This window comes from Rhea americana, unplaced genomic scaffold (assembly GCF_003343005.1).
Source record: "Rhea americana isolate MKP2758 unplaced genomic scaffold, rheAme1 scaffold_71, whole genome shotgun sequence".
NCBI lineage: Eukaryota > Metazoa > Chordata > Aves > Rheiformes > Rheidae > Rhea > Rhea americana.
The window spans coordinates 1,031,063-1,091,934 of NW_028186879.1; the positions used below are offsets into that span (position 1 = coordinate 1,031,063).

At 43.4% G+C, this 60,872-nt stretch overlaps 2 protein-coding genes across 2 annotated transcripts in view; both read left to right on the plus strand.

Moving 5' to 3' along the window:
• Positions 1-16,990: 16,990 nt before the first annotated feature.
• FLT3 (fms related receptor tyrosine kinase 3) lies at positions 16,991-47,074 on the plus strand. Its single transcript, XM_085321790.1, is given in 26 exon segments — positions 16,991-17,117; positions 18,239-18,363; positions 20,387-20,584; positions 21,364-21,484; positions 23,828-23,945; positions 24,890-25,038; positions 25,601-25,638; positions 25,640-25,687; positions 25,725-25,793; positions 25,875-26,019; positions 29,432-29,447; positions 30,454-30,470; positions 30,473-30,611; positions 35,233-35,338; positions 35,570-35,577; positions 37,703-37,804; positions 39,211-39,394; positions 39,793-39,892; positions 41,190-41,283; positions 43,256-43,408; positions 43,767-43,926; positions 43,959-44,013; positions 44,093-44,210; positions 45,590-45,624; positions 45,627-45,694; positions 46,940-47,074. Coding segments are annotated over 26 exon segments (2,628 nt in total).
• A 13,298-nt stretch (positions 47,075-60,372) lies between these two features.
• The window catches only part of CDX2 (caudal type homeobox 2), a 26,948-nt gene continuing 26,448 nt past the window's right edge, over positions 60,373-60,872 (plus strand). The window contains exon 1 of the mRNA XM_085321791.1: positions 60,373-60,856. Coding sequence (XP_085177917.1) covers positions 60,373-60,856 — 484 coding nt within the window. The remainder of the gene's footprint in view (positions 60,857-60,872) is intronic.

A 60,872-nucleotide genomic window follows, 5' to 3' on the forward strand; every position in this document is an offset into this window, starting at 1 on the left:
GACCCACCTCGGCCAGAGCCGCGCCGTCGGGGGGTGACCGGGACGTCCCGTTTTAGCCGCCAGCCCTGCATTAAACCGCCTTTTTAATACAGTTTCGGTTTTTTTGTTGTTGTTTTTTTGATTCCCCCCCCTTTTTTTTTAAGAAAAAAAGCGGGTCTCGCGTCTCCGAGGGGGAAACCGGCTCCCTCTCTGCCTTCGCTGCTGTCTCCGGTGTTACCTGGCCTGAGCTAAGGCAGATCCCAGCACCAGGGCGCTCGCCTCTCCCCCTCGGCTCTCCTGAGACATGGCTACAGCTGTGGCAGAATATCTGCCGCCTTCTCCTCTTTCCGCCTCTCTGAGGGTGCAGATCAGGCTGCTTGCTTATTCCCAGCAGGATCTGAAATAGCTTTCCAAAAAAGTAACGCCTGCATTTCTTGCTGAAAAACACTGAACAAATTCTTTATGCACAGAGTAAAACGCTTTTCTGTAACCACTGGCTTGACAGGAATGCAAGCTAAGGGATTCTCCCCCTAGATGAGTGGGAATTGCCAGGCTTGCCATTTTAAGGGGATGTTTGAAGTGTTTTTCCCTGAGCATGGAGAATTTTGTTATGTGCATTTTCAGTGACTCATTTACATAGTCACTCAAGACTTTTCAAAAATTTCCTCAGTCAARTTGTTGGCACAGCTTCTGGTACAATCACTGAATCGCTACGTGTAGTAGAACAATCCTCATGTTTTAAAGCATACTTGGCATTGTATTTGTAAGAAAAACATTTGTTGTAGAATTAAGATTGCTTTTTTGCCAGTCTTAGTCATCTATCTTAGAAAAAAAGAAGAAAATTGTAGACTGCCTCCAAGATCCCTTGACAGTTTGTGTGAAAAGAAATTTTAAAAAATAATGAGTGGGCTTTTAAATGTCACACTGAAACAAATCAAAGTCTCCATCAGCTAATGTCTTTAAAGACTGAAAAATAATAGTGTCTTAAGCTGAAGTCTCTAGACCACCGTTTTGCTCTCGGAAGCAAACTTATCCAAACTTACCACCTGAGGAAAAAAAACAAAAACAAAAAAACAGTTACTTTGCCACAGATACTGGCTAGGAAACTAGAGAAGAGCAAGRCTAGAAGCATCAGGACTCCAATTCTAGCAAGATATCCCAAGAAAACAAGATGAAAGGTATCATTTCTGCTATTGCCCAACAAATTAAAACTTTCTGCAAAGAGCTCACAGATCTGTCCTACAARTTTAGAAAAGCGGCCAATAGGGTAGAAGTTTCTCCATTAAAATCTATCATTAGGAGCACAAGCATAAAACACAGCACATTCTGCTGGGAAGGGAGCCCTCATAAACGGAGAAAATGTTTTAGTCAGATCATGTGCCACTTTAGACAAAATCAGTTCGCTTTTGTACACCAGTCAGAGGTGGTTGCGGCTGCTTTAGCCAAGGTGCTCACAGCACTACCTAATTACATATTGCTCAAACCACTGTCATTAAAATTTTGTCTCAGAGGAGTGAAACCAGGGAGCTTGAAGAGTGAAGTTTACAACGATAAGATGATGCCACTGCTGTCCTCTTCCTCTGCTCCAGCTTCCATTGGGTTGAGGCAACATATGTATCAGCTGCTGAGTGGGAAAACGGAGAGTCTTGAAGTGAGGTGTTTTCTCTCCTTTTACCCTGCATGAGCAGGCCATGCCCTGGGAGCATACTGGAGTGGAGCAGGGCTCTCAGGCAGGCAGGTGGAGGGAAGTGTTTGGATTCATAGGGGGGAATGGAAGGTGGAAGATTCTGTGCTCCAGGAGGGCTAGGTCTGTGGGAAGAGAGAGTAACCCAGTATCACCTTCTGCTGAAGTCTGTTATCGTAGGGTGAGGTCCCCTTGGAAACAGTCCCTTCCCAACAAAAGATTGATCTGAGTGCATAAAGTATTTGTGCATGTGGGGAGGCTGGAAGAGGCAGCAGGAAGATGTTAATACCGGGAGAAGAAAAATCTCAACTTTCACTCAGAGCTTTCCCAAGCCCCACGGATCTTTCATCCAAAGCTTTAATGGATTTAATGTTATCAAGTTATCTTACAAAAGATTTCATGATACACATAGGGAAATACTTTTTCTGGGTAAACTGGTTGAACATGAAATAAATTCTTCCAACCAAAGCCTTCCAGTTGTGTAGCCACTCCCATCGCTAAAGTGTATTCTAACCTGTGTTTTCAGCCCTGTGARTCTGCTTTTCCCACAGCTCTTTTGCTGATCCATGCATATGTCTARTATTAACTATATACAGTGAGGTTAYRAACAAGGACACAAATGGGCTTGTGCATACACAACCCACATTTTTTCTCTCCGCATATAGTTCAGGTTGGAAGCATTCAGACAGGATGTGGGCAGAGCTGAGATAGTGGCCTGGACAGTAGCACAGATTATCCTGCCAGGCGGCAAGTACATATGAGCAATGAGATGCGATATGGTGCCAAGGGTATTTGGGTTCTCCCTCAAGGAATTCAGCGTAATACCAAACCTCAGCCACTGAACATCATATCAGTTTGGAAGCATCTTTCATTTTTTCTATGTTTTCTTGGCCARCAGAGCAGAACTGATAATAAGGAAAGGCTAAAGATGACATGAGCCTCTTTTTCTGGGTCTGGCAAGCTCTTGCCTCTACTGTGTCTTCATTTCCATAAACTGTATATAAGGACTCAGCTGAAGACTGATTTGGAGACACCAAGTGGGGAATATATGGGAGCCTGGCACTTGCTCATTGGTCGTAACASTGTCCATGTCCAGAATTTTATTTCTGTTCCCTGCTCCTACTGGGCAGGCAGAATGCAGAGTCCTACTGACAGTTCAATGGCTTTTCAGACTTACTAGGCTGCCTCATGCAGTTCACAGTGGTTTAGTGGGGATCCCTGCAGAGTACTAACTGATGGTTTTATCTTTTTTTTTAACAAAACTAGGTCTCCTGTTTATTGCGGTTGGCAGCTGTATGAACAACACTGCAGCTTCTCTCTGAGGCATGTACCTAGATTTACTTTGCACAAAATCCAAGGAGCAAGAATTAGGAGAAGCAGATGTCCCTGAGTCTTGTCCTATTTTGGACTCAAGTCATAACTCTGGTGTACTTTTGGACCCAGAAATGGGGAAATATTCCCATACATATGCATAGCCAAGTGGCAAGGTTTTTATGAGCTCTGACAAAAAGGCAGAGCCAAAACATTGTGAGATTAAAAATAAGGGGAGAGGGAAGAAAAATGGAAATCCTTGGGGTGAAAAGCTGTGCCATCTTTTCCCCAGCCAAGTCAGGTTGCCAAATAGCTCTCCCCTACCCCAGAACCAACACTGAGAAAGATGCCTGCTGTTGAGAGTGACAGTTTCTCTTTGTGTTGACCCAAAATTAACACGTTTAGTAAATCATGTGGAAACAGAGTCTGCAGTGCAAGCTGGCATCAGATAATACAAATGAATAACAATACTTTTTGAGTGATAGAGTAACTGTGATTTTTCTAAGACAAGGCAGGACAAGTTTTGTAGGTAGAAATCTTTCATTAAATCACCAGTAGCTGGAAAAAGTAATGCCCAAGCACTGCTTTTTCTAACAATACCAATTGGTCTAATAATAGATATTATTTCTACTTACAGAACTGGCCTTACTTAATATTTTAGAAACAGACCAAAGGAAATACCTTTTAAAAAATGTTTCCATATAATCTGTAGTTAAGCTTTTGAAGATTACCATTACAGTGTGTCATTAGACAAAAAAAAAATACTGCAGTCAGGATACTGGATTGAATGGGGCAACCTGCTGCAGTAATACCTATGGGTCCGTAACAAGACAAGTCTTTGCTAAAAGTATGTGGTAAAAACCAAATGTTCTTAACAAGGTACCCATTAACATGTAAAAAGAAATTCACTTTGCCTCAGTGAAGTTCTGAATTCAAATCAAGTAGCAAGTCAGGAGCTGATGCTGGAGTGCTCCTGCTAACACCTAAGCTATTAATATTTTGAGGGATGGAGTGGGGAGGTCTACTCTTAGGCTAAAGTTCATTTTAGCATGACTGATAAAACTTTAGTCTAGTGTCAGTGTGCTGCTAATCCAGTCATGTGATTTAGCTGGAGAGTTTTCTACCTGGTGGTTACTCCCACTGGAGCTGAGTTTATCTGACTGTTGCAGTGAAAGCCAACCATAATGTGATATAACAAGGGTAAAATACTTGGTAACAAAAGCCACTACCCAATAGGGGAAAAAAAAACTGTTTACTCAGAAGAATGCTTTATTGTCTTACAAGTTTAGTCCTCCACCTCTAGTCCAGCATCTTTAGAAAGAAGTTAGTATGGTGGATTTTACATATTTATTTTGACTGCATCCAAGAAACATCAAATATCTGAATTAAAGACATCTTTCACAGCAGCATTTAAGCAGAAAATATCACATGTACATTGAGACTTCTGACACTGGAACAGCTGAATCACTAGCAGCAGATTCTGATACTTATGATTAAGAAAGTTAATGTCAGTTTTGACTTGYTTGAACCACAAAAAGGCAAAATACAACAAATGAAATCCCAATAGCTTTTTAAAGCTATTTTAAATTTTAAATCAGAGGACAGGCATCCGCTGTTTAATACATAAGCAACAGCTCTGGCAGGTCATGGMTATGCCACCTGCCTGCCAACATGGAATAAATTACCAGGGTAGCTTTCTGATAGTTTCAGAGTAGAAGCAGAAACTGTCTACACCCTGGTTTCTAAGGGCACAACCTATACGTAGGTGTGCTGTTGAAGGAGATGGGACTATTGCTTAAGCAAAACACAATATACCACTGAAGTTTAAAGAAAAATCAACCTGCCAGCCAGGAAAGCAAAGACAAAGTAAGAACTCTAAAAGCTTGTTTTCAGCACAGCATTTCTCTRTTTGCAATTATTTCTTTAAGGCTTGTGGGCTTTCTTTCAGGTTTTATGTGTCTTTTTCCAARGGTGTCACTCACTAGTCTCAAATCCTTTCAGCTCCTTTTGCACTGCGTTAGATACAAACTTGTCTTCAGCACCGGAGTACAATGTTATTTCCTCAATCTACATTTCTAAGGCAGTCCTGTGAGAGATCAGGTGCTCATCTTAACTGACAATGCTGGTCTCAATGCCATTTCCTTCATTTCTCCTTCAACTATCTTTGAGACATTTTCTACAGCTTCTCTTTAGATGTGACATGTCCATCTAGTTTTGGTCCATCTACACTTTTATTTAATCTTTCCTAATCCAAAAGAAGCCATTTAACGTGTATCAATACCAAAAGATCTATTCTAGATATAGTCTCAGGCAAGTTTCTAAGAACACTTTCTGATGTTGAATTTATTTGCTTACATCTAAGCTATTTGCTTACATCTAAGCTGTTACAGAGATTGTTTATATTCTGTATCAGTATGATTGCAGAGTGGAATCTCAGTGTTTAGCAAGTAAAAATACAGCAATTGAATGAGTAACAGTGTATAGTCCTGGAATCATATTGCCATTTTACCTGCAGCTAATCAGCCATGATGCTGAAGAGGAAGAGATGGTAATATTTGTGAAGAATATCCTAGTGATGCAAAGCAAAGGAGCATTGGTGTCGCCAGATGACAGTTCCAGGGAAGTTGCTGGAACATCTGAGTTTCCTTCAGACCRTAACAGTTCCTTGGCTCTCCTGGTGCTGTGTCAGCACCTCCTTTTCCTCTGCCAGCACAACTGGCACCAATATGTCAAGGAAATCAGAAAATTACAGTCATACCCCAGTTGCTTCCCTCAGCTGTCAGTTATAGCTGCCCTCCTCAGAAGGTTCAACCTGGGAATATATCAGATCAACCCTTACAACTGGATCCACTGTCTGTCCTGGGTATATGAGTATGGTTGTGGTAGCTGAGAAGATTTGATTCCCCTCTGTAGTGACCTGTTGTGATATAGAACAGGAGGCCTCTCTGAGGCAAGCAACTTTAGACACAGCTGGTCTATTAAACCCCTGATATAGCAACAGACAGGAAACAGCGACAAAGAAGAGCAGTGTGTATGAGGGCAGATGCTAGTGCCACACTCAGAGTAAGGCAAAATGAGGGCACATGGGCATGTCCCTAGAGGCCTGCCTCTGCGGTCTGGTGGCCTTTATTTTTATCCCCTGGAAAACTCATCTGTGAAACAACTTCACGGCAGCTCTGGCTAAGTTTGAACCTTTTCATGGACAGTGCTAGTTCCTTGTTGCCTCCTGCTGCATCCTTGTTCCCCATCCAAGTCATGTATTTCTGAACAGCGGTGGCTGSTTCCTCAACAACCCTTATGAATGCAGCACATCCCCTGCTGGGGCCACTGAAGTCCCATGTGTGGTGGTCACCAGAGGATGAAGCTCTTATCCAGCATTAAAAATCTCCTTTCATGCAGAATGACCGACCAGCAGGGTACTCCCACATTAGAATTTTTTTAACCCACCTCTTCAGGCTGGTACCACCTCTTGCTGTTCCCCTCACAGATGCCAAGATAAATTACATGGACTATCAGCCAGTATGCAAAAGCAGAAACTATGACTGCTTCAAAAATAATAATTGAGGTGAGACAGCAAAAAGTCAGCTGCATYTGATTTACCCAAGAAGATAGGTTTCTGTAGAAGTGTGAGCTAAGGACTAAAGAGGCAAAAAAAAGCCTGAGCTATCAGCACAGGACTACCTAGCCTGACTTGCACAGTCATCGTCTCAGCAGGAGGAAGAYGTTCCCCAACCTCAAGAGAGGCCCCTCTTCTCCCCCTGTCACAGCCATTTCCTTCAGGCTCAGGTCTCAGGTCTTCACTTTTGAAGAAGTGGTTTCGTTCCAGGCAGTGACGCACACCCTTAAGACAAGCACCTGCACTGCTGAGTTTCACTCGCTTGAGTCTGGGGATGGCAGGATGCAGCCTGCCTGGCCACCACAGCAGTGCACTGCCCCCCAACGTGCCCCTCCAGGAGACCTTCACAGCTGCTGGGTAAGGTCTCTTCTCCCTGCTGCTTGGGCCCTTTCCTCTCTGCTTCCCGTTCTCTCACTCCATCTCCTTACATTTTTCCTCTCTTTGTCCTTGGACTTGCTATCTGTTAGTATCTGTTAGTTTTCTCCTGCATCTTTACTTCCTTCTCTTTCATCATCCTACCTTTCTCCTCTTCTCTGGGTATGCTCTCCTTTCTCTCCATCATATCAGTCTCTCTTTTGCCCAGCCCAGCTTGGCTTTTGCTCTCACTGCACCTGAGGAATTTCACGTTTGAGGCAAAAGGTATCAAAATACAATGACTGTTTGTTTTGTTTTGCTTTTTCCTAATGTAGAAGATACTGGCTTGATCTGATCACTTTGAAGAATATATCTGCAGTCTCTCTGGAAATAATTTGTGAATGAAGTACCTTAGTAGAGTGAAATATTACAAGGCATTTGTGCCTTACTTGATGTTGTTGTTGTTGCTTAGTGATCTAATTAAGAGATGGCATGATAATAACATTTAGAAAGTGCCTCTGTATTGTTCTTGTTAGACTGAAGATTTTTGGATTTTAAAGCTTGATTTCYTTTTCTGAAAGACTTCCCAACATCTTAACTGTTAAGAGAAAATGAAATGACTTATTTTCCATCTCATATGCCTGAAACTATATTTTTCTGGCTCTAAAATAAGTGGTTTGCTCTTATCAAGCAGGATCTTACTATTTCAAAATTCAAGACTGAGACAAAAAGAAATAGTTTTTTTTCTGACTGAAGTAGTTCTGATGCATTCCTGGGAAAGCTATTTAACAATTTGTGGTCCAGTTGCAGCTCTGTAAACAGGGATAATAATGTTTACTTCAAAGAGTAATTGTTAGATATTCATTCATGGTTGAAGGTCTACATGAGTCCATTTGAACTTCTATTTGAAGAAGAAGGTGGAGTAAAAATGAAAATGAGTATTTATGATCTCCTGCTTTGCATGACTACTGATACTACTACCAAGCAAACCCTGTCAAAGATGAATTTCTGTATTTTCTTCTTGAATGAGCTTTGCTAGTCCTGCAGATTGCATAACAAAGTAAACAAAAATGATTAGTATCTGGGATGTGATAGTGCCCAAAGCTCCTGTGAAGAATCATCTTCCGTGGGGTAAGAGGGTCTTGAGGAGAGAGCACAGAGAGTGTGAGCACCAAGATGTACTTATTCTCCAGAGGGACTGTTGTTCATTGTACTCATATGTGTTTATATTATTTAGCCAAGATGAGGTATAAAGGGAGAGGTAATATTTCTCATAAGGCCATCTGAAATAGCAGGGGGGAAAAGGCAGATGCTTTTGGACATACAAACTGGATAGCATTTTGAAGTTCAGAGGCATAGCTGGCATCAGAAATCCTGAGGACTGCTACCTTCATAAATCTCTTTCTAGCAGCTTTCTACTCCTTAAAGTAGTTTTATTGTAAAAATGTTTAGAATTTAATGAATTTATGTAATTGCTTAAAAAGGAGAGTGTTTCCTTTAGGGAGTCACTTATTGTCCAGAGGTAGAATGCAGTAAAAAGTAATGCAAGCAGAAAGACTTTATCCAGATGATGAACCAAGATCATCAGAAATTGCAATACTCAGTCAGCAAAAGAAAAGCTAAAATACAATAACATCTAGAAGAGAATATCCACAATATATATAGACTTAACATACCAGTTCTGTCCTTAAATTACAAGCCCAGAATGGCAAAAGTTGCAGGACAGGAAAAGCATCTTTCCTGTGTCCTCTGATGGAATAACTGAGCCCCAGCAACACGGAATATAATCCCAGAAACTTTAGAAACCAATATATACAATATTATATATATATACATACATAGAGATATAGACTTTAAAAGCATTATTCCAGATCCTCATCCTCTTACTTTTTCTAAACAAGAGCTTGTGGTTAAAAATAATATTATCTAAAGTACCTTTCAACTAAAGCCTAGCTTTGGTGGAAAGGATGGGAGAGGGTAGAGGGGGCTTGGGAACTAGAGCAGTCCTAGTTTCATGCTTTACAAATTGGAGAATTCTGTGATGAACAGAGGCTTTTGGTGACCTGTCTCATTAGGAGGAGTTTTTTCTTTAGCAAGTGCCTTTACTCCCTTTATTTTTGTTGCACCCACTCTTATTGAGAGCTGTTCATGGGTCACCTGTRTTTTTAGAGCACCTGAGAGAAATCAAGTTATGAGTTACTGACAGAGATRTCAGTGTGTTTGATAAATAAGAGGGAATTTGAGCAAGACTGCAAACTCAGGCCCAAACAAGCTCTGGATTAGATTGCAGAGTGTCTAATTGCACAAAAACTAAAGGACAATAATGTTGAARAACTCCTCAGAGAACATACAGATAAACAAAAGTACAAGCCTGTCACATTCCTGCAGCAGACAGCCAGAAAATATGAGCCAACACATTTCTACTTTATAAGGGGAATCCCAGAAATGCTTGGGATGCAGCTGTGTGCGGGATCTGTCCATCTCACATTAATACACTGATTTCTCTCCAGCAAACCAGCCAACATGCATTCCAGAGCATGTTCAGGCACTGAGCCCTGCCGCTGGCAGAAAGGTGAAATCAATGAGCACCCCAGGGCAAATCAAGTTTGATCCTGACCAGAATCTCTTTCCTGAAGTTTGCAAAAACCTTGGTGTGAACCAGCTGTGAGCGCTGGATAAGGCATGTATGCGATCTGCTTACTCAGGGAAACACAGTCATGCCCAGCAGAACATATTTTCGTGGTCCTCTGTTGTCACGTATTTCATGGCTCAGAAGATAAGCTATAGCTTCTGAAGTGACGATTTCTGAAGGAGAAAGGTTCTTCAAGAAGAGGGTTATATTCCAGTGGAAGTAAATGCAACTTCGAACTGTTTATGTTTTCTTTCTTTTGTGAGTTGGCCCCGTTTGCTTTTCCCCCCTCTTCTGCAGAGAATTGCTCAGGCTACTCCTCTTTCAAGCTACTGAGTAGCTGGAAGGTGCCCAGAGCAGGCAGACCAACTGCCAGGACAGCTCCCGCGTGCCAGCACAGCGGTACAGCAGTGCGTGCCATGTGCCTGTGCGCGGCAATGGCAGGTTTGCCAGGCTGCACGCTCCTCTCTGCGGCACCCCCTTCAAGAGCCTGGCCCGTCTTTATTATCTCAAAGATAATACAGCACTGAGCTGAATCCAGACTCCCTCATCGCCTCTCATTCACATAGTTCCCAGAATATAGTTTTCAAAAGATCTGAAAATTCATAGCTTAAATTCACCCATATGTTTAGGGTCTGCACTGTTAGCCAAGGAGCTATTTTGCCTCAGTAAGTTGAATTAGGTTTTCTGAAAGTCTTCATGGAGATGTTTGCTACAAAACACAGGGATGAAAAAATACAGCAAACATAAGTGGAAATGAAATTGGAGAGYAAAACAGTTACAGAGCAAAAATGTGGAAGAGTAGGAGTGGATGACAGATGAAGGCAGAAAGCAATTTCAGTTTTATGTATCAACACTAGGAAAGGACAAGATCTTCAGTCATGAAGATCACACTTTTAAAATGAAAGTGGAGATCAAAAAATTAGCCCAGGGCCAACAAACAGCACCATTTCTCAATTGGGAAGGAAGATCTTATCTCCCATATGGCTTAACACTAACCCTGTTAATAGGAATACATTTTAAAAGCTGCTTTAAGACTCTAAATAGGAACATGGTGCAAAATGCTTGCTTGAGGAATCTGTAACCCTTAAAACACAGGCAATATCATAAAAATTGGTGACATGTTTAAAGGATAGACTTTTCTTTTCTGTATTTTGCATATCGTAAGAGRATAACAAAGGTAGACTGATACCTGAATAAACATTGCATGCCTCTTTCCTGTTCAAGARAAGGAACTTAATTTTCTAATTCTTATTTTTCTAAGATCTTTCCATAAAAACTGCTGAAAAAATGAACAGGGTAAACAGACAAAGAAGCAAAAACAAAAGCCAGCGTATTACCTAGATAGTTGTATTACTGTTGTAAAAGTAGGACATTATTTACCCCCTTCTTTGTAGTCTGAGCTTAACTGTATAGATAAGATTTTGAATGAGTGAGATACAAGGACTGGTTTGTTGTTGCAATGTACTCTTTGAGGAGTGAGTATAGGGGAGTTTACATTTATGCAACCACTGGGGAATTACAGTTGTTCTTTAACCTTATAATGATACAATTGGCACCCRGTAGTATTTATAATCTTTTGATTCTTCTTTGTCTTTTCATATTTTGTAGCAGAATCATTCTCCCCAACCCTCCATCTTTCTGTCCCTCTTTCCCCCGCCCACTTTCCATTCCAGAAAATGAAGGATAGTATTATATACCCCATTGTGGAATCTGTTGTTTTAATTTTAAAGGGAAATTTTACAATACAAAGCTGATAAGAAGGATCATTTTGTTATCTGCAATCTTCTATTTTCATTTCTCTTTTGAGCAGATCCTTTTCTCTTTGTTGATCAGTTACTAGGAATCTTTTGCTGAAACTGCTGAACAAAAGTAGCCCTTGCTCATAAAAAATTGATAATTCCACTAGTCTCAGTAGCCATGCTAGAGTATGTCAGGTAATAAGACTGGAGCGATTAAACATAGAGCAGTTAAAAAAGGAGTTAAACAAAGCAAACTTAYTTATGCCATTTTATGAGATGGATCTATTTATACACTTTGCCTCAGGGTTATCTACCCGCTTTTTTTATGACACAAGCATGTGTCATCCCCATGAGAAAGGACCACTGGGCTGTCTTGTTCCTCTAGAGGACAGTCAAGAACAAGACAGCCCAATGCTCCTTTCTGATTAGTTGGGGACCTCCGTGGTGGCCTCACAGCCATTACACGTTTGGGAACATCAGTGCTCATTTGCCCACAGAGTTATCCCCTTGGCCATTGTACTCCATGGAAAGGAAAGGCCTGGTTGATGTGGGAGACAGAAGGAAGCTCCCTTGTGAGGAGATGTGGGTGAGAAGCGGAAGAACCAGCCACGGTGTAGACTCTTCCTCAGAAAGCAAGGTTGCCATGGCAGCTGAAGTTCACTGCCCTTACAGCCATTTCCCAAACTGGAGTATCTTCAGCAGCATCACTTACTCTTTGCTGCAGTAAGGTGGGCTGCGAGGTGCTGGTGTGGTGCGAGCCGGGGGTGGAACAGCAGAGGTTTCCCCTGAGCACGTGAGCTGCCCACAGAGAAATCAGCGTGGGATTGAGAGCCAGGAGCTCTGGCCTTTCTGCACTGGGGAAGAGCTCAGGCCCATGCAAAGCTTGTTTGGATAACAAGCAAAATAGCAGTTCAGCTGTTTGAGCAATGTCTTAGTATGGGACTTGTAGGGAAAGTTGGTGGAAAGGCAAATAGGGGTTTGAATACAGCTCTGCAGTCCTTCCTCATGCAAACCAGAAACAGAAGAGGCAGGGCAGGAAGATAAAATGGAGCTAAGTATCTTGTTTGCTTCAGGCTTTAGCAGTTACTTTATGCTAAGGAAGTGCATTGTTTCCAGGCAAAATCATGAATTACTGACAGGGACTGAAGACTCAAAGAGGAAACTTCAAGCCAAATCTATAGATTAAGGAGTGACATGATAGTGAGACCAGTCAGTATTTATCAAAGCTTGAAAGAGCTAAAGCAGTTGAAATGATCATGAGTGTATACAATTGCTCATTAAAAGCAGCTCTGATTCCCAGAGGAATAGCAATTCTCATGTACCCAGGCGGGCAGGAATATGACTGAAAACTGAGACAAATATAAAAATAATTCAAACCACATTCTTATTTTTTCTGGGCTAAATGAGTGATGAAATAGCAATATTAATGACAGAGCATGAACTGGATATTTGCAATAGAAGTTAATACAAAAGTAGTCAATAAAGTTTGATATGTAATGGTGTCATGTGATAAATATRCCTGGACTTCATGCCATCATTAATTTCTTTATACTATACAAGACACTGAAAGTGATCTGTAAGCAATCGGTAAAGAGCAGAAGTAGCTTTGCTGACTGTCAACTACCTGTTCTGTTGAAAAAAGGGGGTTCTGTTTGGTTCTGCTTACAGAACAGCATAAAATACCTCCCTAGTGTAATACTCAATTTGAAAATTTCAGCCATCTCAATTATTCATTATTAAAATCTCTACATAATTGAAAACCCAGCTTCAGTGAGCCATAGGCAAGGCTGCTAGCCATCCTCCTATAGGGGAAAAGATATTAGCATTTAAGGGCATAATTTTATCCCAGAATAATGAAATCTGATGAAAATYTGTAGCAAAAATATGTTAGGACATAACAATATAGAGGACAATATATTGGAAATAGTGGCCTGGAAGAGAAATCATTAGGTGTAAAAGGAATGTGGGAGAATAAATTTGTCTTCCTTTCAGCTGTTTTCATCTTGGACCTAAGAAGGYTGCTGGGAAGGTTGAGGAGAAGAAAGAATTAAAAATGTAGAAGATTAATTTGTGGACAGTATCTTACCTGTCACATGGAACAAACCATGCTGTAGTAGGCTGTAGTAGTCTTGACAATTATGTTCCTGAGGTAGATTGGTCAAACCTTTTCCTTTTTATTCACCCACACTGAAAGAAAATTTCCTATATTCAGGCACAGATGAAATTTTGAAGAATGAGGAAAGCAAAGTTCTTAGGCAGAAGCAGTGGGTTTTAATTCAGAAGTTGACATGATGTGGACAAGTTGTCAATGAACAGATCCCCTTGTTGGCATTTGCACTGGAAGATTAGAAATGGTTATTCACTGTGGCAGTGATTAATGAATTAAGATCTCTTCAAAAGAAGCATTTTGAGTCCAGTGTGATAAATGGGGGTGCAGCATAATTGAAGATGTTCTGCTAAGCAGAGATTTTTACTGAATGCGGATTATTTGTTCTAGTGCAAAAAATACTATTTCTCCTTTTATTCAAAATTATAGAGTTGAGTCAGAATCCTATCTGAATGATTAAAAGATCTTCACAGAAAGGGTCACCATTTTAAGGTTTCCAACTTTCGTTAGAATATCAGAAAATGTTTTCCGGAGACCACTAGGTACAAACACCACTGTGAAAGAAAAAGTTATTTGTCATCAGAGATCAGATTAATTTAAGAGAGAAGTTGCGCTTCTCAGTGAATATATGTTTCATGTTTCGATAACTAAGAATAAAATGAYGATGACAACAACAACAATAATGATAACAATAGGAATGCTGCTCCGCAGCAGTCAGCGGGAGCCGAGCTGGCTGGGCTGGTTGCTGGCTGGGAAAGCTCCCCCGGGCCCGGAGGGCGAGCCGTGGGTTTAGTGCTTTACTCTCCCGCCTAGCGCCCGTCCCGGGGCGGGAGGGCGCGAGGGGCGCTTGCTCGCAGGCTGCGCGGGGCGGCCGCGCTGCGCGGAGCGGCAGCTCCCCCTCGCGGGAACCGCGCCGCCTCCGCCGGCCGCTCCGCGCCGCTCCGCCGCGGCGGCGGGGAGCTGTAACGCGGGCGGGAAGTCTCGCAGGAGAGAGAAGTTTGGCAACAGGAGTCTGGAGAAAAAGCGGCGCTGAATGTCACCGCCTGAACGGCCTCAGATCGTGGAAACAGCAGGGAGAGTGGTGCCAGCTGGAGAAATAATTCTTCGCAAACGCCAAGGAGGGTTGCTGTTATAAACAACCGAGACTGGGAAATGACTGTCGCGTTCCTGGATGCTGTGCCATCTCAGTGTTTCTTTTGATTCATTTTTGTTTCAGTGCACAGAGCCTAATTAGGCTATTTCTAAAAACATATGACCTCCCCGTCTTCTCTSTGTTCACTCGTTTCCTGCTCAGATAGTGATGCAGGTTCAGGGATTCATTGTATCCTTCCACTCAATCCTCCTGAAGGGCAATTGCACTCCATAGATCTTTATTTTCCCCTCAAATCCCAATCATGCTGAATATGACCGTAAATAATTAAATCATTTCACATGCTGTTTACTGTAATTAACTGGTAAAACTAGATAAATGACTAGTCCTGACCTGGATGTATCTCATCTAGTATTACAGCTAATCACAATTAGCATGAACTGCAATGGAGTCATCTTGTCCCCTAGCTTGTTGATTAAACCTTGTTCTAATATGATTATTATTCTGCAATACACTTTGCTCCATCATCATGTGAGWATAAATTCTCACAAGAGTTGCATTGTTGGGAACCATGGAGTTATTTAAGCTGCAATGATGAAGAGGACTAGTAAAGACAGTGTGCTTAAAAGTGAGCAAAAAGAGAAATATCATTTGGGTAAAAAGTAGAAATTTGGTGGCTAAGAATAGCTCTTGCTACCTATCCTACCTCCCTCTGTATTTTATCGTTTTTCTACTGAGTGAAACACTGAAYTCTGGATCCACTGCTTTGGGGGTAATATGGGGGTGAGTACACATGCAAAGCTGTGGTTTTCTCAGAGTTAAYGCATGTGTATCAGGCTCATCTGTGTTGCCACGTTTAGAGACTCTTGGTGACTTCTTTTTTAAACCTTCAGTTGCTGGGAGCACAGGACTGTGGAAAAACTGTAGCTTTCCTAGAAAAAAGGCTATTTCTACTTTCCTTTATCATGAAGATGATTTTGGGAAGATGATCCTGAGATTCTCACCCAGAGAAAACAGTCTGAAGCCAAATGAGAAACAAAATGCAGTTTGTTTGCTTTTTGTAAGTCTTCTCACCTATAAAGCAGAGTGGGAGATTTTTCAGTCTGAGAAGTATTTGATTGCTATTTAAAATACAAAGCACACTGAACAGAACACAAATACAAGATGCATTTGTGAAGAGAAAAGTTCTCTCATCCTTCAACATGCTCCAGTTTCTCAGTTATTGTGCTTTCRGTAAGTTCCTTCTTCAGACTGTTAATCTATTTTGGAGTGACTTTCTCACTTTATCAAAGGCTACTTTGGTCATTGCCTCATTTGAAAGTAAAATTGCATATGTAGTTCTGAAGGCTGACCATCTGACAGCTTAACCTGCTTAAAATACAGCATCTTATTTTGATACGTGTCCATTAGATTTATGCCCATCTTCTCAGTGCCAGCATTGTTATATATAAGCCTTCTTTTTGATTTGTACAGGCATTTCCCTATGTATGTGCCTGTACTTCTCAATGAAGTCCTRAGTTTGTGGCAAATAGAGGTTTGTCAGACTTCAGTGAGAACAAAATTTCTCCTACTGKATTTCTTGTGTATAACCTATAAAAAGAGGATGAGGAAAAAAAGCGGACATGATTAAACATTTTTTAGGGGCAGCAATTTATTTCTATTTCACTTTCCATAGAGTTCAGCAATGCAAGATATGATTATACATGTTATAGATTTGGTGTTCTTTGCCCACTGTACCAATACTTTATATCTCTGCATTTTTTACTTTGGGCTTTAGGGAGGATGATTGACCTGCAGACAGTAATGTTCAAAATACCCTTCCTTACCCTAAAAACCTTCCTGGACTTGCTCCAGGTCTCCTGTATCATGGTGGAGTGCACAGAAGTAAAGGYAGAGGACAGCAGTGACAAACTCTAGCAGACAGAAGGGCAAGGAGACTCATTTTGTCTTATACACCAGGTCTCAGGATCCACACTACACCCTCTTCCAGCATACCCTCCTTTACAGATGCAGTTCCAGCTCATGAAACATCTAGTTTGCATGTTGCTCTTACAGTTTGGTTACTGCATCTGCCTGCTTCTGCCTACATCTTAGCTGAAAATGTTTTCYCCATTGGCTTTTATCTTTAAGTATCTCCTCTGCTTTACTACTGAGATCGACAGTAGGCATTCTGCTAGCAAAGAGGTACTGCTGTGAGAAAAGTGGAGTAATGCCAAGGATAAATTGGCTCAGCTTGTATGATCAGCAACTAAAGCTATTTTTAGATCAGAACACTGACTCAAGAGAGTGCTCAATAGGCCATGTGAGTTGAACTTTTGAGGCCATATTCTCAGCTGTTTTCAGCTGGTGCATCCTTGAAGTCAGTGGACCTTGTCTGGTTTCCATCACCTGAGCCCCTATCAGTCTGTTAGATTTTAACAGGTAAATATATGAAGAAGTTCTTGAAGGAGGAAAGTRTTGAGACCGCCTCTGCAAATGATGGAGGTAGCAGAACTGGAGAAGGAAGAAAAGAGTTCCTGCCGTCTCTTTGAAATTTGTGCCTACCGGAAGTGCTTGAGCTCCAAACAACAGCTCAGCCAACCTCTTTTCAGCCCTCCTGGCGAATGTGGATTAAGATTCAGTCTTTCTCATTCAGGGACCTAATACAAACTTAATTTTAGGTACTCAATGACACCACCCTTCCAAAGTACTTCCTGATTTATTTACCTTTTTCCTCCTTTCAACTCTGCCCTTGCTAGCTGAACAGGGAAAAAAAAATCAAGACCCAAGGGCAGGAATTTTTTCAGTTATAASAGAGAGATGTTATTTTGTGATTCAACATTTATTTGTACTGTTAAGGGCCTGCTTTAGATGCTTATAGAAAACATACACATTTCAGCCAGCCAGTTCTGTAGTCTTACTTCTCTCTTTCTTGTTTATAGGCAGTAGTGGGTGCACGGTTACTGTTTTGCTCCTTTAAGGCTAAATGATGACTTTTCAAGCTGCAGTGCCTGCAGAAAGGCTCATATGAAGCCCTGCTAGAGAGATTATGCCTTCAAGGCAGCAGAAGCTTTTCTACACTGCACCTTTATACGTAAGGTGAATGACATCTGCTGCATCCGTTGGGGCAAGTCAAGCTGGTAGCTGCCAAGTGAGCTGGCCAGACTGTGTAGACTACAGTGGTGTGACAGAGCCAAGAAAGCAGAGAGGAGGGATAAGACAAGCAGAGGCTGCTTCTTCACCCTCCCGCCTCCCGTTTCTGTATCCGCTTTCCTCAAAAGAGTGAGAATCGCTACCCTGTTTGCTTCCCAGATGTGAAAGAACCCAAGGCTGTGAACGCCTGCTCAAGGGAAGGAGCATCTAACCTGTGCCTGCCTGGCTGCCCAGGGTCCTCTCTGAGATTTGGCTGCAGAATGGGCTGCAAGATGGAGCCTGTGATTTGTAGGCTAGTTTCTAAATGAGCTTTCGCAACACATAGAAGCTTTTTGTCTTTAGACATTTTCTGCAATATTTTATGAGACATACTTCCAAATAGTATGCTTTTGAGAGGTTCTCTGAATGGCTTTTTCACACAGTTTCAATATACAGAAGCAGAGTTTGCAAATGCCTGCAATATGTTTATACACTCCTTTTGCCTTTTTTTAAAAAAGGTACAACCTTTCCAGAGTTTTGTTATGTTTTATTTTAATTTAAATGATTCTCCCTGACCAAAGATGATTATATTTGTTTTCTATTTCTGTTCTACAGTTCTTATTACGACAGCACTAACTTTCACTTCTTCAACGAATCAAAATATATCTGACATTACATATGTATTTATCAKCCAGGAGAATGAAGGTTCAAGAACACCAAAGACATCAGTATCTTCTAAGGTGAACTAATAGAGAATGAGTTGGTTATAAAATATTGCTGTCCATTCCAGAAATACCTTTCCAGAAGCTTACAACACCCYGAACCTTTAGGCTATGGGGATGTCACAATCAAAATAAAAAGGGTTGTGTCAAATATGATTTCAAAAAGTTAGACAGAAGTGCATGCCACATTTAATACTTTTGAACTAGAAATAAGGTAAGTATCGATTTTCTCTAAAATTGATCTTTTAATTATTGCCCTGTCTCACATCATGCCTTATTACTGCTGAATATTGTTGGAAATGTATCAATTTAGAAAGCTATGTTCACCAAAAATGAGAAATGAGAAATACTCTGCAGGGATTAAGAACACCATGATGTGAACTGGTGGCCATATACAGCCCAGCCGAACACCTGACACAGAGTGTGTTTGCCACAGCTGCGAGGAAGGTGAACATCCTTCTCTTCCCACCACCACACTCTCAGAAATCCCTGCCTGAGCTAAACATAGGCTTAGACACCAAAGCTACATGAGTAATCAGATAAGAAATTCCGTTCTTCTCCTGTGACTCCAAGTTTCTAAATGGCAGAAGATGAGTAAGAGAAATGTACAAATAATTATCAAGAAAATGAGACCTACAATTAAAATATCTCCCAAGGACTGATGTTCTGAGACAGTCTTACGAAATCTTTCTCATTCCTGGGCAAATAATCAATAATTCTGATATGTAAAAAGCAGAGTGACACATGCATGGTATCACAGATGGATTCCCCCCTTCAGGCTGTTCTAATGGTCTTTTAAATGTAAGAATATAGTATAGTCTGTGCCATTGAAGCCATACGTGTGAACATCTCCTGGCTTTCTCTGGACTGACAGTTTTATTTCTGTCATTTTACATATTCCTTCCACTGGAGGTATTGTGCTTTATGCAATATTTCACCAACTTTCATGATTTTGCCTGTGTAAAATACTTTTCTACTTTCCAACCAATGAATTCCTGATGTATTATTTCTATTTTGTACACCAGCGTGCTTTCCTTGTATCTGGCAGTACAGAATAAAGCTGTACTCCTAGAAACTTCTTAGATTGAACAAAGGAAAAAAAGAAGGAGCAAGGAAAGAGCAGAACCATAATCATGTCATTCCCTCACCACCCTCACTGCCAAGAGGCCAAGCACCGTGTGGGACACAGGAGGAAATGAACTGAATCATTTCATAAACTTAACCAGAAACATTTCACCCTCCAAATAAGAGAAGAGTGTTAGGGCCGCTCTTCAGATGAAGCTATTTACATGCCACTTTTTGCTCACACTAAGCCCAGACTAAGTTATCCCTCAATGGCTTTCAGAATGATTGTAAAATATTCTCTTCTTGCTTGCGATTCTCCTTTAGCCATATATGATAGTGAGGAAACGAAAGATATGCAGGCTCTGAGCCTACGCTTTGTATACCTGGTAAAACATACCCAAAGTTGAGGGATGTCGTACCCAGATGTCACAGTGATGTGCAGCGGGATGCTAAAATACATTCTGGCCCTGCCTTTTGTTTGAGGTCTCAGAAAACAACAACAACAACAACAAAACTTATAATAGAGTTCTTCTTTGTCTCTACTTATGGTTCTACATGAAAGGAAATAAGAATGATAGTAAAAGACAGCATATTTCACTAAGGGAAATGATCATGATCCTGGCTGGAGTTGTTCTCTGATGTCTATCTGGAAAGCAGAATGAACTAATTCAAAAGGAATCCTATAGTGTTTCTTCATACAGTAGAATTGAACATATTTGTTAAATAAGTTTGAGAGTAGAAATGAAAAGAAAACAAACGGGGAAGTGTGAAGAGATGTTACTTTTATAATTTCTATTAAGAGTAGAAATTATATCATAATGCGATATGTCCTGATGTGATTTGGGCATTAGGGGACATTATTGATTTATGAAGGCTTTTTCCAGAAGAGCATCTTTTGAAAATATTTAGATGTGAAGAAAAACAAACAAAACAGATTGCTATGTACTTAGTAGCAAATAATCTTCTTGCATTTCAGATTTCAAATATTTTGGAAGATCTTGGCTGGTATTTGAATTCTCAGGGAACAGAGAACATCTATGAATCAACTAAAAATGTGGAAGCTAATGTGTTTGAAGATATTGAATTGAGAGTGATGATGAACATTTCAGAGATCATTTCATGTCTTTGATTCTTTAAAGAGAAACAAGCTTGTAAACCCTCAATGGACTCAGAATTTGTAAGTTGAGGGATGTACTGAATCCAAAAGCCTTAAAGAGATCATGTTGTCTAGGATGCAAATGAGATATCTTCTGTGGGACTCTTGTGTATAATTTCATGTTACACATTGTCTTCTTAAAATTTCTCATCTTTCTTAACTGTTGTCACTGGTCTGCTCTTTGCTGACTGACATGTAAATAAATGTACACAGAGCATCTACACATAAGAACCTTAAACTTAGAATAGTTTCAAATGAACTCATTCTTTTAATTTATTTTGCATCATGTGATGGGTATCTCCAGGGACTTTACTGACACGGATCAATCCAAGCTTTGCAGTATGCACGTGAGGCAAATGTCTTGATTTTGTAGTCAAAGAAACTGAGCCATGAGTTATGTGACTTGGCAAGGTCACGCTGCAAGTCAGTAACAGCACCAGCAGCAGCACCCCAGTTCTCAGAACCAAACAACTGAAGTGAAACCCAAAGCCAGATTATTCCCTCCTGCCACAGGACATGTAGGATGAGATTACAGCTAAAGTGTTTCCCTGTGACTCTCCACAACTGTCGTAAGCTCAAGAAATCCATCCATCCTGAGGATAGCTCAGCACCAGTGGTGGTAGGTTCCTAAGTGCCGCTTGTATGGGCAGATACATGAAAACACTTTTGGTTGAAAGGTACTATGTAAATAGTGAAAACTAGTATCTCTGATTGATATTTTCATGCTGCCAAGCACAATACCAACTGTCTACTGCATACTGCCTTCTAGACAACAAATACAACATTATTTTCTGTTTTATATATACGTTACATCCTTGGCTTTTTCCCAAATAAGAGAAACACAAGCTGGAAAACACACTCTCTTGGTCATAAGCGAAAATAGTAATTACACAATAATATTTACTGTTCTTGTCCAAAGTAAGTATTTCTCAGAAGAAAGGAGTCACTCCATCAGCAAGTTCAAGGGGAGAGGCTCGAGTTCACTTAAAGCATTGAAGCTCCCTGTTTTTGCCATAGCTCTTCTGTCTTCCCCAAGACTTCTCATCTCTGCCTTTCACTTCCCGCATCACATACCATTTCACTTGCGTGCTGCATTTCTTCCTAGATTTGCATAGGACTAGGAGCTGTCCTGAGAGACTGTAGTCAAAGCCACAGTTTGAGTTACCGCATGAGACCCAACTTTCACTACTCAATAAAACATGCAAAATGAGCAAATAAAGATGTAAATGTGCGTCAATCCCCTTCTCTCCTATGAGGGATTTCACTCTGTGCCAGAAGGGACAAATCAAGGATGGCTTTTACGTGCTCTCAAATGCTGCAGGCTAGATTTGTTTGCTTGCCTCTTAACMTATTTTTCTCCATGTTGCCTGCCAGGCTTTTCTCTGTATCAGATTAAGCCGTTCTGTTTATTTTCTAGCCTCCAGCATCCTGGGGTCCTGCTTTGTCCCACCCCACCACTTCTCTCTGCATTTCTGGCACAGCCTTTCCATTCGCACTTCTTTGGGCTGGTGAGAGACGACGCTGTCAGGGGAGACACGGTCTCTGCTCAGCGCCAGGGTTTACTCACGGCCCAGGGCAGCCAGTAGAGCTCGCTCTGATTTTTCCCCTGGAGCCTGAGCTGGGATGTGCTCTCTGGTTTTAGCAGTAAAGTGCATCTGTACTACAGCTGCTCAGCACGAAGGTCCATAAGAAGTTCATATTTTAACTGCTGAACTCAGAAAATCATGGCAGAGCATATGTTAGGTGTGATTTTTTTGAAAGACTCACGGTATGTGCGAGTTCAGTTGAACTTTTTTAAAGGACCACACAAGAGACATCTCTGACACAAAGACAACTTCCACAACAAAGTTCAGTTTTCGCTTTCTAATTAGGGGTGTCCAAGAACTTACAACAAAAAAGTCACACATTGACATATTTTTTAAAGTGGAAAAAATACCGTATTCTTTGCCTATAAATAGCCAAATTTAAAATGAAAAAGAAAATAAATAAATAAATATCAAAGGAGAAAAAAAAACAAATAATCCAAACAGTTAAGAGCTTGGCAAAGTAATTAGGACCAAGCCCTTCAAGAGGAACAGGTTTAACAACAAGCATCATAACTTGCCCTGTTTTTAATAAAGTGTCAATAACGAAAGTTTTTAATTCCTTATTTTTTAAGGCATTTGTGCTGGACTTTTCTCTCACTCAAGTGTTAGAAGCGTCATTTCCAGTTTCTTCTTGTTTTATTTGAAGACCTATTGTACGCCTTGTTTATAATTTTAATAACTTTACTGAGGGGACACGGTGCTAAGTATTTATCAAAAATGTACCTTCTCTACTACATCAGTGAGCTTTCAGAAGTAAGAAGTGTTACTACATGTGCAAGCAAGATAGTTCACAACAGTTGTAGTAAAGATCTTTTTCACATGGGTTATCTGGATTTCATTCTCTTTGCTCCTGTGAATCTAATATCATAATTCCATCTGTCATCAGATCCTTCAGGCTAGAGGAAATGTAAATCTCTACAGCTGAGAAAACCCTCTAGGCCCAATTTATAAGAGAGAAACAAACAAAGACATTCAAAAGCTGAAAGTATTATTGTTGCCTTTGCATGTCACCTTTTAGGCAATTAAACTATGAATCCAAAGAAAATGTGAGTCTTCTTGGTGGAAATTGTAATTTAATTGTATGCTGACTTTGAAATAAATTTGGTAATTTTCAGTTTAAGTCAGCTCTTGTGCAGTTTTAATATGTTAATTTTTTGTATTTAGCTCACGTACGAGTCTGACAGGGTCAGAGGAGTGATCTAGGAAACTTTTCACCTTCAGGTTACAGATACATGCTGGAAAAGTCTGTTAATTATCAAAAGTCATTATCGCCTGTTGCCTTTCTACTGTGTATCTGGTCTGATTGAGTAGCATGTAACAACCTTATTTTGCAGTCTCAACAGATGTGATTTCTAAAGGTGTGTGCACTCCTGCCAAGTGAAGTGAACAGGAGCCACAGCAAATTAACACCTTGCGTATCAGCCTCAAGAACACCTTCTGATGTACAGAGGCRGGCCTTTGATATCAGGGAAGCTCTACATTTAACAATCCAGGCTGAGAAGCTCATAAGATCAACCCACAATATCCCTAGGGAAGAATAATTTTATTTTCCCTGAGCACTGAAACCACGTGAAATAAATTACAACCATGTAAATTAATATACTATTTACTGAGCAAAGCACTCTGTTTCAAAACTACTTCAACAATCCTTAGATATTTGCATGATCTTTAATAGAGGAACCAGGGAAACCCTGCTTCAGGAAAACTGAAAAGCTTGATGCTGTACAGTGCATATCAGAGAGCTACCCCCAGCCATCTTTGGAGCGGATATTTTGCAAAACACCTGAAGAAAGGTAAAGCAAGTATTTATTTGCTTTCTGAAGCTCATGATTGAAAACTTACCATCTTCTGAATAAGTAGGGGAAGCTTTGTGCTCTTTAGTGTGCCTAGTGGTTTGACTAGATAATTGAAGAAGAGCTCGAGCTCCTGGGTCATATTTTTGGGGGAGGAACATACAGTGACCTCTGCTATGCTGCACATCCACTTGCTGTTTGAAAACCTGTGTCCACATGACTCACTTTTGGAGTACTGCAGCATATTTTTCTTAGAAAGTTTGGCTGTTGTGCTCTTTCTGAAACTTTCAGCTCTTCACTTGGAAAAAATTGTTCCAGATTCTAGTATTATGATATCACCAAAGCGAATCAAATATAGTTTTTACATTTTTGGAAATGTGGGCACCTTAGACCTGTGGAGATGCTAGAAGAAATCTTTTTTTCCTAGCTGAATGTATGTTTACACATGCAACTGATTGTATTAAGAATGGGAATGTGCTCAAATGTGCTCGGCAAATAAGCTCCACGAATATGGTCTTGAGTGTGTTCAGCGTCCACAGATGGTGTTTTCCTCTGTGGTGTGGCGGCTTGAGGATCTGGATCAAACAAGGCCACTACATTTGCAATAGCCCCACCATCAGGAATTCGGAGGTGTAATGTGAAAGCCCAACCTATGATTTCACTATTTTCCAGATTTCAGCCACAGAATTACCTGTTTATGAGCCAGTCTGAGCGTATTCAGGTCATTCCTACTCATTCTGCTGCCTAGATTATCTTCATTCATTTCACAGCTGTGACATTTTTATTTTCTTATCTTCATCTTTCCTAGTTCCTTTTTATTCAACTACGAAAGATCCAGTTTTTCCCACTATTGTTTGCATATTTTCATGGCTTGAAGATTTATCAGATTCATTTGCTTGAGGTTAACCAAATGAGTCAATGAATAATTATGCTTGTAATTTCAGTTACCCTAATAAAATGCATGAAGAAACTGGGGAAATACATGGCAAACAGAAGATATAACATGGATTGCATGAGGATGAATTATTTCAAACATACATATGGTGCTGTGCAGTTAATGAACTGGGCAGAGAATGCACTAGCCTGTTCAACAATAGACAACTTCCCTCTAAGGTTTACTTTCATATGAGGTGGATCCTATCATTGAAGTTAGCTGCACTACTCATCTGAGTAAGCTTCCCGGACTAAGCTATTCATTTGTAATCACTGGAACAAATCCATCTAGCAGTGCAAGTAATTGCTCTGTCTCACATTTAAATTCTAAATTCTAGTAGCTATTTGTGACCCCTGTAAAAAATACCTTGCCCTTCTACATTTTCTAAACATCCATGCTATTTTTTTCTCATGCTTTTGGGACTACCTTATAGTGAAATGCATTTCAAAATGTTTTTAAAATACGTAAATTCTGGCTTATTTGTCTTTTTATAAACCTGAYCCGGGATGAACTGTGCCCTACAGATAACTTGTAAACGTTTGTTTTGAGTCATTTAGGTCTACCAAATTTACTGATTTCAAGTTTAGTGAGTAATTTTCCAACATCTAAGTAACTTTACATTATAGTAATGGATAGAGTTTGAAGAAAAAATGTTGATCTAAATGAGYATTTTTCTAGAGAGAGCAGCAGTTGCTGTTTCACTGGTTATATATTCATTTTGTAGATTTAAATGAAAGACATGCGGCACCTTTACCTGAATTAATTACTTCTAAAAGTCGGAGAACCATTTCTGATCAGAGGCAGAGCTGTTTATCCTAATAGATATACTCATATCTAATAAATAGATTTATCCTAATAGATATCCTTATAGATTCAGAATTCAATTATCGTTTAAAAACAAAGATTTACAGTAGGTAAAAAGACAAGGCTTATTTCATAATATGTATTATTGAGCACTGACAACTGATTAAATGCAAAACTCTATTGAAAACTAGGACCACTGTTTTGAAGGATTAGAATATCAAACAGATCGCTCRACGGTTCGGATTCAGTATGCATTTGCCTCAGCAGCAGGAGGAAACGATAGTGGATGTTACACCTGTTCTTCCACAGTACAACCAAATCAAATTTCTCTGATTAGTTTTAGGTAATTCCAACCCCGAGAGTTAATTTTGTCCCTTGGTTGGTTGTTTTGCTTTGTTTTCAGTGTGTCAGTTTTTTGCTTGCATGTGTGCAGCATAYGTTTATAGCGATTTCTAACAAAAAATCCTGTTTTCACTTGCTAGCAGTCTAGGGAAGCCAAGAGACTAAACTGAGCTGGGTTATTCGGGTACCTGAAGATGATGAATTTAAAAGTGGACTGCAATGGCACGGTTTGGAAGGCTAGTGATTCTTTCAATGTTATTTCTAGAAACTCAGGCTGGGATTTCGCTCATATTTCTGTAGGTGACTCCAGCATCTCCTGGGGTGCGTGGCTGGGAGCAATCTGGGATTCCTGGACACAACGAGGTCCAGCCGCTGTGTCATTCTGCCCTAATTCATGCCTCTCCTTGGGCTGAAGCTGCTTGTGTTCTGCAGGTGGCTCTCCTCTCTGAAGGTATCTAAGGCCATTAACTAAGCTKCCACATGTAGGCAGCCGTAGCACAGATACAAACAACTGGAGAAAAGCACTGCAGAAAACACATTTTCAGGAGCTGATCAAGCATATAAAATGTTTGACCTGCCCTACATTTTTGTCTATTAAATCTATTTGTATTAGTCTGTCCAGAGTGTGGAAGGACCAGTGACTTTTGACAAATAACATGAGACAGGACTGTCCTGTTATGACTCTAGTAGTGCAGATGTAATACAGAGAGTCTCACAGTCCTCTATCCCCCGTTCTGCAGTTTTGTAGGGTCCTTTTGTGTGCTAGTTGTTGTAACATATGAGAGAACAGATCTRTATCAGGCCTGACCTGAGAAAGAACTAAATAGGATCACTCTTGTCACAAAACCTTGAAAATGGGATCCAGAGAAAGCATGATTTCTTCTTATGGAGAAGGAAAGACTGACAAATGGCCATCTGAGTTTTGCAAGTCAAATTATTTATGGAAAAGTATATCTGGGAAAGAATTCTAGCTCAGTAACTATGGAACTGATAACAAAAAAATACAAACATTTGTGTTAATTATAGAAGCGCACGGAGATTATGAATAGCTAGTGATGACAGACTTAGCAGAAGTGTGGCTACAGCTGAGACAGATATGAAGGAAAACTTGAAACTATAGAGAAAATAACTCAAGTGTTACTGATTGGTCCACATGTCTCCTACTTTCCAGACACTAAAGAGAATTCTTCTTAACACCAAGCTACACAAGTCCTTATAATTTAAAAAAATCAAAAGTAAACCAAAGAAAATGTCATTCTCTTTAGGAAAAATAATAATTTAAAAGAAGTAGTATTTAATTTAGACCAGACCAGTATCAGCAGCAAACCTTGTTTCTCAGATGAAAAATAATATACTAAACATATCGTTTCCAGACCTTTCCCAAAGCCTGGCAATAAGACATAAAAAAGAAGCTTGTAGTCAGAGCCAAGCTGCTAAACTAGGCACAGTGACAAGGTCTCTGAGTGGCGTGCAAGGAGTCAGGACATGAAGCCTCGAAAACCGAGCTTTCCAAGGCATTCACCACACGTTTGACTTTCAATGTAGTTGTCCTTAGAGTTTACAACACCTAATCTAGGCAGAGATACGAAGTGACAATACTTAACCACAGTCCCTCCAGAGATGAGTTTCACAGTGCAATATCCTCTTTTCAGCTCCTGCCTACCACAGAGCACAAACTTGGGTAGCAATTCACAATAGCCAAGTATGATACCTGGCCTTGTTTTCTACGCATAGTTTATTAGCGAATAGGAGGGCAAGCAAGAGAGGGTTGTGCAGAGCTAGGGCAAGATCCTCCTCCTCCTTCATACTAGTGATCACAGCTCAGACTTCCTGGATCCCTACTAAATAATTAGCTTGAGTAGGTATCATATTGACAGGAGATGTTTGAATCTCTCTCTCTCTGGAGGGTTATATTTCTGAATGATGGCATTTATAATTTCCAAACCCTTCAGTTATATGTGCTATGTCTTTCTCAAGCAGCAGCATTCAATTCTGTCTTCTTAACTTTTTTTGACTAAGATACCGTGGTGATTTTCTGTATCATCCCTAAAATGTCAACAAAACCTGCAAGCGTTCATTGGCTTTGCTGATGAAAAGATCAGTTCACTGGCTTAACCCTTTGTTGGTATTGATTTGTGCTAACGGTTCAGATTCACTTTCAGCAGTGATATGAGTTTTGTTCAACTGTTCTTATCATAGGGTTGCAGTCTCTGAAATGACCACTGGCTGGACAGATGGAAGTCATAACCACCTTGCCCTAACTTTAAACCATCACTGTCCATCAGTCAACAGCCATAGCTTCACTGGAAATGGTGGTAATACAACTTTACTAAGAGAAAACTTTGTCTGCTAGTTTACCCTGTATTGCCYAAGGAGGTTAGCCAACTTAAGTACGTTGACAGGTAGTCTTCTAATGCCTAACAATGCCCTGCAGCCAGAGCRCTCTGATTTTCTCTTTGTGCTTGATATTTCACCAACTTATCTCATTTTCTTTAATTGGTTACATCAGGCAGGGAGGTTAGCCCACTTTAAAATGCAATAGAGATCCCGCAAATAGCTGCAGCTGCAAGGCTCTTCATGTCTGCTGTTYCCATGTTCAGTTTCCACCAGCAGGGAACAAAGAGTTCTTAGTACTACCCAATCTTTATTCAGGAATATACAAATTATTTTGCAATATGTTAAGTTTAAAGGAAAACAAACAAAGAAATACACTAAACACAGGGATATGAAAACTTCAGTTCCAGTCTCAGGAATTTCAATTCACCTCTCTATCATTACTAAGTAAGCATGTTCACTATTTCTGTGGTAGAAAAACACTTAAACCTACCAAAAAATGGTCAATTGAGCAAAAAAATGTACTATTTTCTCTCTGCTTCAGAAAGAAGCTACTTTTCTTTCTGAGTTCTTTTGCAAAGAAGCAGCATACATGTTCCAGGTCTCTTTACACACTCTGGAGAAAAAGTCTTTACACTTGGAAGATTGCATTGCTAATAGTACACATCCCATGACTTTCTGCCTGGAAAGATGAGGTCCAAATGAACATTTTAAAGATGAAGATTCACATTATAAAACCATTAAGCCTTTAATATCAAAAAGGAAGAGAATAGACATGAAAAGAATTGCTTCATATTTTTAAATACTGAACTTCTTTGTGATTTCTACAGGAATTTCCACCTAGTATTTTTTAAATCAAGATGCTRGAGAAAAAATATGCCAAATAATATAGTTACAAACAGAAGGAAAACTCCCAAAATAAACTCAATCTAGMAATGTTTTTATAGTGCAGTATTTCACTATAAGGCTGACCAAACCCTGGCATGGGATGACCAGATGTTATAGAGTTTCCTTTCTTGGAGATACCCAAAACTCACCTGGACAAGTCACTGAGCCACCTGATCTAGTCCAGCTTGCTTGGAGCAAGGGCTGGACAGGACACATGCAGAGCTCCRTTCCCACCTACATGATTATATGATTTTAACAGAGCTGATCCTAACCCCACTGATACCTTTAGAAAGGCCTTCTTCTACTTTTGCGTGCTGATCAGTCTCTTTGGGTGAGATTCATTTCACCTGGTGAGTCATCTAGCCCCAGCAGTGACTTAACTTCCTTCAGCAGTCAGTGACAAGAGACAGACATTTCCAGAGAATGCTTCAGTACGTCTTTTTTTTTTTGGAGTCTATTTTAGGATTAGATAAATTCAGCCATGCTAATCTCATTCCACAGAGTGCAGCAGAGGTCCAAACAAAGAGCTTGGTGGGTCACTGAACTTCAGACATCTCCAATAGGTGAAACAAATTCCACCCTGGCAAGGGAAGTAGCAGTGGCTCATGATTCTCATACATTTTCAGAACACTTTTCCACATTCCTGTTGTCTTTCATCAAATACTTCTAATTTAGATTGAGAAATAAAGGAGTGGCTACAAGTTTCATTTGTAAAATCTTCAGAGAAGTTTTGCAAAATCTTCAGCTCGTTTCAGGGAAGGAGATATAACTACAGTCAACATCTGATTATGCTGGTGGCGCTGCATGATTTCATTCCCTATTAAAGGAAAGCSAGGAGTTGCAGGTGTTAGCCCCTGGAACACACGCCTAAAACAAAGTAATGGTGGAATTGTTGGCCCTGTGGCTCTGGAGGGTGGGCAGGGGAGAAATGGTTGAGGGCTCTGGGTCTGACCAAATCTGCAACTCTAGCAGATTTTACAAAGGCTAGGATCATTGGTCTGGAGATGAACACAGTGACAACATTTCAATCCTATTTTGAAGCATTACCTTCGTTTTGATAAACAGGATGCCTTTTCATGATGTAATACAGCGCTTTTTTTTTTGCTTGTGATAACTAAAGCTAAAAACACATGGATGTCRAAATTGCTCCATTAGACAACAATGTGTTTGTAACATAATACCTTTTTTTTTTTCCAAAAAAAAAAGGTTTATAAACATAACTGACCTCGGGAGGATTTTGAAATTGGTGAAGAAGAGTTTTGCTTTGAAGTTAACCTTACAGCATATCCAACCATTAGGTGCATGTGGCTGTTTTCCCAAAACACATTTCCACGTGAGCAAAGTTGCAGTGTGGATGGACTCAGGTACTTGAATATTTTGCTAAAATTTCACAATATTTCCTCTTTTTTTCTCCTTTGAACTGATTTTTGTCCATATTTTGTAGTCTATTCATATTTTTAATAAGTGGATGGGCCAAGAGATGAAGCAAGGTTACCGAGGGTACTCCAACATTAATTTGGTTTTCAATGACAGTTTGTGTAGGTAACTTATAGAATCACTTTTTTTCTCTGTGTGATCATAAACTCCTTTATGAGTTATGCATTTTGCAACATTTKTATGTTATATGCATTTTGCTATTTGCTTTCTCCCTGACACAGTTGTGCAGTTACRGATCTTTTGCAGTTCTCTGCCTGAAACACAGGTTCTATTTGTTCCCTTTTTGTCATCCTGTTCTTGATGATGTTCCCAGTATCTTTCAAATAGCTAAAATCAAATCCAGAGCCCTGTAGTTTCCCAGGCCCTCTGTAAATCTATTAGGCTCTGTCTGTGCCACAGAAACATACCGTTCTGCTAATCACCCAGGTCATGTATTCTTCCGCTCTTGCAAAACATGTTTTGAATAAACCTGTTAGTTATCTACCTTTTCTGTTACTTCCTATAATGAAATTCTGGCATGAATACTGTTTAAGGCTAATGTTTTCTCCATTCTCTAGGCTTTCTAGTTTCTTGATAACATTATCTAATTTCCTTCAGAGTTTCTTTCAGAGTAGTCCCATGGCTTTCAAGGTAACAGATCTAGTTCACCTTAATGAAAATAAAGCCAAGCTGCTCTTTCAAAGTTTTAGCTTTAAAGCTAGGCAGAGATAGGCAGGATTTAACGCGTCTACACAGATTTCTTCCTTCGCATATTCTTAAACCTCTMTTGTTATTTGCTTAAAACTATGCCTTGCTAGCACTTTTTGTGTTTTCTTAGTGTTTTGGTATACTTGATTTTATCTGCTAGCTTGTCAAGTCATCTTTGCAAAAGACTGGCCTTTTCATCTGGATCAGGTGGAGTGTTGGAGTCAGACCTTCACATGGTTCAGAGACAGCTCAGTTCAGATTAGCAAATTATCATCTCCTGGCAATGGACACAGGAACTCTGTCCTTGCTGATAAAGCAAGGCCTGTCAGCAAACTTCGATTGTGCTTGATAACTGGGTGTTGGTAACTAATCTGCAATGCTGATGTAGGCTAGGCAGATCTGTCCTTGTGGTCAAATCTGATTTTGGAAGTGAAGTGTCACAGGACAGTCATGAGCATTCGCTCATCCTTGTCCAATAGGTACCTCCGTCAGRCTGATAATGCGTAGTTTATTTGCTTTGCAGCTGGTATGGACTGTCTTTTCACTGAATGAGTGGGAGAGAGTTTTGCTTGGATGATTGGCAGCTGGTGGAAATTCAGTCCAGATAAGAAGAAGGTGCTATGGAACGGGCCAACAATAACAATTTTGGGAACTCTGCAATAGCTTAGGTAACCCCCATTAATCAGTAAGGTGCAGTTGCAGCACAGGCTGGAATTTATGAGTCACTTCAGATAGCCTTTTCAGCACAGAAATGACTGTTGCTTCCCTGAGTGGTGATCACCACCTGCCGGGCAGGGAAAGTCCAGCTGCATCTCCCTAGTGCAGCACAGCCTGGGCTGGCTCAGCCTGCACCAGGCTCCTGCTCTTAACCACCCAAAGCATCACTTGAGCTGGACCTGAAAGCATCTTCAGCTCAATCATCCATCTGACTATGGTGTGGATTAAGCACTTTTTTTGTTTTAGATTCATTTAGTATTTATACTTTGCATTTATTTATCACTTTACATTTTCAAAGCACTAAATATTTCAATATCTGTTTAGGCAACTAAGTAAATATCGTTGTACTAATTTATAGAAAAGTATGCTAGAAAGAAAAGTACATGAATTTGGTTATTATTTAGTCAACAYACAGCTATTCTCCACAGCTATCCTGTTTTGATTAAATACTAACATTTTATAGRCATATCTCACTTGAGAAAATGGGTAGGGGTAGATATTTATTCAGTTTGATAATGTTATCAGGGCAAAACTGGGTAGTAAGGTGACAAGATTCTGCCTAAAATATAGCACTCTAYGTTTATAGCACAAATGTAGATTTGGAAACGATTTTAAAGCAGACAGTTTCTCAAAACAAAGAAAAAAATGGACATCTTAACATACTATGATTCTAACTTTGCATATTTTGATTCACTTCTGGGTAATCCTGTGTCCCAACACTTCTACTTCATTCCTTTCATATCCTTTTTCATTTCCTGTTTTCTTTTCCTTTTTTGATTTCTGCTCTTTCCTTGTCAGATTGTTCCTCCTKATTACAGATCATATTAAATGTCATTAATTAACTTTGCCCCCTTCTTTAGGTTTTAACTTCAAGGGTTCATCTTTGTCAGTGTCCCTACATATTATCAGAGATTCCTTCAGAACTTGAATTTTCTAAGTGCTCTTGTTGTCTGTGTGTTTCAGGACACTGTTGATTTTCACTTCTCTCCTGAGAGCAAATGAGTTTCCATACACAGAATGACTTCTTTTAAATATATGGCTTGTTATCCCACATCCTMTCATGTTTTTTATGTCTTCAGGTACCAGTGACACTTTTCATAAAATAAATTTGTCCTTATTTCATTAGGACTTAATCATAGAATCATAGACTCAGTAAGGTTGGAAGGGACCTCTGGAGATCATCTAGTCCAACCTCCCTGCTCAACAGGGTCACCTAGAACATGTTAGACAGGGTCCAGGCATCCAGGCAGGCCTTGAAGATCTCCAGAAAAGGAGACTCCACAACCTCTCTGGGCAACCTGGTCCAGTGCTCCGTCACTCTCACAGGGAAGAAATTCCCCCTCACCTTCAGGCGGGACTTCCTGTGCTTCAATTTCTGCCCATTGCCTCTTGTCCTGTCACATGGGACAACTGAAAAGAGTTTGTCCCCGTCCCCTTGACACCCTCCCTTCACGTACTTGTACACATTGATAAGATCCCCCCTCAGTCTTCTCTTCCCCAGGCTGAACAGGCCCAGCTCTCGCAGCCGTTCCTCACAGGGCAGGTGCTCCAACCCTCTGATCATCCTCATAGCCCTACGCTGGACTCTCTGCAGTAGCTCCATGTCTCTGTTGTAGTGGGGAGCCCAGAACTGGACACAATACTCAAGATGAGGCCTCAGCAGGGCTGATTAGAGGGGTAGGATCACTTTCCTCGACCTGCTGGCAACACTCTTCCCAATGCACTGCAGGATACCCCTGGCTTTCTTGGCCATAAGRGCACATTGCTGGCTCATGGTCAATTAGGATTTCAAGTGATGAATTATTTGTGGTTTCTCCTGTCTTAGGTATCCATTTCGAGATACCTTAGAATAGACCTGATTTTAAGAAATCACTGAGTTCAGGCACATCTTTAAGGCCATTCCAAATGGAGACATTCAAATGTCAATAATAATGTATGGAGATGTTGCCTTAAGCAGAAGGTAAAATTCCCAGTGACTCCAAAGTGATTTTTCTTCCTTTTGAAAGGCAAGATGGTGCTTGGTTTCTTAATCTTTCTTCACTCAAATGTATCTTGTTTAATAGGAATCATCCTGTTTTTAGGTTTCTTATTCAGTGCTAGTTAGGGCTTTCTCTTACACCACAGACTACCAGTGTAAGTTCTCTTTTTTTCTGCCTGTTACAGACTCCCTGATGTGTCTGCTTGCCTTTAACACTCAAAGCTAKTGAAGGTTTTATAGCCCTATGCTCTCAACCAAAATATCTGCCCCCAAAATGCCAGCAACAAAGTTCTCCTTAAATGCTATTCTAATATCCATGAACTGTCAAAAACTGCCTTTTAAATCTGACAGCAATCCTGACAAAAATAACTGGATGAAAAAGGATGGAAATAGGATGCCCTCTCCATAAGATGATACATTGCCTCCTCCCTGTCCCCAAAACCAATAATCCAAAAGATCAGTCATGAATGAACCTCTAAGTCTCCCTTGTCCTCTAACTTTTGCCCATGGACTCGTTAGGACCCTTCCCTCACCATTTTGATTGTTGCAAGCCTCTTCCTGTATGGTTTAGGTCTCGGTTTGCTACCATCCATCTGGCCWAAAGCCACAGGGGTCAGTAGAAGGCTATCCTTCTTCCTGAAGATATACTTGACTGTTGGTGCTTTGTCTTATAGACATTGAACTTCTGACGAAGATATAATTTCYGAGTATCCATCAGCTCTTTCCTTTCAAAGACRTTGATCCTACATAAGCCTCTCTGTTTCATTGTTATATCCTAGTACTATTTATCGTGTAGGCTTGAAGCTCACATCAAAATCTTTTGTGGAGTGGTGTGTTTGCCACCCTTAGCATCTGTGCCAGGATGCCTTCTAGACCTTGTCTTCCAAAYGATTTGTTACAAAATCACAACCTTACAGCCCAGAGGCACTGCAGGAACTACAAGGCAAATTGCAGAATGAAATTGATACTGTAGGAAAAACATATCCTCTCAGTAACAGAGTAACATTTAAGGGTTTATATTGCTTAATTAGAAATAATTTACTCTGGCTTCTTCATTAGAAGATGTTGCATTGTTTCAAACATATCTTCACTGCAGTCTGCACTGCATCTAAAATCGCTCTCAAGAGAAYCTTTTGTCCTTTTCCTTCCTTCTCTTTGCTCCACAGCATTTCGTCGAAGTTCTGCAACCGTCAGCACCAGCCTGGGGTATATGTGTTTTGTGCAGAAAATGATGATACAGTCATGACAAAAAGATCACTTTGTATGGGAAAAGTAAGTGCAAAAAAAATCCTTATAATGATTTGGCAAAGTTTGGGGATGAGAATCTTAATCTCTTTGGTGTCTCTCACTAGGGTTTTTACCACTGATGTAAATGGAACTAATATGTTGTTTTTACATGTATTATCTTACCTTTTGCTRTGTCTTACAACAGAGGAGATGTATTTAAAAGTTCGTTTTTTCCAACCCTTTTGGACTGAGGGTCTTCCAGCCCTCTGAAAGTAGGTTCCAGAGTGATCTCTGACTAGATATTGAATCAGATTATTTTTTTGTTTTTAAAAATGTCTATATACGTGAGTATCTGAGCATTCAATTGGATATCTATTTTCACCAAGAGTAAGGCAGTTTCCTAACATCTCTCATTTAGGTGCTTTGAATTGTAMTTTTAATAATCAAGTCTCATATTTTCTGTAAAAATTATCTGGGAGACTTTTTGACTTTCCTGTACTGCATGTCGGGTTGCAGCAAGATAGCCTAATTTAATGCATACAGCTAGATCAYTTGAGATATCCATACAATTAATATAATAAGATGTGAACTCCTAGAGAGAAAGGTTGAGGCTTGGGTTTTAAAAGGCAAAGTAACTCTAGCCTATTGGCAAAGGTGTAAAGTCCGTCTGGTGGGTGCAGAGAAACCTGCTCTCACTGTGCCTGGACAAGCCCACAGCCACAACTACTGTCCAGAGAGCACGGGGCTAGCGGGCCAAGGCCTGGATCGGGTCTGAATACAGAGCCGGCACTAGAACGGTGTTGTCACTGAGCTGGGTTGCCTTCAGCACAGCTGTGCTGAGCTGGGCTAACCCAGCTAGCTGGCATCCGGCCTCTGGTTTAGGGGTGCACACTGCAGCATGCTGTGTCATGCAGCGRTAACTAGGGCAGGGATCTGCTGGCTTTAGTATCTCTGGTGCAGGAGCCACTGCAACCTTAGCAGTTCTAATTTTGSTCTTCATGAGTATCCTCAGGGCCTCTTTCACCCTTGGTCCTGGTTTGCCTGAGGGGAGCACAGGATCTGTCCCAGAATGTTGAGGAAGRTCTTTGGGGTGCTATTTTCTCCCAGGTTTTCATTGATATCTGGAATTTGTCCTGGCTACTCTTCTCCAGTGGACCCCAGGAGTTGCCACAAGAGAGCAAGAGACAAGGAGTCCCAGGGGAGAGGAACATCTCAGTCCCAGACTTGGTCCCAGACCAGATGCTGGGTTTGGATAAATAATGCCATGCTGGGGATGCAGTCTCCATCCCATACCCTCTTAGGCAGGAGCCTGTATTGCGGTCACGCAGCCTCACACAGAAAGCCTGTTCTCAATCCCTGACCAACATGGGAAGCAGGACCCATAAACAGTTAGCATCCTTCTCCAACACCACTGCTTGGATTTCAGTTGTGCAGTGTAGGCATGAAAAGAATCACATTTTTACTTGGCGTTCCTCCATTTTTAATAACAAAATTATGTAAATAAAATGAGGAATGCCAAGGAAGACTACCCTTACCAAATCTGAGGAAGAAGTTACTGGGTTTTTTTTAACTCCTTCCTTTAATCTGCCGTCAAAAGTGAAGATAGAGTAAGAGAAATTAGTCATGTATTGAGAAAATGAGCATTTTTTAAGAAAACCACAAAACCTAGGAGGCCTGTGAAATACAGTGACATGGCTACAAAGAGTTACAAAGTGTGACTGCTGTGGTGACCACATGAATGGCGGAAATATTCAGTGAGAGGAAATGGTTATACTCATTAGGTGTTAGCTTCCCGTAGTCCATTTGTGGCATTTTTTCCTAATGACATTTGTGAGTTAATTCAGTTAGTCTACAGACCTTTTGACATGTAATACATATGCTAAGTCTTGTGTGCTCCTGCCCATGACTTGCAGATGTACACAGCCTTGTACAGCATTCTTGGTTATCTCATTTTCTTCTGACTGCAGCATCTTGCCATTCCTTCAGGTTAACGAGCAGCGATCCCCTATGCACATTTTGTATTAGCAAGACAGACAGAATTTGGCTCTCTGCAGAGTCCCAGGGCGCAGCTCTTGTTCTGAGCYGCAAAAACAGAAGTTGGGACTTCTAATTTTGGCTCTGCCACTGTTCTGCTCTGGCTGCTCATATAGAGAAGTGGGTGCTCTCCTTGGCTCACCCACACTCCCGTCCCACAGAACCAAAGCACGGCGGCTGGAGGAAGCAGTGGGACTGAGGTCTGTACCAGCTCTCACACTGATGTGTGTGTGRGTTATTTTGGAAACACAGGGCAGATCTTGGTCTTAGCAGATGTAACATCATCATACAAACACTATGGGTCTAGTCACTGAAGTGTTGATGGAAACCGTCTTGTATTACCTTGTTGCAGGGAAACCTAAGGTAACCATGCAGTTAAACCATGCAGTTAACATTCAAGCATATCTCCTGCATTTCTAACGGTTACCCTGACTCATCCTGGATTTGGAGGAACTGTCCTGAACTGAACTCATCTAAGTAAATAATTTTCTTTCCCTTGACTTCATTGCAAGGACTGTATCTGAGTTATCCTTGACTAAATGAAGACTGGCCTGTGACAAGCTAGGTGTAAAATGCACCTTTGTTCACTTGTAAAATGGGAAGCTGTGGCCCACTGTAGGAGGACTAGATCACCAAAACTTTCCAAACCAAACCAAAACTTTTCCCACCAAAGCGAAATTTTTCAATTTTTCTTTTCTTTTCTTTTTTCTTTTCTTTTCTTTTCTTTTCTTTTCTTTTCTTTTCTTTTCTTTTCTTTTCTTTTCTTTTCTTTTCTTTTGTTGTTGTTGAAATCAAATGAAATCTATATAGATGTGTATTTAGGCTCTTTATATTGAAATTAACCGCACTAGGTCTAGGGGGTTACATAGTCCTATGTAAGTTTTTCTCTTTGTCTGTCACAGTTATAGCACATTCAGAAAATRTATCAAAAAGCTTTGGGTGATATATCTGTGTAGCCACCTGAAGTTCATCACAGCACAGTTAGTGAGAGTGTTTTCAATAAAGTTRTTGAGAGTGTTTCTATTTCCTCTATTTATTTGGGGCAATGAATCAGGCCCCAGTATTTCAGAGAGGCTGAGGAGGTTTCAAGCTGTTTAATGCATTAAACAGTTGTTAYTTTTAGATACATCAAAAAATAGTAATCTCACAGTTGTAGAAAAGTACTAAGTCATTTTTGAAGATTACGAATAAGTCTTCAAGTATTTTAAATAGATTTAAAAAACGACAATTTTTTCATCCATACTTCTGCAAAGTCTTCCTAACATCAACCTATTTGTGCAAAAATGGAAGATGAAAGAAAACATCCAACTTGTGAATTTAAAATATTCCTTAACCGGTCTTCTGTTAAAAAAAAAAAAAAAAAAAAAAACACTTCCATCTGTAGAAGCTAATCCTACGTGTAGAGCTGAATGAATTGTATTTATTTACTTACAGACACTGGTTTAACATGGGAGTACCTCAATGGATGGGAGCCCATTTCACCCCTGCTCAGGTTGCTCTGCCCGTCATGCTCTCACACAGACCAGGAGCCGCAGCAGGAACTAGACCCGTGGCTTTAAGCAGTGACGGGCAGGGCTCCACCTGATGTATGGTACCGACCAAGACTCCGTGGCACGTTAATTGGCATAACTCTACTGAGATCTGCTGGTTTGCAGCTGCTGAGCCTTCGACCCAAAATACCTCCAAATCACCTGCCCTTGGCCYCAGGGAATTGAAAGTGAGACTGGCAGCTATTCTTAAATCTCATTCTAATAATATAAAATAAAACCCAAGCCCATCCATACTCCCAACATAGATGAGAGACACTTTTTTAACAACTMACCTTCCCTCATGAAAATGGCAATATGAGCCCAAAATCCAAACTGGACTCCTTTCTTTTTCAGCTGTGCAGAAGAAATCACTGAGCCGATTCAGAACTTCTTACCAGAGAAGAGATCGCTGGGGTCATGGATTTCAAGCAGTACTTTAGATATAAAGGAGACAGCAACAACCTTCTCTACAGAGTGCTGCGCAAACAGTTCTGTTGGTTCAGCCTGTGAAAAGAGTTTAATTAACCTGTCAGGCACTGTAAGCCAGTGTTTTAGCACAGGCTTTCTCAAGGTAATTAAAGGTGATAAAAGAGAACTTACAGTAACGTCTATATGGCTAACTAGCTGACAACATAATGGTTGTTATAGGCAAAATACAAGCACTGTGAATACAACATGTGGAATGGTGGATGAATGATGGATATTTGTCTCTTCTTCATTCTCAAAGCAGAGGTCTCATCCATTAAAACCAGCAGAAATTTCACAAGAATAGGAACTGCAGTATGGAGCAATGGCAAAGTTGGGGCCTGCTTCTTTATTTTTTTCTTTGTATTACTTGCCTGAAACTTAGACACATCAGCTTTGGAAAAAGCTGAAGCTGAAGCTGAAGCTGGTGCCTTGTGTTTGCTCCTGTTCATCTCCTGAAGCTCACTACAGGTTCTTGGTTCTGGGGCTTTTGGGAAAGTGGTGAACGCAAGAGCTAATGGAATTAGCACGGTGGGAGATTCAGTCCAAGTTGCAGTCAAAATACCAAAAGGTACAGTAAACTCTGCCTTTCACAAGCAGTAATGTGTTTTAGTGGCTCTGAAGCAGAAGCAGTGCTGGAAACTCCTTAAAATACAGCCAGTTGTATCTCACAAAGCTTGGTTTCTTCTTCAAATATTTCAGTTGTAAAAGGTACCACTGCAGCATATTCTCAGTGCAACAAGCTGTGTTTTGTCCTACACCTCGGTGAAGATCTGTGTTGTGTGGGGAAGGCTGAAGTTATGCTGACCTAAAAAGGAAGTATGGCACTTTGTAGTGCGAATTAGCYTGGGGGGTTATACTGGTGTCTCTACAGATTTGGTCCCAAGATCYCTTTTTCTTGTAGTGCTGTCCAGCTGTTGCACTCCATTTAGCTACTTAACACTGTTATCTTGCCTCCTCTATCTGAGCTAGCTTGTTTGCAACATTTCCCACACATCTTTCTGCAGTCTTTTCTTCTTRGCTAAACAAAATAATTTCTTTCTATCCTTCCCTGTGGGTCAGGCTTCTTGAGTCTCTAATYCTCCTTCCTGCTCTGCTCCGGCCTTCCTCCAGACTGTCTTCACCTCTCTTAAAAGCACTGTGCACRAGTGAGCCTCCCCAGCTCCAAGAAGAACAGGAATGTTACCAACTGAATCTCACATACCACCATCCTGGTAATACGTCGGAGACTGAGCCTCTGCTGCAGCACCAGCACTTTGGTGATCCATATTCCCATGCAGTTCCTTGCTGCCAGCCCTACTTGCCACCCCTTGRTATCTTCTTTGTAAGTGTGCATTAAATTTAATCTTCCTTCGTCCACAGCTTTGCAGTTGTCTCTATGGAATTTCATCTGGGTCATTTTGGCCCATATCTCCAATTCACTTAGACCATAAAAACTGATAATTTACTGAAAAACAACCTTAAAGCTATTAGTGAAAACAGAATGGCCTTCTTATCTGTTAAAACACAACTGCTTGTGTATCATACAACTGAGAAGAAATCCTTTTTCCCTTAGCATATCCCTCCAACAGGCTTCACTGACATTKCTTGTGTGCTTGTGACAACCTAACTTACGCTATTCTTGCCAGCCTAATTACAGATATTAACATTTTAGAATTGCTTTCCCAAGCATAAAAAGATCCACTGCCCACCTGATCTTCCATATTTGGTTTAATTTTTACACTATACCATAATTTTTTAGGATGTTCCTAAACCTACTGTCAGGTCAATTAATTTGAAATGAAGTCCTGATGTGACAAAGCATCATAATTGGTGTTTTGAATTCTTTGCTGGAGGTTTAATAGTTTGTGATGTTGTTACCTTAACAGAAAAATCTGACACTTCAGAAAAAGAAGCTCTAATGTCTGAGCTGAAAATGATGAAGCCATAAAAGCATYGCGATCTACTAGGAGCTTGCACTGTATTGGGTAACTAGCAATTGTGGAAAGGTACCAACTAAAATCATCAAACTAATGAGGAATCCTGTACAGAAGTGTCAAAAATTGGCCATTGACAGCAGTGTTAAAAACATCCAAGTCATAATAAAATATGTATCCTCGGGCTGCTGCTCCCCTCTTTTCCTTACATTCTCTCTTTTCCCTCTCTTCCCCAAACAATTTTGTTGTTCTCTCTGGCCTAGAATAAGATAAGGATGACATGAAAGCAAACTTAAGGCCTTGTGTGTGTACAGAAATTAATCCTTTCTAATTGTACTGACATGAAGTGATACAAGTCTTTCAGTGAAAGAGGTTTTCCTTGAACAGTGGTAATGGCACTAGTACAGACCACTTCTTTAAGAGAAAAACACCACTTGTGTAAGGTACCTTTGTACCCACATTATTTTGTTCACATAAGAAACCATATTTTAAAAAAGAAAACAAAATCACATTCCTTATCAAACTGTGACGTTGTAGAAAGAAATGGAAAAATTGTCCAAGAGATTGACATGAATGGAAAGAAAATTAAAAGAATAGGAAAAAAAAAAGAGAGAAAGAAATAAGAGGGAGTAGAATAATGAAAATGAGACAATTTTACAAGGRACTGAGTGTAAAAACAAAATTAAAATGAGCAGAACTGAGAAAAGAAGGGCTAGGAGGAAAGCAACAGGATATTATCATTAATTAGTTACTGTGTTTCTTGTCATATCATTGAAGCAATGTACAAACATAGATAGTTCCTCTCCCAAGAACTCGCAGTCTAGCTGGTTGGCAGTGCACAGGAGTGGGAGGAGAAGATGAGAAGGTCTTAGGATTTTACTCGGGGTTTGTCCATGACATGGATTGTAATACTTGCTAGAGATTTTTATTAAATCAGAAAGAGCAAAGATGTCAGCTAAGTCTTGTTTACCTGGCGTGCATCAACAGCGATACTGTCACGCAAAGACACGTGAAGCATAAGAGAAAAGCAGACAACTAGATCATGACTATGTTGAAATTATATAGCAAGTTTCCAGGCAGTAGTTGATACCGCCTTCTGGAGCACCCTCCAAGATGTGATCGTGTAGGCTGGAGAGCTGCAGGGAGTGTGTACTCACTCTAGCAGGGTAGGACAGCAGTGCTTTCTGCCACGTCCAAATCCCTTGTACAAAAACACTTACATTGTTATCCTTCCTCTGAAAAAAATACATTTTTTTCCTAGTGTGCCTTACCTTGCTTGACATTGACCCTTCTGGCAGAAATGTCCGTGACTGAATTTGGTGTTTCTCAGCCAAAAGCACTGATGTCAATATAAGACTTTGTAGGGTGATGTGTGACCACTTTGAGCATTTCTAGGGCCTTTCACTCTGCTGGCTGATAATGGTTTGTTTCCAGGCCTGTCTGGCCAGAGAACTGGAATTATTTTTCTTTTCTTTAGAAGGTGACCTGATCAGTTCTCTGCTTGGACACATCCCCTTGTAAGGTCCTTCTCCCCCATAGATCCTGTCAGCAAAAACACTCAAGTCCTAAGTGGCCTTCAGGAAGAAAAGAATATTTCTAGAGCATTAAGCTAATGCAGATAAATGAAAGGGATTAATTTAAGTCAAATGGTGCCAATTCAGACCACTAATTCAATTAGCAGGGTGTTATCTTTTGCTCTGACTATGRGTGGTTTAGATATTTTGGTGCATTTTCATAGCCTTGCTCTCCTCTCCCCCATGCCCTTAGTTTGGGGAAGTCTCTATGTGCTTTCATAGGGATTAACAACCCAYCCTGGTCAATGCACCACAGAGAACATTCAGTTACAAAGATTTTCCAAATGGACATCCCAGAGGTTGATCAGTGCAGATTATCCACCTGGAAATGGAAGATGATTGAGATGTCTAACACAGATTCATCCTAGGAGAAGGTGAGGACTTATTAGGACTTTAATGGGAAGACGGCTGTACATAGTAGGGGGCATTTACATTTCAAATTACTTCAAGACCAATCTACTTGATATTTGAATACTGTTGCTATGGTAATTTTCTGAACTACTTACAGAGCAAGAGAGAAAAACTTCATTGGACATTGGCAGATATCTTTAAACAGCACAACTTCAACTTTTACCACAATATCCATTTGGATCAAAACTCCAGGTAAAGCATTCAGCAACAGTTTAACAGCTCATGAAGTAACTATCACTTTTTAAGCTCTCTTCTCAGTTCTAATATAAACTGGTATAATTACTGAATTCTTTAAGAGCTGCCTTTATAAACTTCAATAACCAAGGCCTAGGGAGGAACTGAGATTTGATCCTCTTTATGATGAAGTTCTCRCTCGACTGCAAGAGACAAGAAATCTCTTGTTTATGTTTCCAGTTTTGAGAGGACCCGTGTCTGTGCCCAGACTCTTAATAGAAATATCTGATAATGCTTTTCATTGTAAAACAGTTTACATTTAGAGGATTGTGTTATCCACTATATGCAATGTTTGAAAATGTGTCACCCCCTCTCGAAATGGAACTCCACTAAAATATGGTGTGAATATGACACTCTGCAAACAGGATGACCTTGGAATCACACAACCAAGTCAAAACATAAATGTGGCTTCTGGATCAAATGGGTTCATGCTGTATTCTGAGGAAGATAAGAGATTAATTGCTGTTATTGTTATTAATTCTACCTATTACTGGCATATACAACAAAGAGAGATGTCTGGTCCTATGGAACATTGCTATGGGAAATATTCTCTTTGGGTATGTTCTGTAAAACAGCAAAAGAACTCTGCTTGTCTTTGTCTTTCKAATTAATGATGTTCTCCAGTATTTTCCGTAGGTGTAAATCCCTACCCTGGTATTCAGGTTGATAACAACTTCTACAAATTAATTCAAAGTGGATTTAAAATGGACYGACTATATTATGCTACAAAAGATGTGAGTGTATTTTCTGAAAAGTAAACAGCATGGGGATTTAGGTTTACTTGATCATTATTTTTATGACCTTTTATTCATTATACACTGTAGCCTTTTCAAAAAAGTTTCAGAAGTTGAGAATATCTTCTTCTGATTCTGAAAAAGGCTRCTTGATCATGTAGGTTTTGTCCTAAAGTAGAAATAATTAACACTAAAGATTATATGTCTTTGAAAGRACTAATTTATTACCCATGTTCAGTTGTGCCTTCCTTTCTCAGGGAACTCTCTAGTTTTCAGACCAAATAAGAATTTTTACATTTTTTTTTTTTCCAAAAGCGATGTTATACCATATTTATTTTAGATATCAACTAAATCATTGGTAAAAATCATTGGTAAATTTTCTCTTCTTCTTCTTTTTTTTTTTTTCCTAATTCCTTTACCTTCTTATGTTTAATTCCAGGAAGCTAGGGATCTTGTTAAGGACAAGAAAAAAAGWACAAGGAAGGAGTATCTGGAGGGAGATGTTGTTCCTGTGCTGTCAGTGCAGAAATGCTTTCCAGAMTGCTTCTCAGTATCTATATAACTGTATTACCCTCATGGGTTCTGCCTAGAGGGAGACTCACAGGGGACAAACTGAAAGAGGAGGTGCCAGGGAGCTATGAGACCTGGAGCATGGAGGAAAGGGGAGGACTTTGGGCTTTCTGAGCTCTTCTAGCAGACATTTTCAGAAACAACCAAGAGACCTGATGTCTTGATGTGACACTGTAATGTTCTCAGGCTCTCCGTGTGGAGACTGCAATGTCGTTAAAGGCGTAGGTCTGTCTGACAGTGCCTGGAAACCCACAAAGGATTGCCATGGGCCATAAATACCGGGGAGTCTATTGACATAAGTTTGCAAAGGACTTCTGCTGATAGGCATTGTATTGGTTGGAAATATAAAATCTCTAAGGTGGTATTTCAACCTCAGAAAGATTTTTGCAAGGTCAGATTCCATAACGAGATTCACTATGAAAGAGTGACTCCCTACAGTGTTTCTATAAAGAAATTTTACTGTCCACAAGATGAGGGAGCCTACAAGARGCAGATTTGGTCTCAGACAAGAATTGTCTTCCAACTATTTTCTACACGATAGCTGGAAAACAACATCAGCATGCCAGTAAATGCCAGCCAGGGTGAAAACCTGGCYCTACTTTGATTACCAGGCTTTTGCTAGGGGCTCCAGCAAAGCATCATTCTTAATTTGATCCCTTTTCCTCTTTTTTTTCTTTTTGTTTTTCTTAGGTGCAACACAYTAATCTGGACTCTTTTTATAAAACGTTCTGGTGCCTCATAATTCCCACCAAACTTCCACTCTTCTGTGTAGTCATTGTAGACTCCAACAGCTAATATGTTTCTATTTATCACCTGTCTGCTCTTGTAGCTATTACATAATGCAGTCCTGCTGGGCCCTTAACTCTGGGAAAGACCCTCTTTTTCTTGGCTGGTTTTCTCACTTGTCTGTCAGCTGGCTGAGGCAGAAGGAGCCGTAAGTAAACACGGAAAGAATAAAAATGTTTTGTAGCCTCATAGACCACAGAGAGCTTTAGTAGCTGCTGTAGCACATTGGTAAGTTGTGGCCCAAAACTCTGGCTCTTTCAGGAGAAATGGTCTTCTGGTTTTCATTAAAGTGCACCACTATGTTGTGAAACTATTCCGCATGGGTCTATTTAAGACTTTGGGGAAACTTCTGCAAGAGCACTTGTGCATTGCCATCAGAAGGAATCCAGACATCCCTGATGAGGTTTTATTTCCTGCCACTGTCTGCACTGTGACTCTGGGTAGCTAAAATCTCTCTCCCCCTGCCCACAGAACTCTGCTTTTTTTTTTTTTTTTTTTTTTTTTTTTTTTTTTTTTGGTGCAGAAGCCAGTGCAGTTGGCCTTGGTAATGCTGATAGCTACCAGATAGGAGGAGTTGAGCCTAGATCATGTTCCAGGGGTCCCAGAGGTGGGGGCACTGTAGGTATGTGCTACCCATGTTGTTAGGGAACGAGGGCCACGTGTTATTCTCAGATGTTACCATCTGCCACATTTTGACTAGAGGGTTAAAAAATAAGAAAGATCTGAGGACCCATATTCTGTCCTTCCTGGACTCACATCTTGTCCTTTCAAAACTATAGGTTCTTTTCTGGTTGTCTGCTCTGGGCTATACACGCTATATCCCAGCATACAGTGTCCTTGTTAACCTTTTGGCATGTGGGGATTATAAATTACTCTGGTCTTTGTAGCCTTTAATCTTCTGCAGCCTGTTAGGCTGCCAGAAGCTGTCAGCTCTAAAGGATCTTTTCTCCTGTTCTCCCTCCCAACAGACRCACAGAGTTTGTGTGCTGGGCAGGGGCTGCATGCACTTCCATCCTTATGACCATGACCAATGTCAATCAACTTTGGTAATACTAAGGAGCTCCTGGTTTGCTTGTGAAATGATGGGCAACTTTGATGATGYGTTGTAGTTAAAACAAAATCAGTGTTTGCCAATTCATGTCCTTTCTCAACTCCACTCTTTCTGGCCAGAGAAGAGCCATTTCACTTAGCGAGTTGTCTGGGCTGCCTTTAGAGTCAACAAGAAGTAATGGGCAGGTCTGTGTGTGGTTCTTCGACAGTGTGCAGGGATGTCTCCTTCAAGAGGAGATAGGCTGCACCTTGCAAGTGCTGGCTTCTCAGGAAGAAAAACAGTTCTTCAAGCACAGCATATAATAACAGAAAATACTATTTATTTTCTCTTCCCAATTTGTAGGTTTACCAAAATATGGAGAAAATTGTTTCTGCATACAGTTCCAGTTATAAAAATGAACTACATGTAAGCAGGAATGAGGAATCTCTTCTATCTACAATTCTGCCCTTGAATGAAGACTCTCAGGTTGAACAATAATCCAGGGTCTGGATTTATCTTGGTATTTTCATAAACTCTGTGTAGCACAAATGTTTTATTTCACCACCAAGAAAAGAAAATGTTATCAGCTGCTGCTGTATCCAGATTTCTTATGGTCCAGTCCATATTTCTATTATTTTGAGGAGAAACCACCAAACCACCATTTCTTGAGCTCAGCAAATGCATTCATTGATGGACAAAAGCATTTATCTTTTTGGTGTGTCTTTACAACTGAAATTTCTTATTTCTAGTTTTATGTAAAATAGATTCTATTTATGTAAATTGATTCTAATCAATGTATTGAATTTATACTGTTCCTGCCAAACTGCAAGAAAAAAACTTGAATAGCTATGGTGTTTTAATCACCATGTACAAGCATGGACTATGTAGCTAAAGAAAAATGGTGTTATTTTCAGTAATGCTACACATGTCTTGATCTCCAGATGCCAGTGAATGCTGGAAATAACTCTATTTAAGTAGCTAATTCTAGATGCACAAGTTTTAAAATATCAGCCTTGTTTCTCAAGGTTTGACAAATGTGAGTGTGCATAATCATCTTATCCTGAACATCTCAGTTCCTGTAAAGTGCCTGATAAATGTCCAGTTCAGGTGAGTTGATTTCATCTAGCTTTAAGTACTTGGGTGGCTCTTGTCACCCCGGCTCTATTCTATAGTCACTGATAAGAGTTAGACACTTTCAGGGAGTGATTCCTTCTATCTAAAAATCCAAAAAATGCAGGAGGAATGATATTTGAAGATGACATTCTACCTCTTTGATCTGGAAAATTCAGATGACTGGCTCTGACTGGAAGCCTTACTTCCACTGAGTTACAGCTAATTCTATCCTTTGGGCTTTGCATGTTTTAATGTCAAATACAAATTTTTAATTTTAAAGAAATTATCCTCAATAGTRACTTAGGTATGTAACATCATCACTCCCAACTCCTAGAAGTCTCAGTCACGACAATGAGATGACAGTATGCCTCCCTAACTTTCTCTTAGACTCCCATGACAATYATCAGAGGCTTGACAATTTTTGATTTAGATAAAAAGACCCATTTTCCTGAAGATTTTGGGGGAATTTATAAATACAGCTTTCATAATGACTAACAGGATACATTTGTATCCCATTGAATCAAGATGAGAATATACCGGTTAACAGTTTTCTATTACATGTTACCAAATGCTAACCATGATTAGGACTTCCAGTGGCAATTGTAATAATAATTATTGTTTGTATGGAATATACTATCATGTAAATTAAACTACTCTTTAGTAACATTGTCTGAATAATTAATGTTTAAAATAATTGATATTTTAAAACAGCGATTATGAATTGTGTATTTTGGTTAACATTGTTGAATTATCAATAAATCATTGCTTTTTATTAGACATAAATTGCTAAAGAATAATTTGCAAATATAAAAATAGAAATAGTACTTTAACACTGCATTCTCTGAAAAGTATATATGAACTTTTAACATATTCCTATAACACTATTTCAAAATGTTCAGCAAAGAGATCTTTCTGTTTAGTATTGTTAGCACRGTGCCTGCAGCAGCTGAAAAGAGAGAGTTGAGTGTTTTGTGCAGACATGAGTTTTCAGCTGTTCTAGCCTTCAGAGCTAGAGAATCTCAGYGCTGAACTGTTTGCACCCAAGTTTAAGTTGGCCCTGGAAGCTAAGCAGATGAGAGCTTGACTCACACCTCAGTGGAGGAACAGAGGACTTCCAAGACAAGCCAAGGAGTTGTGTCAAATGTTTTTCCACAAGATTAAAAAAAAAGAAAAAAAATAGAGTGGGCAGAGGTCGTTTGACCCCACCATCACTACAGAACTGAGACTCAGGAATAACAAATAGAGAACTTCAATGCCTGACACATACCAYTCATGATGCACATGTTAAAAAAAAAGCAACTTAGGCAAGACCAATGAAGAAGTGCAAAGAGGAGAAAGAACCTCCTGTTCTGCCWGGACACGCAGAGGGTTGTGTGTCTGCTTCTCCATTAAGCAGAGATGGGGGGAACAAAGCTACAGGAGGCACAGTGGGAAATCATATCTTCTAGGAGTACATTCCCTTCCCGGGCCACTTCAAACACAACTTAGCAAAGCATTAGACCATTAACGATGTTTTTGCAGAGCCATAGCATGTATTGCTTAAGGAATGGCTTTGCGATTCTTGCAGGAAAATGGCCATGTTTCTCTCATTAAGATTCAGAGCAGCTTCCCTGGAGAAAGTGTTAAATCCCACCTGTAGTCAATGGAAAGAGGTGAGCTTGCCTGAAGACCTGCAACTGAGATGCTATTAGCCTAAGCTAGATACATTAAGTCAAACAGAGACTAACAAAGATTCAGATTCATTAAGCAAAAATAGCAGAAATAGAAAGGATTCAGCTGCAGTTAACAGCTGTAAAAAAGGTTAACTAAAACTGCTAAATCAATAAAGGCAGCACACTTACAGGGAAGGGGAAGGGGGAAGGGGAAAGAAAAGGGAAGGGAGAGGAAAGAGGAAAAAAAAGAAAGAAGGAAGAAAAAATAAAAATAATTTACAAGCTAAATTAAAAGAAAAGATGCCTTTAGGAATTATCCCTACCTGTGACTTGCTAAGAGAAAATACCCAATGGCCCTTTCCAAGTTTACCAGACTTTYAAATACCTCTATGAGAAAGTGTATGTAGCATCAGAATGGAAGTTTTCCTCATCCCAAAATGTCTAAAATACATCCTAAAATTCTGAGCTGCAGTTTTCCCGGATTCTCCCGGCAGACGGGCGAGGCCGAAGCACACCTGCGAGCCCCGGAGCCCGTGGGACAGCCGCCGCCCGCGGCGGCGTGGAGCGCGCCGGCCCCCGTGGCCGTGGCCGTGGCCGTGGCCGCAGCCCTGGCGCTCCCCGCGGCCGTGCCGCCGCCGTGCCGGCACTAGGGGGAGCTCCGCGACCGCCGAGCGGGGCGCGCAGCCCGCAGCCCCCGCCGACGCGCCGCCCCGTCCCGCAGTGGCAGCCGCGGCGGCTCGGAGGCCTGCTGCGGACTTCTGGAGGACGCCTGGACGTCCCACTGCCGAGGGCAGCAACGAAGCGCTGCTTGCTGCCCTCAGCCAGGGGCTGGGGTCTCAATGCTCCTGTGTTTCCCCTTCCCCATCAGGAGTGACTGAGATAACCAAAGCTCAGCCTTCTTTCCCTCCTGAGAGCTGGGTCTGGGTCCTACAAGTTGGCTATTTGGCCACGCTCGTATGGAGCTCAGCTTCCCCTTACTCCCACCAAAGAAGCTGGTGATGGAGAGCAAACAAGGCACCAAACAAGGCTCAACAAAAGATCCAGGTCCAGGATCCAGGTCTCTGGATCAGATCTAAAAGAAACCTGAGGGAGCAAGGCTGGAGGTTATGGTGCCTGACTTCAGCGTGTCTTGTAATTATGGGGAATCCAGGGACACAACACTGAAATTCAGGATCCTCATAGCACTAATAGGATGAATCAGACACCAGTGCAAACTAGCTAGCTGACCAGGCAGACCCTTTTCTCGTGCTGCCCATATATCACTGAAAGCACACACTAAAATCCAGAAGACGTTTCTCTTCTCAGCCCAAGGGGATCTGGATGTGCTCCTCTGATGCAAGTGCAACTGTCAGGTTCAGGGTACCTGGAGTGGACTCTTTGATGTCCCTCTAGGAGAAGTTGAGACTGACCATGTGTTGAACCAGAAGGGAATAGAAGAAGTGACTGTAATGTATAAGGATTAGTGGTGGCTTTCAGTCCAGAGGTTCATGGAGGGATCTGTGAAAGATGATTTAAAAATCCAAGATCTTATTTGCTGCAGAGTACAGATTTGCTTATTTGCTGTACATTTGTACAGATACGATAGCTTTGAAGAGGCCACACTTCTGCCTGGAAATATTTTAGAGATGTGGAAATCAAAGCAGGCTGAAAACTGGATTAAATCATCATTCTCTTGGAGCTGGACACACATGATTTCGGCTCCTTCTCACAGATGCTGAGTTAGAGCATCTCACTCGCCAGGATCCTCTCTTCCAAAGTGAATACACTGCTATGCTGGTGAGTCACTCTCTCCTTCCCTCCCTTCCTTCTCCCACTCCCTTCCCCTCTATCTCCATGGTTAATTCATTAGGCCATGCAAAGTAAAATAGCTTAAAAAAGAAGCACTAAAAGTCCCACCCAGACCCACCCTGACCTTTGGTTAGCATCCACAAATCACTTCAGAAAGAGGTGGAAACTGAGCCCAACTGCTCACCCTCAGTGAGTGTCCTGACTACTGAGCTGTTAAATGATGGGAAGGAAGCCTTTCCAGCCAAGTTTTGAGATCTGATCTGATACATGCTTTCTGAGATGTTTCCTGAATCCAATCTTCTGGAGGAGCTAGAAGGAGAGATGCTTGTACCCAAGATTCTGTCTTACAGATCGTATCACATTAAGATTTAGAGGTATTGGACATGTGCCTAARAATGGTGTTTAGGTACATAGGAATTTTTTTCTGATAAAAATGAAGGTGCCTTGGGATGTTGGAGATGGTCTGTATTGGCTCACAGCTGAACAGGGATTTTAAGACCTGTGTTCTGGAGTGGGTTACTCACTGTAGCAATAAGGTGGTGCTTCTGCAGCCAGCTCCACAAAGGCACATCAGATGGACGAGAACTCCATTCATTTATATGGTGCCAAACGGGGATGTAAACCTAAGCTCCTGACTGTGACCCACTCCTACTGAGCGCTGCCTAGACCCAGAGGTGTTCCTAAGCTTTGTCACTTACCTGTAGCTGTCCATATGTGCCCCAAAGTACCTGTTCTGGAAAGATAAGTCATCTGTGCCCCACGGCTTTGCTGAATTTCAAGCTGATGTAGATAGTCTAAGTCCCTGCAGAAATCCTAACAGCACAGACAGGACTACAGCTAAGTGCTGCTCGATATTTTTGTAATAAACTTTCGTCTGAATCACTTACCTTCAGGATACATGGGTGCTTCGCAGYCTAAATAAATGTGACCCACAATTCCTTAGACACCCAAAGCCCCAGGCCATGGTGTATCATCAACACACCACTCCTCACTCTCCTTTTCAATATTGACCACCGAGAAACACAGCCTGGGCGTCCTATGGGCCTGGGAGAAAGGCCAAGAGAGAAACAAATCCTAACAGAATCTCATACTTGAATGAAGTAGACAAGACTAGGGAATTAGTTCATGTTCTCAGGCTTGTCTTCACTTTTATTCCATGTAATGTAATGTAAAACACAAATTCTGTCCGGAGGCTTGTCTCTGAAAGTCTGAAACTCCTTCCCCAGTCAATGCCCTGGTCACTAGAGTCACATTAGACAAGTGTTTGCCTCTTCTCTCTCCAGCCCAATGACTCCTGCATTCCTGCATGCACAAGGGTACCCCCTCCTCCCTAGGGGTTGGTGGCAGTCTTCCTTGCATCATGTCCTAGTCTAGTAAACAGACCACTCCCTAGGGACATGGTTACCCTCCAGCTGAAGAAAGCCCAGAATTTACTTCTAAGAGGGCTAGAGGCTTCAGACCACAAAGAGCTTCCCCCATTTTTCTCATGGAAAAATAAGTAGTTAAATGACGTGGACCGAAATGTCATTCAGAAAAGCCTCTAGAGTCACTGTGCCAAAGGAATCAGACTGGAGGTAGCCTGGGCCTGGGCACACAGGGTCTAAGGAATTAAACTAAACACAGTCAAACTCCTTTTTTAGATAYTGAGACTGTGACCTGTTTGAACTACCCTCTGCTGAGAGCCAAGGCTGAGCCAGAATAGTTCAGCCCATGAAGTGAGCAGCCAGAGGAGGGCAGTGTGGGCCAAAGCTATGAACCTGGCCCTGAGATCTGGGCCCAGCCTTTAACTCTTTCGAGGGCCTCCTGAACCATTTTTGGCCACAGTTTTCCAGACCAGGAAGATGAGATGAGACTCTACTTATGCCCCAGGGGCCACGAGAAAACTGCTGGAATCAAACAGCAGTTGGTGGTGAGCAGCCGGACATCAGTCTCTCCTTGGAGGGAAGTGGAGTTTTTGGTTTGGTTTTGGTTTGGAGATAACAGCAAGAAGAGTTTTCTCCTGCCTTCTTAAAGCGCTAGAATAAATAGAGGCTGTTTTCAGGAACAGACAACAGGATGATGGCATGAAAAAGTGCAGTCCCAAGAAGGATATTTTGGGAAATGTTGACCCAGGGGAACCCCTCTGACATCCCACAACAACACTCTGTATGGGATCCTTAGCCTGCTCCCCATCAAGCCAAGGAAGGACTCTGAAGTCAGCTTTCCTGGACTCCTGTACCGCCGAGKAGGACTTGGTGCTTCGCTGTACTGGTTTGCTAGCTTGGGCCCACTGTGAAGCATGGACTGAGCGAGGYGGCATGGGGAAGACACTGCATAGCTTCTTGCCATCCAAAATCTTGGGGAAAAATGAAACAGTAGTACTAGTGTTGTCAAGAGGTGTAGGAAGACATGGTCTGGGACATGCATCACTTCTCTGTGAAGGTTGCATTTCAAAGCCAGGAGATGTAGGAAATGAATCAGTTAGGAAGACAATGAGGACATCAGCCTTTAAACTGCCCCTAAGTCAGGTGGGTGGGTGGGACACTGGCTGGGGGGCTTGCTCGTGGTGATGGTGTGGAAATCATTCTGCAGCTGGAATTTGGTGTTTTTCTTGGGGAAGKAGTCAACACAAACATTAGCAACATAATCCTGTCAGGTGAGCTGGGACTTTTGGTTCCCCCAGGAGCAGCATCGCTCTGGGCGAGGGACAGGGCAGCTCGGTGGCTGCCTGCAGGATTCAGTGTTCCCAGGCAGGACCCGCTTTCTCTTCCTGTAAAGCTGAATGCGTGCAGCTGAAAAGCACCGCGCTCCTACCAAACCCTGCCTCGCGGGGAGCCCCGAGGGGGCTGGGCTCCGCGCAGGGGGGAGATAACAGCCACCCTGCGTGCTCTGAGGAGTGTCCGTGCAGGGGTGGGTGTCCTGGGGGGGACAGAGAGGCGATAAGAGCGGAGCCCTGCGCTGCCGGCGACCAAACTCCCGCTGCCCGACGGCAGCCCCCGCCTTCGCCGGCAGCGGGCCCGTCGCTGCCTCCGCGCGCCGCCGACAGGGCTGGCCGCGCCGGCGGGGCCGCGCCGGCGGGGCCGCGCCGCGGGCGCCCGCTGCAGGGTGACTCAGGGCTCCCGTGAGCGGAGCAGCCGCGGCCTTCCCGGGCGGGACAGCTCGGCAGAGGCCGGGCACAGGCGCCTTGCTCCCGGGCTCCTCCGCCCGGCCGGCCGCTCCCTCGGGGCCGTGGGGGCATTTGCTCCGTCAGCGCCCGTCCGGGCGGCTGAGCCTTGCGCCGGGGGCGAGGAGGGGCAGCAGCGCTGCTCTCCGCTCCCTGCTAGGAATTGGGGGGGGGGGGGAGAGAATTTTTTAGGTTTTGGTCTTGGTTTGTTTGTTTGTTTGATTGTTTGTTTTTCCAGTGTCCAGAAGGCAGAAGCAGATGCTGTCTGGGTAAAAGCGGATCTCCCGTGCTCCCGAGTGGGGCGGGATGAGGGGTGCGTTCGCCTTGCTATGCATTTTACTTGTGTCCCCTCCCATCAACCTAAACCCAGCCGACTTTCCTTTCCGTTTACACTCTAAAAAAGTGGCTCAGAGGCAAAGACTGGATTTCACCAACCAGAAGCTAATGCCCCAAAGGGGCTCCAGTAGCAGTGATCCGTACACCAGCGGTTCCAAGGGAGTAGAGCAACGTCCAGGCCGTGTAAACAGACTCAGGGAGTGAGACTGGATCAGCCTTCGTCCCCAACTTCGTGTCCCCCCCCCCCCCACTAGGACGAACGGAGCATTTCTCAGACAGGGGCTTAAGTACAAGAGCTGAGCGATAGGGGAAAATCCCAGGTGTCCTATTGCTGAGCGAGACCTCTAGCAAATATTTTGACTTTTTCCCCTTCTGCTCCTCTTCCCCCCAACACATTTTCTTTATGTCCTTGATTCCTGGTGGGGAACCGGGGCGATCCAAGCTCAGGCTCTACAGCACCTGTCCGAAGCGGCTGCGGGGCCGCTTCCTGCCGGGACGGGCAGAGGGAATAGCCCGCGGCGGGACCCGGCGCCGGGAGCTGCGGCCCTCAGTGCGACCGGGGCTTACACCGCGGAGGGGCCCGAGCCTGGCACAACATGCCATTTCCCCTCCCCCGTCTCTGTTTCGTCCCCAGCAACGCGAATCCGCTCAGGAGCAAGCGTTTAGCATCTAACCCGCTCCTAGAGGCATGTGCTTAAACAAGCCGAATATCAACCCCACGATAAAAGTATTGGGTTATTCTGCAACGTAATCTACATCAAAGCCTCGGGGRCTGCCGGCTTGAAAAGATCCAAGATGTTTTCTAAGTCCTTATCATGTCTGTGCTTAGGGGGAGTCATAAATTCCACAGGTCGGACTAACTAACACACGATTCCTCCTTCCCTTCTCTCTCCTTGGCCACCAAAGGGCTTTCAAACGGGCATTTTTTTTTTTTTTAACCTTGCAAACAAAGCTCCCGGTTCCGCGTCGTTAAGGAAGGGGGAAAGGGAGGATCTCTTCCCTCCTCCGAGCTCCAAAGGGAGGGGGGGGGAATCTTTAAAAAAATGAAAACAATCGGAAATGAATAAAGTAGTGAATCCACCTCCCTGAGAGGGTCCAGTCGTCCAGGGAAAGCAGCCCGAGGAAAGCGATCTTCGGGGCTGCGCGGCTCTCGCCCTTTCCTGAGGCTTACGGGGGGCATCTTTGGACGGGGATCCCCGGAATCTGCTGGGAGAAAGGCGGCTGCTGCTCTCCTCGGTATCCCGCAGTCCGCTTGCAGCTCCCGGGGTAGAGGCAATGGTGAGCCCGGGGTCTCTATTTCATATGGGGCACCTCCTGCCCAGCTCCCCCGAGGCCCCGGGAGCGAGTAGCTCCGTCTGCGGCTCCCCCCTGCCCCCGGTACTTCGCACCGGTCACAGGGCTCCCCCCGAGGGCAGGCAGATCCCCTCGGAAATAATCGATTATTTTAGCTCAAGAACTAACTCTAGGGCTGAAGGGTGGAAGGCGGGGAGCCCCCAGTGAAAACCCTGGGCGCYCTCTCGAAGATCCGGCCCTGCAGGGAGCGCAGAGAGCCCGGCTCGACTCTCACTCGCTTTCCTGGGCGACCGCCTCTCGTCCCGGCTGCCTGAGCGCTGCCGTAACCGAAGACACCGGGTGAGGGGTTTGCAGTGACTGCAGAGGTAGCCCACATCTCCCTGGGGCCAGATCCTTGGGTGAAAAAGCAGTCCGGTGAAAATACTTGAATTAGCATTAATATATACATATATATATATATATTTCCYTGCAAGCAGCCGTCCCGATTTGGCACTTGTCAGCTCCGTACGTGTCGGGTCGCTTTTCTCCACTCAGGATCTAACGAAATAGAAAAGGGGAAGGAAAGCAGAGAGCGAGATTTGAGGCCCTCGCCTGCACTCCACCGTCAGGATGCGGGCTGGCCTTGCCCGGCCCGGCTCGGTCCGGAGCGGGGACTGGTAGGGCGCTGCCTGTTGTGCCCGGGACGTGCAGCCGCGCCGGGGCTCCCCGACGGGAAGCGCTCCCCTGCTGGGGCTGCGGGTCTGGGGCCGGAGCCGGCGGAAACTCCCGAGATGGAGCTGGTGAAGGAGCAGGCGGGTAGGCTAAGGACAGCTCAAGAAACCCCCACCGCCGCGGCTTCTCGCCTCGGTCGTGTGCCAAACATCCTCCGCCGCTGCCGGAACCGCGGGGAGGAAAGGGGGAAACCCGGCTGAGRAAGAAGTGGCTCGAGGCCCTTCCCCAAACTCTTCTTTTGGAGGAGACGCAGGCACCGATGGCCGCGGGGAGGAGGGACGGGGGGGAACAAKCCTGCCCCAGGCGAAAGGAGATGAAGCCCACGGAGCGCCCAGCCGCACGGGGAAGGATGGAGAGCGATCGCCCGGCTCGCGGAGGTGCTGCGGGACACGGAGGGCAGGGAGACAGCGGAGGAGGGAAGGRAACAGGGAGCAAAAGACCCCTCAGGCTGTACCTGAGGTCGATACCTCGTCCCTCAGCTTTCAGAAAGGATCCACGGGCCTGGAGAGTGCGCCGCGCCCTGCCCAGACCAGCTTGACCCCCACCCCCCACCCCGTGGGCTCTCCTCGACGGCTCGGGGCTGCGGGCTGGGGCAGGCTCGGCCCCGCGGCAGCCTGCTCGGGCTGTGCGGGACGGGGGAGCTCTTATTTTAACAAGCAGGGTCGGAAGGCAGAGCGTCCCCGTCCCGTCCCGGTCCCGCGGGCAGCTCGTTGCGCCGAGCGCGGAGCGAGGCACCTCCGCGTGGGGCCGGGCGAGGTGCGCCCCCTCGCCGCGCGTCCCGGGGGCAGGCGGCCGGCAAGACCCGATGTCCGAGCCTGTCCCGGCCCTCCGAGCTCGGGGGACGGCGGGGATTCCTCTCCAGCAGGCAAAGGCGGAGCAGGGACCGGGAGAGCGGAGCGGTGCGCACCGGGCGCTCCCCCGCGCAGGCCAGGGGCTGCGGTGCCGCCTCGGAGCCTTGCCCAGCTCCTCTGCAGAAGCCCCGCGGCTTTGATCCGCTCCGTGCTAGATCTCCTGCTGCCCATAGGATCCTTGCCCGTGTCCCCTCTCCGGGCTCCTTCACCTCCTGCCCCACCGCCCTCGTCCCCCGTGCTCCGATGCCGCCAGCTCGGGTCGCATCCCCGCAGCGCTGCCATCTGCCTGCCGTGGGTTCTCGGGCGGAGCCCATTCCCCGCGGCCACCATGTGCCTCAGGCACCGGCCCGAGCTGCTCTGGCGTTTGGCTGGGTTTCGGTGCGTTTTCATACAACGTACTCAGAGTTTTGTCATTTTAATGGCCCCTTCTTCCGTTTATGGCTTCATCAAATTCACATATGCGTAGATCGGCTTTGTCGGTGCTTATCAGGAGAGGCGATTACACTGAAGGGACACAGCATTTCTTTTCCAAACTTACATTTCAGCCACTGGCACGCAGAATGCTGGGGGTCTCAAGCCCCACTCCCTCTCCCTGTTCTCCCTCCTGCAGGGGGGCGGTAAGGGTTGTTCGTGGAAATCCGCAGCAGAGAGAGAAATCATCTCCGGAGAAAGTAGCTGTCAGGCATTTCCCCCGTATGTGTTGTTATTTCGTCGATACTGTAGAGTCAGAACCACGGCCGTGAGCGAAAGACTATGAACGATATGTGACTCTGTGAACACTTATTTATTGTGCATGGATTAAATTCATTATATATATTATATACATATACTCATATATATGTTTTTGTGTGTATGTGTGTATATATATACATCATACTCGCCAGCGATACGATAAATACAATAAATCTGTACAGACTCTGTCTGGCGAGCGTATCACATTTCTAATATCCGGGCAAAGGCTACACCAGATCGGAGACTTGGGCTCCGACGGGGCTGCTCCGTGGTATTCCCCCCGGGAGGAGTGCTCCCTGCTTCCTTAGTGAGCCCACAGAGTCACTGGCAAAGGACTCTCCCAGATCCTTTTGGGAGTCAGGTCGCGAAATGTTGCTGAATTATTCCCACTCACATTTWAAAAAAAGAAATCTATGAAGCATTCCCACGCTCCGCACCAAAGGGACCCGTCGGGGCAGCCCTGGGAAGGCGGGAGGTAAGACGGAGATTTTAAAGTAGGAGACCTGCAGCTGCAGAGCTGAAAGTCGCCCTCAAACCTCCCCGTGAAAATGACTTCGCGAGTATTTTTTTTTCCTGCAGAACAGTCGCCGGTGGGAGAGGAAAAATACCCTTAGGGCGGAGAGAACTCGAGCTCTGCAGGGAAACCGAGGGGCCGCGGGCCTCACRGGACCGGGCACGGCGCGGGGCTCCGTGGGGCGAGCCCGGCGGGGAAGGCCGCTGCTGCGTGGCTCCGGCGAAACGTGGTGGGAAAACGGGGGGACGTTCCCACCGTCATCCACTTTTCTCTGCGGACGAAACGTTTCGTTGCTGTGTCAGAGTAAAGACATGCAAATATGCAAGCGTTTTCTTGAATTGTCCCCGGTCGGGGTGAAAAGTTAAGGCATAAAAGCGACRGAGGGAGATGAGAGGGGGTCGCTTCTTCAAAGAGGGCTCGCTGGGCCGGGGAAGCCGTCTGCCCCTCGMCCGGGAGCCGCTCTCCAAGGACAGGATTTCGAGTGGGTTTCCACGGGAAAAAAAAAGGGGGGGCTATGTCGGGAGGAGCAGGTCGCCGCTTTCCCCGTGGGCTCGGCGAGCTCCGCTTGCCTTTGGCCTCCCTTCCTCCGCCGGCGGGGCCGGGCGGAGGGGGAAGCGCTTCCGCGGGTGCCCCAGCGCCGCCGGCTCCGGTGTCCCCGGCGCATCCGGCACCGGGACGGGGTCAGGAGGCCCCCGTGAGGCTCCTTCCGCGGCCGAAAGATGCTCCGGCCTCGCTCGAGCCGGGCGGGCGCCGTTTCAGGCGAAGGCGCGCGTCGAGGCTGCCGGGGCCGCCTGGGGCGCAAAGGACGTCCCTAGCCTTCGTCCTCGCCCAGCACCGGGACCAGGCTCGGGCGGGTGGGAGGGAGAGCAGCGACTAGCCTCGAAGCCCTGCTGGCACGAATGAGCGAAATTAAGCTGTTCCCTTGGAAAGGGTGGGTTTCTCCTCTTACCTCGCTTCCATCGCCCGTAACCGACTGGGAGCGGGAGGGAGAGCGTTAGAAAGGGAAGTAGGCCGTCGCGGTGAGGTTTGTTGCTTCAAACGACCACGACAAAATCGCTTTGTGGATTTTTAATCAAAACTCCCTCCTCCTCCGCCCCCCCAACCCTAAGCACGGAGAAGAGCTGGTTAAAGTGCTGCCTGCAGATCGCCCGTGATACACGGCTCCCATATTCCCACCCTCGCCCTTAGATCTCCCTCTCTGTCTTTTGCAAGTCTCTTGATTTCATCCTTTGAACCTGTGATTGGAGGTTAAAGTGCGCCAGGTTGCAATGGAAGGAGGAAGCTCTTAAACAATAAAGGCTTGAATATTTAGCTGTGATCAGGTCGCTGCCCTCTCCTTATCTTTTTAAATGCAAATCTTCTTTTAGGGGTAGTAGCTATATACCCAGCGCCTCTCCACGTCACCTGCCTTTGGTGTGTCGGGGCCATTACTAATAGAGCCTTGTAAACAATCGTTAATCATGTAAGCGCTGCCGGCCATTGGGTTCGGACCGGGAGCGGGCGCGGGAGCGAGGCAGCGCTCCCGCGGCGAGGCAGCGCGGGCCGCGGCCCCTCCGCCTGCCCCCTCCCCGCCCCGGGCAGCCCGTCCCGTCCGCAGGCACCAGGCGCGCAGCTCCGAGAGCCCCGAGCAGTATGTGGAGAGCTGCCGCCGGGGCCCCGCCATCATGTACGTGAGCTACCTCCTGGACAAGGACGGGCCCATGTACCCCAGCCCCGTGCGCCACTCGGGGGGGCTCAACCTGGCGGCGCAGAACTTCGTGGGCGCCCCGCAGTACGCGGACTACGGCGGATACCATGTGAACCTCGACAGCGCCCAGTCCCCCGGGCCGGCCTGGCCGGCGCCCTACGGCGCGCCGCTCCGAGACGACTGGGGCGCCTACGGCCAAGGGGCGCCGGCGGCCGCCGCCAGCGCCGTGCACGGCCTCAACGGCGGCTCCCCCGCCACCGCCATGGCCTACAGCTCCGCCGACTACCACCACCACCCGCACGCCCACCACCACGCCGGCCCCGCGCCCCACTGCTCCGCCGGCGTCATGCAGCCCCTCAACGCCGCCGCCGCCGCCCCCGAGCCGCTCTCCCCCGGCGGCCAGCGGCGCGGGATCTGCGAGTGGATGAGGAAGCCGGCGCAGCCGCCGCTCAGCAGCCAGGGTAAGCGCGGCCGGGC